Source organism: Ochotona princeps, chromosome X (genome assembly GCF_030435755.1).
Source record: "Ochotona princeps isolate mOchPri1 chromosome X, mOchPri1.hap1, whole genome shotgun sequence".
NCBI classification, from domain to species: domain Eukaryota; kingdom Metazoa; phylum Chordata; class Mammalia; order Lagomorpha; family Ochotonidae; genus Ochotona; species Ochotona princeps.
Genome location: NC_080865.1, coordinates 63,795,088 through 63,867,176, shown reverse-complemented (window position 1 = coordinate 63,867,176; position 72,089 = coordinate 63,795,088). Strand labels below are relative to the sequence as shown.

At 38.3% G+C, this 72,089-nt stretch overlaps 1 pseudogene; it reads right to left on the bottom strand.

Moving 5' to 3' along the window:
- Window positions 1-26,951: 26,951 nt before the first annotated feature.
- On the bottom strand, window positions 26,952-68,047 carry LOC101516122 (actin-related protein 2/3 complex subunit 5-like; annotated as a pseudogene).
- Between the last annotated feature and the right edge of the window lie 4,042 nt (window positions 68,048-72,089).

Genomic DNA, 72,089 nt, shown 5'->3' with positions numbered 1-72,089 from the left:
CGCAATAGTGTAACGGTTAAAGTCTTCGCCTTGATTGCACCGGGATCCCAATATGGATGCCGGTTCATATCCCAGCAGCCCTGCTTCCCATCCAGCTCCCTGCATGTGGCCTGAGAATGCAGTCGAGGATGGCCCAAAGCCTTGGGACCCTGCACCTGTGTGGGAGACCCCGAAGAGATTCCTGGCTCCTGGTTTTGGATTGGCACAGCTCCAACCATTGCGGCTGCTTGGGGAGTGAACCATCAGATGGAAGATCTCCCTCTCTGTCTCTCTTCCTCTCTGTATATCTGCCTTTCCAATAAAAATAAATAAATCTTAAAAAAAAAAAGGCAAGTTGATGAAGTTGTCATTTGGCTTACCATGATATGCTCCTCAAAAGCTCAGCTCCAATTCCTAGGACCTGTCCTAAGGAAATGATAGCATACATGGGTGAAAGTCATATATGACGGTGTTCATTACAGAATTATTTACTTTCAAAACTTTATAAATTATTTAAATCAGTACAAGAATGATTTAAGGACAAAGAAAATATGAGCCAATCTTATGAATGTTATTAATTGTGCACAACTAAATGACTACATTTCAAATAGAAAAATGTGTTGGATAGTTGAATTTTTACAGAAAACTAAGCACATCTGTTTCTATAGATGTAATTTAAGTATATTTGTATTTGAGTGTATATATGTGTGTGATTACATATATATATATAGTATGTGTTCTCTTACGCACAATTCTTGCAGAAATCATTCCAGATTATTGAAAAGGTTGCCTCTGGAAGATTGGATTGCAGTGGGGAGAACTGATATTTTTATTTCTCCACCTTTCACAATTTTGAAGGTTCAAAAATATATATATATATTACTTTTTTTTGTTTGTTTTGTTATTTGATATTATGTTTCCATAGGCTCTGGGATTTTCCTTACCCCTCTCCAAATCCCCTTCCTACCTCCGCTGATTTCCTCCTTATTTTTAAATTGCTTTTAAATCTCATTCTGTTTTACTTTTAATTTTGTCTAAAGATGTATTTATTTACTCACAGACTGAGAGAGAGATGGAATCGGCTATCTGATTATTAACTCCCCAAATCCCTGTTATTGTCAGGAGTGTACCAAGCTGAAGTCAGGAACCAGGAATTCCATCTGGGTCTGCTATATGGGTGGCTGGGCCCCCCAGCACTCGAGTTATGATGCACCACAATGCATCCCCCGAATGTCTTATTTTACCCTAGGACCTGACCTAGAAGAATGGTACAAATTAAGTGATTTGATAGGTATTTAATGAATTCATAAGTTTTCAGAGAGGGAGACACATACTTAAGGAATATTTTCTCAAATACCAGGAAGAAATAGAGGAAAAGGGAGTGGTGAAGTGGTGCTGAGATCTTAAGGAAGATGAGGATTGGGGCCAGCAGCATGGTGTACTACGCTAAGCTTCTGCCTGTGGCATCGGCATCCCATATGGCACAGGTTCAACTCCCGGCTGCACCACATAAAATTCCTTCTTATGGTCTGGGAAATCCATGGAGGATGACTCTAGGCCTTGGTCTCTTGCACGTAAGTGCAAGACCTGAAAGAACCATCTTGCTCTCAGCTTTGGACCGGCTCAGCTTCAGCCCTTATGATTGTTTGAGGACAGAACCAGAGGTTGGAAGATCTTTCTCTTCATCCCTCCCTCACATTAAATCTGCCTTTCCAATAATAAAAGAAGATATTTTGATGAAGGCAAGTGTTGTATGCGTCAACTAAAAAGTAATGAGAATTAATCAGGAGCATCACTGGGAGTTGTGAATAAGTTGTCACAGCTTCTTATTTGGAAGCATTTTTGTTTTAGCAAAATTCTCCCATAGTTGTAGAGAGGTTAAGTAGCATTGCTATTAAAAGCAGACACTATTGTCCTAATTCACCGGCTTCAAATTAATCTCCATCACTGGTTATGTGAGCTTGCATGAGTTGCTTCATCTTTCAGTTACAGATGGAAACAAGGACAGTGCTTAAAGGTTTTGCATTTGTTTTTGTTGCTTTTTTGAGTATTAAGTGTGTCAGTTTATGTTAAGCACTTAGTGTCTGTTATATTGTAAAAGTTTTTAATAAATGTTAACCACTATTATTAACAAAGGGAAACAATTAGGAAGGAAGTGGTAGAGAGAAAAAAAAATCAATGAGTATGAAACAATTTTAAGGGTAATTATAGTCCTGATAGATGAAATTATGATATGAGAAATGATAAGCTGTTTTCTCATATATCTTCAAATATTGAAATTGTAAAATAAGAGTAATTTGGGGCTGACACAGTGGTGTAGTTGACTAATCCCCTACCAGCAGTGCCTGCAGCGTATTGTCACTGGCTTGAGTCTTGGCTATTTAACTTCTTTTTTTTTTTTTTTTTTCTTTTCAATTTTTTTTTTATTGTTAATTATTTTGCATTATGTGACAGTTTCATAGGCTCTGGGTATCCCCCCCTCCCTCCCCCTCCCTCCCCCTCCCCTCCCCCTGGTGGATTCCTCCACCTTGATGCAGTATTACAGTTCAAATTCAATCAAGATTCTTTCATTGCAAACATATACCAAGCATAGAGTCCAGCTACTTATTGTCCAGATTGGTTGAACAGTTTCTTGGGGAGACCTTTTCTGGTCTGAAGTTTGAGCTGGCAGAATATCATCACAGTCAATTAAGAGTCCCAATATAACATCAACAGCAATTTGCAATGTTATGGAGTTGACATGGTTTTGAGTAACCAGTGTATTAAAAAGAAAAAAAATAAATAAAAAAAAGAAAAAAAAAAAAAAAAAAAAGGAAAACAAGTCCTAGCCACAACCTATGATTAGCTCATTGACATTTCAATTTAGTTCATATACAGGACCGGCTGCTCTATACCTTAAAATGGCCATAAGGCACCATTCAGCTGTTTCGTGTCCATTTCATCTTAGTATTTAGCCAGTTGTTGTGTTGAAGTAAAATTTTGCTGATCTTGGCAGATTTTAGGATAATCCAGACTGGCTTGTAACTCTAACAAGATATATGTCAACATTTTAGGTGCAGAACATTTTTTTTTTTTTGGGGGGGGGGTATTTAACTTCTAATCCAACTTTCTGCTAATGGCCTGGGAAAGCAGCAGGGAAAGGCGCAAGAGCTTGGACCTCTTCACTCATGTGGGAGACCTGGAAGAAGATCCTGGCTCCAATTTTCGGACCTGCCCAGCTACGGCCATTGCAGCCATTTGGGGAAGGAAACACTAGATACTGAAAAATTTCTTTGTCTCGCCTTCTCTCTGTAAATCCATCTTTCCTGAAAAAAATGCATTTTTGTAGTAAAATATATTTAGATACAGTGTTTAGGGAAAAAAAAAAAAACCGGGGAGCATTCTAGACCTTTCCATTACACACTATCACTACTTTATTCCAAATACTAAAATCATTTACCTTCATAAAGTAGTGTGATAGTCTTTTTTAGAATCTTATTTATTTTGTATTGTAAAGAAATATTTACAAAGAGAAGGAGAGAGACAAAGATCTTCCATCTGCTGGTTCACTCCCCAAATAGCCACAATGGCTGGAGCTGAGCCAATCTGAAGCCAGGAGCCAGGAGCTTTTTCTGGGTCTCCCACGCAGGTGCTTTAGGCCATCCTTCAGTGTTTTCCCAGGCCACAAGAAGGGAGCTGACTGGAAGCAGAGTGTCTAGGACACAAACTGGCATTCATAAAAGGTGGCGGTGCTTATAGGCAGCAGATTAGCCAATTGAGCCATTGTACTGGCCCCAAAGTATTGTGATATTCTTCAAAGTATGTTCAAAAGTAAAATCCATAATCCAGACTACCAAGGTAATTTAATGGAACACTTTCAGTTTCTTCAAATTCACCATGTGGTCAATTCTCAGTTTTTATTTCCCGCATGAACTTAGATAATCTGATGCACATCATGCGCCTCCTCGCTTTGCATTTTATGACTGCCCCAGCAACATGAGATGGAATCATTCTCATTCATGTTTCTCTGTGTTTATTTAAGCCCTCCTCCCCCCCCCTTTTTTTTTTTTTTGCTTTAGCTTTCTGGTAAAGACTAGACATTCATTAAATCCTTACGGCCTCAAAACTTACCAAATAGATGTTTCTTAAAGTTCAGATGTTAGTAGATATCTGAAACTATATCAATGAGTTGTTTGTAGTCTGGTACATTTTAAAACTATTTTCATAACTTGCACTTTCAATAACTTTTTTTTAACTTAGCCATGATTTTGTACCGTCAGATATCAATCATTTGGAAAATTTGCATTTCACTGACTAATGTAGGCCTTCCAGATATTGAAATATTCCCTTCTGTTACATCAAAACTCCTGTCTATCATTATCATCATTAATTTACTCAGAAAACTCTTCAACTATTGGAAAATTGTCAGTCTTATAGTGTTGTAACAAGTTTTCAAAATTCTAATATTTGCTTTAAATCTTAAACATTATCATTATTGCCAACAAATATTGTCAATTATTTTTCTTGAAGTAACAGGCTCACTTTAGTTATGAGAAAATATCTGCCAAATATCTAAATCAGACTAACAATAGATTAGTCATTAGTCATTTTTTCAAACAGAAAAGATATTTTTTTTTGAAAAAGTGGTCTGTTGAGCTCCTATCTCAATCAATGGCACAAGTGCTTTGCCTTAATGACCATTGCTCTTCACTTCGAAGGGCTCTATGTACACTTCCATTTCCTCATGCTTTTCAGAAGACATGTATACAATGGCCAGGTTTTGATATAATTAATAATTTTTTTGCCTCATTGAAGACATTCTTAAGTGAAACCATCATGAAAAAAATGCAAGTATCTAATAGTAAAGAACAAAATGACTAATCATACTGCCCTGTATCATGTGAACACCCCAGTGGTTTCACCCATAATTGCTTTTACAACACCAAAGTGAAAGTTAACACAATAAAAAAAGGCCAACATTTTAGAATTATTAGAAAAATTGTATTAACCTCATAGATCTCCCTGGCGGGAATCTCACAAACCATACTTTGACAATGTCTGAGATAAAAAATAAGGAACTGTCCCTTGCTACAATAATCAGGATTTAGCAAAATTTCCAAAATGTGTTTAGCTAAGATATATTGAATAGTTTCTGCATCCTAAGCATTGTACTAACCAATGTGAATGTACCAATCTACAAGAAGGATTTGTAAAAATGATTCAGCTCATCTTTTATCTTTGTCTCAATGAAATTTACATACTATTGTGAATGTGTTAATTGAGAAAAAAGAGATATGTATAAATACGAACCACAGAGTAACTTTGGACAAATGGAGAAAATTCTCACCACAAACTCTTATTTGGGGTTGAAACAGTAAATTAGCTAAATGTTTTAATTCATTGGAAGTCGAAGTCAATGCTACTTGTTTTGCATAATAAGCTGTAAGTGAACATCTGTGGCTCTCTTCAAACTGTTTTTTGTTCATGCCTTTATACACAGTAGCCTTTCAGAACTGGATTTCAGGATGCAATATGCTTAGATTTTAATTTCTTCCCTTTTGCTTTTCATTTCTCCTCGAGTCTGGGAGAGTGACTTCTAACAGAAAGATGAACTAAAGATAGTGATAACAGAGACATGCAAACCATCAGCTGTCCCAGGACCTGAAATGGTGTGGTTCTATAGAAGTGGCTGATAACCTGAGGCCATAAATGTCTCCAGTTGTCACCTGGGGTTATTTGTCAGTGTGATTCTTCTCTCTGCAAAGTCAAGGTCTTTTTCAAATTCCATTACAGTTATGAACTCAGTGCTCTACTAACTTTTCTCTCCTCTGCTGTCAAAATGTAGGGAAATGACATCCATGAATGGAAATTTGTGAGGGTCTGGTAAGACTCATTAGCAGGAAAAAGCGTTGAATAGAAAACAGTAAGACTGAGTTGATACACACTACAAAATTGAACTCATCTCGATTGATTTGCCCTGTCCAGATGGTGTAAGTCATTGAGGCTATTTCCAAGAACAAGCTAATGATTTCAAAGGTGATTCAAAGGGGTGTGGTTGATAACGGCAAATGAGATGAGCTGTGGTCCTGAGGGATAAGACCCTCTGTCGTGAATGATATTAAATTCCACTGTGGAAGCAATTCAATTAAACTCTATGGGCCTCTGCTTTCTCGTTTAATAAAATGGGACCATACGCACTTCCAACACACTTTGCAGACAGGGGTTGAAATATATTGGAACAAATTTGTACACGTGAAACCTTGTAATGTGTTAAAGTAATAATCACTAAAAAAGCATTGAGCAGTCATGTATTTCTAAAAAGAGCTATTGCGCTTAAAAGAAAATGCTGATTCTTTAATAACTAAAATGTAATCCTTCCACTTTATCCCCTCTTTTACTATCTATACCCTCCAATGACAAAATTAATACATTTTAGTCCTGATAGGTGAAAAAAAATGTATTAATCCTTCCCTAAGTGAAACAAGCACTACTGCTTTTAGTTTTATTCTTTTTTCCCTAGTCACTCATAATCAGAATGTAGCAGACACTGTAGCCATGCAGGCCATTTTTCCAAAGCATATGAAGATATGTGCTTTTTTTTTATTTTGCAATCCTTTCTCATTATCTGACTGTAATTCCTTTCTCTCTCTCTCTCTCTCTCTCTCTCTCTCTCTCTTTTGAGCAATTCCTATTCTTCTGTCAAAATCCAACCCAAAATCTGTGCTCTTTGTGAATCCTTTCTTAACTACCCAAGAGAGAGAGCAACCAGCCGTTCTTCTCTTCTTCAATTACACCATGTGCTCTCTCTAGATAAGTATAGAAGTATACTGTTTTTAAATAAATAATTACTGAATACACATGCCATCATTTGTTAAATTTATTCAAACCACACACTGGATGTGAGATCATTGGGGGAATTGATCATATCTTTTCATTTGCCCTCTCTTTCCAGGACAGTTCCAGGCAGATAGCTGCTAAGTGGTAGTAAGTGAATACATCAATATACCCTCCCAGATGGGTTACCCTGTACTGTCTCTGTTTTGATCTGTCATTATTTATGTGGTCTCTGTATGATTTCTACATAGATCCATTTCTTCCCTATTATTCTGCTTGTCCTGGAACTCCAAATTGAAATATGCTTCAGAAGATGCTTTTAATTATGGTAATATGCATAAATATGACAATATTTTCTCTAAAGACTTATTAGGAGAAATGCAGATCTAGAGAGAGAAGGAGAAACAAAGAAAAATTCACTCTCCAAATTGCTGCAATGGCCAGGGGTGAGCCAATCTGAAGCCAGGAGCCAGGAACCTCTTTCTGATCTACCATAAGGGTACAGGGACCCAATGCTTTGGGGTATCCAGCCGGGACACGAACAGGAGCCCATATGGGATCCCTGTGCTGCAAGTGGAGAATTAGCCAGTTGAGCTATTGTGCTGGTCCAAGAATTTTGAAACAGAATATAAGGAAGCATCAAGTTCTTCATGTAAAACAAACAAAAATTCCCTGTACTGACAAAATCTGTATCAAAACCGGCATACATAGGGATTATTTTTTTCTTTTGTTTTTCTAGGTTTTTTGTTTTATTTTCATCATTCCCATAGAAAGCTTCACTTACTTGCATAGACTTTAAACTTTTAGTGACATGCACTTACATCTCTTCGCTCTGTTGGTATAGCTTGACAATAGCAAAAATAACTTGAGTTTTTAAAAATCTATAGCGCACAATTTCTGCTTTTAGCGAAAAGAAAGGAAAAACACAAAACAAGAGTCTAGTTACGGCTCACTGACTACAGGATTACTTTTAATATTTCTGGTTTCTTTCCTCCAGCACATTCTCCAATGCTATATGACAAACTATTACTGTAAAGGAGCAGATAGTTAATACTTTAGGTTTTGTAGGCCCAAAGGGAAAATTGGAAACATGACTGTGCTGATAAGAAAAGGAGACTACATGCTTCACCCGATGTTGTATTAACAAAATTTAAAAATATAATAATTGAGAGTGATGTTTTATCACACCAGTCTGTAATGAGAAGCATGGAATTTTATTTTGGATAAAAGAGAGGTAATATTTCACTTAATTTGGGTGCAAAATTCCCTCTCACTAAAACTGATTATGAATATCAGTTGTTAATGCTGATCTGTACTGAGATTTTATATACTTCATTTCCAAAAACTTCTTCCAGTTAGATGATACATCTGGCACTCAAAATATGATAACTGTGTTACTTAGATTAACAGTAGCAGGGAGAAATGTGAAATGTACCACAGAATGTTGAAACAACTGAACTCGGCTGTTGTGGCACCAAATTGTCCATTGCAATTGGATTGTTGAGTGTGGCTGTGTTTCAATAAGGCTTTATTTATGGAACTCAAATTTGAATTTCATGTCACCAAACATTATGTTTCCTTTAATTTTTTTTCCTGCCACTTAAAAAAATGCAGCTCAAGGATTGAACAAAATTTGGCATCAGATGGACTTAGCCCATTGGCTGGGATTTACTGACCCCCAACTCAATGGTATGCTCTGGTATTGAGCCATGGTTATTACTGATTTTACAGATAGGCGTAAGATATCCAGCTGCCACACTTAATGATCCCAGATTCCCAATCACTTTTCCTTATCCCACCAACCCTAAAAATGGGTTTATTCTTTACAATACACTATAATAAATATGCTGTTGGTGTCTTGCTGGCAAAGCACATCTCTGTGACTAAGTATTTGTTTTGTTTCAAACCCACTGATTCTACTCCAAGATATGGAAACAGTCTTCAGTAGTAACTCCTACTATACTCTTTGTGTCCTTTGTGCCCTGTGCATGCCTGTGTATGTGTGGGTGTGTGTGTGAGAGAGAGAGAGAAAAAGAGATTTGGGAAAAGATGAGAACATGGACAAATGAACATGAACATGGAGCTGACTAGTCCAATGAGCAAATTGGGAAGATTGTGGCAAATGTAATCCTGAAGCACTGAAGAAGACAATTGCTTTCTTTCATTGTGAACAGATGGATACTAACATATTCAAGCATTCCTGTAAGAATTAAGGCGCCTAAATGTTATCATTGTATCTATGTAAACCACCAGTATTTGCATGTTTTTTCCCCCAATTGGAGCATTAAAAAAAAAAATGCAATCCTTGGGGGGTGAGTGTGATGGTGCATCTGGTTAAGAAGCCACTTGGAACATTCATCCCATAACAAACTGCTGATCCAGTCCTGTCCTGGATGCTTCACGTCTAATCCAGTCTTCTGTTCATGTATCCTGAAAGGCACTAGATTATGATTCACAAGCTTCGGCCCTGCCGCCGACATGGAAGACATGATGCTTCAGCCTGATCAGCTGTCACATTGTAGACATTTGGAGAGTGAACCAGTGGATACTCACAGTGAATACAATCAACAAAGAAATATTGTAAAATATATATATATATGTAAAATATATATATATATATATATGAAGGAAATGTAAGTATTCACTGAATTACAGTTCACAGTATTCATTTTCCTTAAAACTCTTTGTAAATGTTGCTTGTTAAAGGTGCTCTGTAATGAAATTTTATTTATTTCTGCATTAGAAAAGTAAAAATAAAAGTCTGGTTTGCCTATAGAAATAGCCAATGGATTTTAAGCATGTATATAAATTGCTACATGTGAGGAGTAATTGTTGTGGAGTACAACAGAAGAAATCATAGTCCAATAGGAGGAATATGTACTTTGTAGTCACATAACCTCGGATCTAAGCCCCATTTCTATAACGTACTAATTAAACGACCCCAGGTAAGATATTCAATCTCTCCAGGCATCACGGTTTTTCATTTAAATACTCACAAGGTAGGCACAATTATCACCAGTTCATAGATAAGCAAAGTATATAACACAGTGTCATGTAACTGATAGTCAAAAAGAACTAATTTAATCTTTATAAATAATGTACATCATTAAATGTTAAATTATCTTGGTACTGATCATTGTTTGATAATAACAGCATATCAATCTTGTATGAAAATATTATTTTCTTTGAATTACCTCTCATTCAATTCCTACTTATTCTATACGATCTTCCAATGGCCCATTCAGTCTATGCCTTTCTTTTTGGAGACATGTTGCCTATCTTTAATTAGACTTACATTTTATCCAACTTATTCAAGTGTTTAGAATCATAGAACATTGTATCTAAAATGAACATAAGTCACCATCTCTGTCTTCTCATGTAACACAGGAGGAAAAAGATGCTGAACTGCAAAGTGGATTATCAAGAGTTATATACACCCTTTAGGGACAATTCAAAATGCTCAAATCAGAATTCAAAACTGTTGGTGTTATATTATTTATACTCAGTGTCCTAAGTTCAGTCTGTCTTCCCAACTTTCATTGTGGCAAGCCAAGCAGTCTCTTCTTCTTTTAAAGGTTTATTAATTTTTATTTGAAAAACACTCACACGGAGAGAAGGAGTGACAGAGAAGGAATCTTCCATCTTGCTTCACTCCCCGGATGGCCACAATGTCAGAAGCTGAGCAGATCTGAAGCCAGGAAATTCTACTGGGACCTGCCTTATGGGTACAGGAGCCAAAAGACCTGGACCATTTGCCAATGCTTTCCCAGTCCATAAGCAGGTAGCCAGATCAGGAGTGGAGCAGCTGAGACTCAAACTGGAGCCCATATGAGATGTTACTGGCCAAAAATCAGGCTGCTTTGCGACGGTTCTGGATCCAGTCAATCTAAGTGTCTCTCGTGTAATTTTGAATTCTTCTAATGGTATGTATATTTCATGGTATGACAACCACAGATCTTGGACTATAATTTTGTTTATTTCCAAATTTGCTTTGTAATTATTAGACTCTTTCTAATCCAAGTAACATTATATCATGCAGCCAGATTAACAATTTAGAAAAACCATCATTCCACATTCCAAAAAATAGTCATGATTCCATTTTGCACATAATATCTTCTGGAGTTAGAGGCTTTTTACAACTTAATACTTATATTGGTTTTATGATAAATGTTGGCAAACTGATTTAGTAGAGATGAAAGCCTCAAAATTCTTACTTTTCTTGTCATTGTTAAAGATGTATTTATTTATTGGAAAAGCAGATTTACAGAAAGAAGGAGATACAGAGAGAGAAAAATCTTGCATTGACTGGTTCACTCCCCAAGTGGCCACAACACCTGGAGCTAAGCCCATCCGAAGCCAGGAACCAGGTTTCTTCTGGGTGTCCCATGCAGGTGCAGGGTCCCTAGGCTATTGGTCTTTCTCTACTGCTTTCCCAGCTCACAAGCAGGAAGTTGGATGAGAAGTGGAGCAGTAAGGACACAAACCAATGCCCATGTGGGACCCTGGTGCATTCAAGATGAGGATTTATTCATTTAGCCACTGTGCCAGGCCATTCTAATCTGTTTTGTTTCTTCCCCAAATGTTTCCTCTGTCCCAAATGTATGGTCTTTTCATCTGCATGTTTTGCTTATTTGATTTCCTTTTCTTTAATTGCTGCCCTTCTTTTCTATTTGCTAAATGTTTCTCCATCTACACACATCCTGTTTTAATTCCATTTTGCGGCTGAAGATTTTTAAAAACAGCTCAGTTCACGGGACTTGTTATTATTGTTACTGTATTAATAGCATATGGTTATATTTTTATATAAATACAATTTGGAAAACTTTATAGAAGCATCATACCTTCTACATATTTTTATCTTAGTATCTCAAAGTCAATTCACATTTATTGAGCATGGTAATTACACATTCCTATTGATAAGTGAAAAAAAGCCTCAGAAAAACAAAAACAAAAAAAAATTCAGGTTTGATTTATTCAACACTCTCCCTTGAAGCTAATGTTATATTTTTTTCAAGTGGTTCCTTAGTAATTGGCTATACTAGGTAGATTTAGTACTGTTTTTTCCTAATCAAGCATTAATTTTGTTTCCAAAGCATATTTTCAGAATCAAAGTAATTAAGGCCAAATAGACCAAATGAAATATGTGCTTGAATGACTGCCCACATATCTACAAATTGTTGATATCATGTAGCTATCAATCTGGTTTTCATAAACTTTGAATTTAATATATTACTTATTCAGAAAGAAATGGTAGGAACAATTTATATCTAGGATACATATATCCTATTTTGAGCAATTTTGGCTTGAATCATGATTGGCAATCAGGTTCAACTAAAAGCATTCATGCATAATATTGAATCAGATTTAAAAAAATAAAGCTTTTGTAATACTAGTTAAATACTCCAAAGTGACATTTTTTCCTCATTAAATAATCACGCTGTAAATAGGTAAAATAAATTGCTAAAATAACACGTGGTTTGATGTAGATTTAACATATTGGATTGTTTAGAGGAAATATAGGATGTGAATTGTAGACATGATATAAAACTAGATGGCTACTAATCTAAAACGAAAAAAATGCTAAAATACTAAATGATCTTATTTCATATTTTCTATTTTTTTATTGATTACATTTCATTTTGTTACACAGTTTTATAGGCTCCGGGATTCTCCTAACCCCTCTCCAAACCCTCCCTCCATGGTGGATTCCTCCACTTTGTTGCAGTATTACAGTTCAAATCCAGTCAAGATTCTTTCATTGTAGGCATATACCAAGCATAGAGTCCAGCATCTTATTGTCCAGACACATTCAATGGTTTCTTGGGGAGACCATCTCTGGTCTAAAGGCTGAGCTGGCAGAATATCATCCTGACCACTTAAAAGCCCCAACATAACATCAACAACTATTTACAACATTATGGAGTTAATTGACATGGTATTGAGTAACCAATATGTTAAAAAAAATGCAGGTTCTTAACCACATTCTGTGACTACTTCATTGACATTTCAATTTTAGTTTATATACTACCGGCTTCTATACACCTTAAAATGGCTATAGGGTACTATTCAGCTCTCTCGTGTCTATTATCATTTTAGTATTTAGCAGTTTATAGTATTGAAGCATAATTTTTACTGAACTTGGCAGATTTTAGGGTAGTCTAAACTGGCTTATAACTTTAACAAGGCATATGTCAACAGTTGAGGTGCAAAACAGTTTTAGGAGGGGTGTGCAGAGAAATCTTCAATGCCTTAGTGCGGAGTAACTAATCTTTGCGTCCTACCTAGTAAGGTATGTGTCGGTCCACACTGACCGTTTCCTGTCTAGTTCTAAGCTTTCCTTTTTGATCTCTGTCTATCTGTTCAAATGTATTATTATTATTATTATTATTATTATTATTATTGTTGTCTGTTTTTATTTTTTTGGGGGGGGGGGCTCTGGAGCAACCCTGATGGTCATTGCAGGAGAGGCTGGGGATCCAAAGCTGGAGCTAAGCAAGGACCAGAGAAGGCTCCTCTCCCGAGACCCAAAGGAAGTTTACTGTTTTTCTGTTTCTGCGGGCCACTCAGTGCTCCTGGTTGTTGTTCGGATACCTTGGATCCTGCCAGGAAGGATCTGGGCTTCTTCCATCCTATGTGGTTGATCCAAATGGGAGTGGATAACCTCAGAGTTCTTGGCCTATGAGGGCACTCCGATTCCCCATTGCCTCCTTGTCAGTTGGGATAGAGTCCTTGGTGCTCATACTGATAGTCCTTGGTGAGGATCTGGGAGTGTTCAGTGTTGGGATACAAGCCTCCTCCTGTCCACCTGCTCCATTCTGGGGTCCCACCCCCTGCTCTGTGCATGTGACCTCCTGTTAAGAGTTTGTCAGGATCGCTCTTGATTCCCCCTGTATGTCTTTGTTTTACTAATGTCTAATGCTGATTCAAGTCTGTTGTCTATAAGTTACCTGTTATGTTCATGATAGGTTATACTTCACATCTTCCTCACACAATCTAAGGAGATGGAAGATTTCTCTGCTCTCCCCCCACCCCATTTCCGAGTGGCATAGGGTCTTAAAAGTATATTAGGTTTTACAATTCTTTGATGTAGATCATAAGCAGTCTGACTCATATTGATTGTTGGTTCATTGATTACATTACAATATCTTATTGCATGAGATACAGGTTGAGGTTGAAATAATATTACAATTTACAAGTACTATTTTTTGGGTTGACATCATTTCATCTTAAATTAAGGCAAACATGTGGTATCTAACCTTTTGGGATTGGTTCATTTCCCTTAGCATAATGGATTCCAGTTAGGCCAAATTGGACACAAAGAACTGCATTTCATTTTTTTTTTAATAGCTGAGTAGTATTCCATGGAGTATTCCATGGCGGGGGTGGGGGTTGGTTAGCTTTGTTTACCCCTGGATGTATATAACCCTCTGGAGCAGGGGTTCCCTACTGTCTGTTGCCTATGGTGTTGTTCCATATGTGTCTTCAGGGGTCGGGCGCAGTAGTAACACTTTGGAACTCCATGTTTCTGATCTGGGAGACCCTTACCGCATCTCAGGCCTGTGAAGGGGTATGCATCAGGCTGCCGGGGGCTCTAGCTATAGGCGTCAGAATCACTTCCATTAAGGCCTCGGCTCCCCGCCCCCCACTGTCTTTCTCTACAGCTTCTGCTGGGGTTTCCTTCCCCCGGTGCCCCCACCATCATGTTAATTCAAGGCAGGCTATGCTCACTGGGGCCCTGGACGCCCGCACATTGCTGGCACTAGCGCCACTGCAATTTAAAGGCGCACTTCACCCAGCCCCTGTGATCACTGGGGCCCTGGGTGCCCACACGTTGCCTGTGCTGGTGTCGCCAAGGAGTTTCCAATCCCCTATGCTGATGGGGACTTCAGGTGCTGACACTGTGGAGGAGTTTCCAGGAGGGGGGCCGCTTCTGTGTTGGCTGAACCCCAGACGCTGGTGTCACCAAGGAGCCTCCAGGCATGGTCCAGTGCAGCGGCTGAATGAGCGTGCGCCCCTGGCACCGGTGCCGCTGAGGAGCCTCCAGGGCGTTCTGCCCAGCCCCTAGGCTGACTGGAATGTCAGGCTCTCACACAGTTTCGTTCTCTGAAAATTCCATTCCAGCGAGGGGCACCCAGTAGGATCAGGCTCCCTGTGGCACTCTCAGGAAGCGAGATCTAAGGGGCTCTGTACCCCAGCCGCCCCTGCCACGCTGAGACCCTGGGGGCCCCTGTGTTGCCGTCACTAGTGCAGCTGAGGAGCCTCCAGGCGTGGTCCCATTGGAGCCCAGTGTTGACTGGAACGTCAGGCACTCACTAAGCTTTGGTTGCTGGAAATTCCGCCGGGTTCACCCACCACTGGTGCCTCTGGCCCTCTTGCCCCTGGACCTTCGCTGCCACTGGTGGGGAATATTCGCAAAAGTCAAACCGACATGCTCTCTCTGTCTCCTCTGGGTCGGCTGGGTGTGCCCTGGCGCTCCCCCCACCTGGGGTGACTCACCACGTTTCGAGCGTGTCGCTGTGTTCCCTGCCTTCTTTCTCTGGTCGTCCTTCCAAGCTGTGTGGTTCTTCTTGGCTGCTCGATGTCCAGGGCGTTTCGGGCACCTTTCCCTTGTAGTTCTTTGCTCTGCCATTCTCTCCTCTGTTACGTTCTGTCCCTCTTTCACCGCATCTTCCTCTATGTCAACCTTCCTTGGTCAGCCATCTTGGCTCCTCCCCTGATTAACAATTTCCCATATTTTCTATTTTAGAATTAAATTCCAGTTTCTAAAAGTGAGTAAGCAATGTTTTAATGCTGTGCTTTCAAATGTAGAAAATTAATATCCAAACAATTCACTGCTAGAAAACACACACTTTAGTTCAATTCGCAGTATGGACATGCTCATTGACACTGGAAAATGTCATTTTAAAGCAGCATTCATAGGGCTCCCACTGGACACAAGCCTTGAAACATTTATGTAAAGGTAGACATCGGGATCAGAGTGCAGGAATGTGATCTTCTCTCAGCCATTAGACTCAAGATTAATGTCCAGGTTGAAAAGTCATTCTTTCAGGGAACCTGGGAGACCAGCTATACTGAGGTAGTGTCAGCAGAGCATTTACAAAAGAAAAAAAAAAAAAGAAATTGAAATTAGTTTCTGCATGTTATATCCTTGTCATTAATCACAAATATGAAAGCCTCAATGTAAAGTATTATTTTCTTTAATGTCACTCAAAATTGAAGATTACATCATTCTGCTAAACTATAGTTTGGAGAAGGTAAAAAGTGGCCAGCTGTCTTAGAATCAATGTATACTTAGAGCACAACAGGTGGATACTATGGAGAATCTGAGGATGAAGGTAAAATTGTCAAAAGAAAATCAATTCCCATGCAGAAAGCAAGTAATTTAATCACTTTAATCACTCTTGAAGTGTTATAATTCAAATTAACTACATTCTTGACACAGCAGCTCAATTTAGCTTGTTTACTGTTTATCTCAATGTGTGTGTGTGTGTACATATTCATGTGTGTGCATATGTATGTGTGAAAGAGTGAGAACCTGTTTGTCTTTTTCTTTCCTTGCTTTGTGTATACTTATAAATTGACATAGAAGGAGTGAGGGAGGAAGAAAGTGAATGAAATATCTGAGCCAATCAAAATTCTTTTTTAAAATATATTTATTTGTTTTTTTTAAAGTCAGATTTAAAGAGAGAAGAAGAGACAGAGAGAAAGTTCTTCCATCTGCTGGTTCACTTTTGAAGTAACCGCAATAGCCAGAGCTGAGCCAATCCAAAGCCAGGAGCCAGGAGCATCTTCTGGGTCTCCCATGTGGGTGCAGGGTTCCAAGGCTTTGGGCCGTCCTTGACTGCTTTCCCAGGCCACAGGCAGGGAGCTGGATGGGAAGTGGGGCTGCCAGGATATGAATTGGTTCCCATATGATATTTGGGCACATGCAGGGTGAGGACTTAATCTTTAGCCATTACTGCTCCAGGCCCTCAGTGAAAATTAATGTTTACTATTTTATATGATATATATATATATATATCATATATATATGGATGAAAGAAGCATTTGATTTAAATCTGTGATAGCATGGGATGACATAACTCAAGGAAAAAAAATAACAGACAATATGGCTGTTACAATTTACCACAATATGAATCAGGGTGAAGGTGTTGAAATTAGACTAAACACTAAAGAAACAGACACATAATTCTCAGGCAGGAATAATTAAATTAGCATTGACAGGAAACAGAAGTTGCTATAATATTCAAGAAGATTTTTCATTGCAACTTGAGGATCTGGATAATTGTTGTTAAACTATGTGTATGTTTTAATAAATGAAAGCTCAGATAGAAATGCACATGGCAATGTAAAGTTAGGTTTTTGTAATCATGTTAAGATATGCAACTATTTTTATACTTCTATTCATAACAGAATGATAGGGATCAAAATTACCCCACTTCCTTAAAAAAAAACAGTCTTTGTCTATACTTTTGTGGAATCAGTCTTCCTACTTTTTACTTGTTGTATGTTATGGTTCATAATGTATTAAGACTATGATTATAAAGTAAATTGAAGTAATGTTTTTGCAAAAGTTAATAAAGGGAGGAAGCAGATTGAGGGAGGGAAAATAAGAAAAAGGGAAGTATGCTTTTTTATTAGAATTTAATCTATGAAATATATGAAATCTGTTCTCTGTATACTAATAAAAGACAACAAAGGTATGGACTAAACAACAAAATATATTTACTTCATCAAATTTAGTATTGTTGTTCTTCAAAAATACAATATTCTAGAGATTGACAGAAAACATTTATAAAGCACATATACAAGAAAGCACTTCTGTATAACATAGACAAAGAATGCTTGAGATGTATTAATCAGACAAGCAACCCAACTAAAACGGTTTAAGTGTATTACCATAGATATTCAGATGGAAAATGAACACTTGAAAAGACAGTCAATAGCCTTGTTATTGAATTACAAACAAAATCCCCAAGGTTATATTCCTACATAACCAAGAGAGTGTAAAATATTTAGAAGTCTACCCATGTCAAGGATTGGTGAAGATGTAGAGCAATCAGATCTCTCATACACCAGTGATGGAAATGTAGAAAATTACAACTACTTTCTAAAACAAAATGTTGTGGTTTTTCAGTCCTGCCATAGCAAATTCCCATGCATTTGTAGCTTAAAAAAATAGGGCAGGTATTTGGCCCATTAGTTATAACACTGGTGATATGCATGCATCCCACATTAACCTTTTCCTTTTTCAGTTCTGAAATTTGTCTCCTGTGTTCAGGTTTCTGAAAACGTGGGAGGCAATGATGGTGGCTCAAGTAACTGGGTTTCAACCACAGAAAATTGGAGCTAAATTGGGATCTTACCTTCTTATTTTCAACCAGCTCACCCTAGGTGTTCCAAGCAATTAGGAGCTGACACACAGAGGGATGCTCTCTCTCATGCAAACACATAAAAAAGTAAGTAATTGTAAAAATGTGGATGTTTATTCTGGCATATTCTGGAGATCAGAAGTAAAAAATGAAGATGTCAGTAGCTATAGCTCTCCTTCCAAAGCTCTAGAGAAAACCTGTCTCTTCTGGATTCTCATGGCTCTAAGCCATTCTTGGCTCCTGGCAGCAGAACCTCATAGTCACCCGTTGTGTTCTCATGGGCTTCTCCCCTGCATCTCTAGTTTTTATGCTTCAGTCTCTTGCAAAGTTACTTATTGGATTCAGGGATTAACTGGATAATCCAAGGAGATCTCTCAAGACACAAAAACTTAATTACATCTGAAAAGACTGTTTTTCCAAACACAATACTTTTACAGGTTTCAGAGGCTACACATCAATTTTACTGGAAATAGTTAGGTAATTTCTTGAAAAAAATGAACAAACTTCAGAAAGTTTATGGAAAATAGAACTAAAATGTGTTTTGCACATTAAAAAAATTTTTAAGTATATTCATTTATTTTTTTTGGAAAGACAGATCTACAGAGAGGAGAGACAGAAAGATCTTCCATCTGCTGGTTTACTTCCCAAATTGCCACATGGCCAAAGCTGAGTCAATCCGAAGCCAGGAGCCGGGAGCTTCTTCTGGGTTTCCCACGTGGATACAGGGTCCCAAGGCTTTGGCCCATCCTGTATTGCTTTCCTAGGACACAAGCAAGGAGCTGGATGGGAAATGGAGGAGCTGGGACATGAGCCAGCACATATACGTGATTCCAGTGGTGGTTGCAAAGTGAGGATTTTCACCAATGGAGTCATCGCAAAAATTTTTGAATCTATACACACCAAGTGTCTTCAAACAGTTCATAGAAAAATCATATTATGAAAAAAATCTATGCAGAGATTTCCAGAAGTTTTGGATAAAAATAAATTCCTCTTTTAATTTCCTTTTTTCTGTGAGCTTTTTTCACTTGAAATGCAGAGAGAGAGATCAATAACCAGAGGGAGAGATAAACAGCCGTGGTGAGAGAAAGATTTACTGTCCTTTGGTTCACTGCCGAAAATGTCATAAAAGCATCTACTATGCCAGGTTGAAGCCAGGAACTGGGACCTCAGTCTGGATCTCTCACATGAGTAGCAGGGAATCAATCACTTGATCCATTGCCTGCTACATCCCAGGGTGTGCGTTAGCAGGAAGCTGGAATCCAGAGGGGAGCTTGGACTCTGACCCACACACTCTGAAATGGGATGCAAATATGTTCAGCTGCATCTTATCTGCTACGTAAATTGCCCAAGCTGTCTAAGAAGTTGTTGAAGTGTGCTCACTCATATGCTTAACAAATGATGCAGCCATTCTAATATTAGATACCTCTCAAGAAAAACGCACTTTTTTCAAAATAAAATACTTACACATGAATAATCATAGTAACTTCATTTGTAATCAACAGATTATTCAAATATTTATCAATATGTGAAGAGATTAACAGCATGTAATATATTCACAGAGTTGAATACTGCTCAGTAGATAAGCAAAAATGCAGAGGAAGCTTCAAGGATAGTATGTATTGATTTGGTCATGCCATTCAGGAATATCTGATGGTTTTCCTATTTGGAATCAAATACATCTGCTTCAGTAATTGCACTATTGGTCTTATGGACTGCTCTGAGATTCTTTTTCTCTTCCAGTACTGCTGATTTCCCTTCCAGCACTGAATGAAGAGATCATTTAATTCATAACTACTATCTTCAAGGACTACCTCTGAGCAAATTGAATTTGAAACTACCAGATTGGTGAGATTTGGGTGCAGTATCTTTTTCATTCACACACAAATATTTTTAATTTTTTTAATTGGAAAATGGGATTTACAGAGAAAAGGAAAGACAAAGAGAAAGATCTTCCATCTGCTGGTTCATTCGCAAAGTGGCTATAACACACAGAGCTGAGCTGATCTGAAACCAGGAGCCAGGGACTTCTTCTGGGTCTCCCACATGGGTGCAGGGTCCCAAGACTTTGGGCTATCCTTGACAGCTTTCCTAGAACATAAACAGGGAGCTGGAAAGGAAGTGGGGCTTCTTGGACATGAACAGGCACCCATATGTGATCCCAGTGCATGCAAGATGAAGACTTTAGCCACTAGGCTACTGTGCTGGGATTTTTTTTTTCTTTTTTCTGTTTTAAGATGTAGCCCCAATATTTTTTTTCAGCTTTGTGTTTTAAGTTTTGTGTTTTCTTTCTTCCTTCTCTGAAATTTTCAACTTTACACCTCCTTACAGTCAAGTAACACATGCTGGACTGTTTTCTACCATCATTCCTGTTAAAAATGCTTTCAATTTGGGCCCGGCGGCGTGGCCTAGTGGCTAAAGTCCTCGCCTTGAAAGCCCCAGGATCCCATATGGGCGCCGCTTCTAATCCCGGCAGCTCCACTTCTCATCCAGCTCCCTGCCTGTGGCCTGGGAAAGCAGTGGAGGACGGCCCAAAGCCTTGGGACCCTGCACCCGCGTGGGAGACCTGGAAGAAGTTCCTGGTCCCGGCATTGGATCGGCGCATACCGGCCTGTTGCGGCTCACTTGGGGAGTGAAACATCGGATGGAAGATCTTCCTCTCTGTCTCTCCTCCTCTCTGTATATCCGGTTTTCCAATAATAATAAAATCTTAAAAAAAAAAAATGCTTTCAATTTGATGTGCCTAATTCTCTCAAGTGAACAAAGTAGTATCCAGTTATTAATTAGATTAGATAACTTTCCTCTTGGAAATCTCAGAGAATTTCCCTTTGAGGGAATTAAATATGTACACAGAAGCTTCAGGGAGGAGAAGCACAAAAATCACCAGATAACCATAGTGGTGGGTAGAGGATGATAGCCTTTGGGGACAGATGGGGATTGAGAGGGCGGGCCTCAGGTTGTTTGGAAAGGGTAGATCAATACCAAAGGAAATTGTGCTTTACTCAAAAATTTGCCTACAGTCAGTGTTAACAAAAATTTTCTGAAGACACTGCCAAGGAAAGGAATTTTAGGAACTATAGCTAGTAAGCAAAGAGTGCCGGCCAGCAGCAATGAGTTTCCAAAATCATCCGATGTCAGATTTGTTTGTTTGTTTGTTTGTACTCTATTCTTTTGACATGCTATTTACATATGAACTTCCCTCTGAATTTCCGAATTAATTGGCAGCTCAGGAATGAAGGATGAAGATATGACTTCAGAGGAAATGATGACAACTAATAGCATTTATCTCCTATATATGCATCTCCCTAAATGATGAAATTTAGTAACTCTTTGGAGAACAATTTTAAGTACCTGTATGAATGTTTTTGCTTACATAGCCATGAGTGTGCAGAAGTACGTATTTATAATTCCATATAAATGGACTGAGCCTGGATCTGAAACTGATGATGTTTAACTTTTCCATGCATCATCGCTTTCAAAATTTTAGAGGTATTCTACTAATGTCTCCTATTTCCACAACATTTCAGAAAAAAATGTGTTTTTTATTCTGCAAATGAATTTCTAGAAAGTGTATATAATTCAAAACACAAGAAGAAACTATTTTTTCAATTAAGTAAGTATGTACACAACTGCATGTATAAAAACAAAAATATGTAAATGTATACATATATGTGAGAATACTTAAAAAAATGAATGGATAAATGAAAATAAAAAATAAGCTAATTTAGGATCCACAAATTTTTAAAATCCACACATAATTTTTCATGAAGCACATTTCCGTGAATTTTTATGAAAACACTATGCTTGTATATGTGTTTATGTTATTTGCAATCTCTTCTGACATTGTTCTTCTCTAAGATGAAATCATCTCTAACTTTGTTATACTACCTTTCCAAGCTACACATCCTGACTCCATTACGGTTTGCACTTGTAGATTTTTAATGTGGGGGAAAAACACTCTAAAGAGTTACTTTAAAGAAATGGCTCGTTAATTTCTTCTACCAAGATTGAAGAGTAATTGTTTTAAATATAATTCTAATCATTTCTGTCCTTTATTCAACCCATTCAATGATTCCACGTTTCAGTCAGAGTGAAAATGAAAATTATCATTACTTCTTCTACCAGTTGATGGGAAACCGTGCCCCACAGGACAAATCTGGCCCTAGACTGTTTTAGTATGTCCTCCAAACTCCAGAATCTTTGTCTTTATATTTTAAATAGTGATAAATAGAAGCAAATATTTCATTTAATAGAAGAAAACATTTCATTGCATGTAAAAATTATGCAAAACTCTAATTTTAATGTCCATAAATAAGCTTTCATTGGGACACTCCCACTTATTTAGTCATTACCTATAACTACTTTTTGACAATAAAGTGGCTTTCAAGTAATTGTAAGATAAATCACATGTTGTGCTCTTGTGTTACATTCCTACTAAGTGCAACTGCAAATGAATTATGCAATTATACCTCAGATATATTTCAAATGTTGTCGCTATCATAAACACATTTTGTTTATTTTTATTATCACCAAAATGCACAATGCTGAATCAAAGGAAGTACAGAAAAGTAGACTTTGAATGTCATCCTTTCAGATGCAATGAACTACGAATTATTTTGTTGTTGAGCTACATAGCAAAGCATCTTTATTTTGCAATGGCAAGATAAATGTGCTAACAGAACACAGTGCTTGCTAACATTACCAGACTAAGTATTCATCCCAATATTTCCAACTCACAACAAAGTGATAATCAGAAAAAAAAAAACACTTAAAATGGAATGTTTAATCACAGCCAAATTTCTTCACAAGAATGAAAATGAGGTCACTACCAAGGTGAGTTCTTGCGAATGCTATTTCAAAGAAAGTAATTTGTTATAGTGTGTAAATTAAATTATGTTTGCACCTTTTGAGTAAGAACAGTAGCATTAATAATTGAGTGCACTGGGGGCCCAGTACGGTAGCCTAGCAGCTAAAGTCCTTGCCTTGTACATGCCAGGATCCCATATGGGTGACAGTTCTAATCCCCGTGGCCCCGTTTCCCATCCAGCTCTCTGCTTGTGGCCTGGGAAAGCAGTCAAGAAAGGCCCAAAGCCTTGGGACTCTGCACCCATGTGGGAGACCCAGAAGAAGCTCCTAGATCCTGGCTTTGGATCAGCTCAGCTCTGACAGTTGTGGCCACTTGGGGAGTGTATCATCGGATGGAGGATCTTCCTCTCTGTCCCTCCTCCTTTCTGTATATCTGACTTTCCAATAAAAATAAATAGATCTTTAAAAAATAATAATTGAGTGCACTGGTAGCTATCAATGTTCAATATAATTTCAGTTGATTTCCTTGGCTTTTGCTGCATGCACAGATATTAATACCACTGCTCAATTTTTGCTCATACAAAGATGCAACACTAAGTTTGAAGTGACTGAAGAATTAGCTTGTATTAACAACATGCACTGAACAACTACAGACAAGAATATTTTCAACAAAACTGAGAAGCAACTAAGTCAGTGTAACTGAGAGTGGAATCTGATAAGACACATTAAAATTGATGAAGTTAAAGTATGCATGGTACAAAAAAATGATTAGTTGAAACAAGTTTTCAAAGTACATAAAAGTGAGAAGTATTTTAAGCACATGGCTGTCATATTACCTATTGTTAGGTACATTTTGGGAAATATTTGAAGTTTTTAATGTATTGTTGAATCAGTATCAATGATAAATTACATTCATTTTTCTGTGCTGAGTCATTAGCAGAATAAAAAACTTAATATACTGAGTTGTCCTGCCAGGTGGCAAACATGTCAATCACTTAGCAGTCAAATTTTTATCTGGTCTTTTCTATCCTTTTTTTCTTGTAGTATAACATTTGACTGTATACAAAAATAATTGATTGATTTCACTATGTGACTATGAAATAGTCTACTACCTCCAACAGAGAATCAAAAGAATTGTTTGTATAATAACAGGCCATTAAAGCAAAATCTAAAAGGCCTGCTTGCGCTTAGGGTTAATACATTGTATACAAACTCCTATCACAATAAAACACAATTATAAGGTTGGGAATTTGGTATAACAATGAAATCTTCAGTTAGGGCATTTGCTTCATACATCAGAGTGCCTGGCTTCAAATCCTGGCTCCATCTTCCTGTTGATGTGTATACACTTTGGGAAACAGCAGGTGATGCTTGAAATACTCTCTCTCACCTGTGTGGAATATTTGTATTGTCAGTTTTTGTCTGCCTCAGCCCTAACTATGGCAAGCATTTGGGAAGTGAAGTAATGAATGGGAGCGCCCTGTCTGCTTGTTTGTATATGCATATACATATATGGGGAAAGCCCACAGTTTCTGAATAAGTTCAAGTGTACCAAGTACAGACGAAGGAGTACAAGGCATTCACTGGCTCTGCCATGCAAAACAAAAAATAAAATTGATTTTGCATTGGAGGTCATTATTAATAACAAAATACAGTCTTATATTTATCCTGTATATATGATTATACTTAGGTTTCTTTTTCTTAAGATTTTTTCTTTATCATATTTGAAAGTCAGAATTACAGAGGGGTGGAGTAAAATGGCCATTTGAGGACTACATCAAACCTTATTATGACTTTTTTGGAGCTCAGGTTTGACACTGCAGCTTTTCTGAATTAAATGAATTACTTTTAATTACAGCAATTTTGAACATTAAAAGACTTTGGGAATTGGCTTTTGGTACCTACTTGGTAATGTTTCTTAATGAATGCAACATGCATTTACAAGGCAATGCAACACTGTGGTCGCCATTCTGATGACAATTAGCATTTGAATCACAAGTAACACAAAAATGCTGCAAATACTTCCCATCTGGTAAAATGTTAAAACAAGAAGCAAATTTTAGGTTTTCTGTCAAAATTAGAGTGGACACATTTACTGATCTCAAAATACAGTTCCGTTAGTACTTTTCCCACCTTGATGCACTTATAAAAGAAATTTTCCGTTTTTCAAAATCCAAATTGTGTCACTGAAAAACTTGTGCTTCCATTCAATTGAAAGTGATTAATCTATGCTGAAAGTCAAATATCAAGGAAGAATATAACTCTATAAATGTCTTTTCAACAATGAATATGCTCACTGAAAAATTATAAGCCCATGATTTAATAACATTGTTTGGAAATACCTGCGTAAAACCAAACCATTTAAAGGGAGAGACACATGAAATCATATTACAGACAAGCATTAAGAGATGAATATCTGTAATTCCTTTTAATGAAAAAGAACACTAACTCTGAACTCCAATTAAAGCAAAATTATATCCCCCTCTGTTCAAAAATCATGCCAGTTTTCTTAGCACTGGACCTTCATTACAAAAAAAAAAAAAATTTAACACACACACACAAAACCCCAAAACTAACAAACCTTCTATTTTAATGTTTTAGATATTCAGTTATTATTTATTTTAAAATTTTACTTGAAAGCAACAGAAAGATCTCCCAACTCTTGGTTTACTCTCAAACTGCCTACAGCAGTCAGGAGTAGGCCAAGCTGAAACTAGGATCTCAGAACTCCAACCAGGTGGCACAGGGAACGCAAAAATACTTGAATTCCTCACCTGCTGCCTCCCAGGGTGTGCAATGGCAGAAAGGTAGAGCCAGGACTCAAATGCCAGCCTTTTGATATGACAAGTGGGCACCCAAAGTGACATCTTAACCACTTTTTTTAAACCTAACACTGACATTTTACTTTCTCAAGTTTATCATTTTTACAGAAACAAAAAAACAGGTATCCAAAACAGCTAATCTCTAGAATTTCACTGCCGTCTGTGCCCAGTACAGTGGGGGGGAGACCAGCGTCGAATTTAAGCAGTCAACATGCACAAACTTCCCCCAGGCCATCTATGCTGGGACTCTTTTAAGAAACTAAGTAGCTTTTTACAAGCACCGGTCAGTTTCTGAGAACCAGTTTGGTTAGTCTAACAAAGTAAATAATTTTTGTTGTTATTGTTGTGTGCCATTTTCCTTTTAAAAGAGTGCACTGAGCTGGAACACAGGACGGGCACCTGCTTGGATTACTATTCAGCAAGACCAGTTCCTCCAGAACCCGGGGGACAGCATGCTGAGCGGCTCCGTGAATACTGACAGGGTACCCAGCAGGTCAGAGGCACAGTCCCGCTCAGGGGAGGGACACGACCCCACTGCTGATGAACACTGGATGTTCTTGTCAAACATACTGCCGCACTCTGCAGCTTGGAGTCCACAGACCAGTAGCCACTGGAAGGCAGCTGGCAAGAGCAGCTGTTAATGGATGCACACAGCCCCAGGTCGGTGGCGGTGACAAGCGCTCCCGAACCACAGTGTGCTTAAATAACGGAAGCAGAGCCCAGTTTTGCAATGCTACAGCTGCCAATCTCTCTCTCTCTCTCTCTCTCTCTCTCTCTCTCTCTCTCTCTCTCTCTCTCTCTCTCTCTCTCTCTCTCTCTCTCTCTCTCTAATGAAGATCACTTCCTGACTAGCAATTCTTACCAGATCTCTACACACTCGTTACAACAAAACCCAGCTGATGGTGCATTGAAGGTGGCAGGACACTGCAGGCAGGCTGTCTCACTCAATGTGCTGACATGATGCTACCGCGCAGAACACGGCTCTGGCCATGTGACCCAGATTCTCAGGGAGGAGCCCCGATATGCAATCTTGACAGACATGAAAAGGAAGCAAGCTAAGTGGAGGCGGGATGCTTTCCAAGGGGCAGAGATGGTATTTGGTTAGTTGACTGATCTTTGCATCAGCAGCTGCCACTCCCCGGTAGGCAGCCAGTTCGCGGGCCTACAAGGTCTTCCTCAAGGTCAGGACGCTAACAATGGACCCCACTCTTTCTGCAGCCAGCGCCTTCTCATGCCAGTGTTGCAGCACGGAGCTGCTGTTGTTGGAGGGGCTCTCCAACCCGTGGGAAATGTACTTTATCAGGAGGTTCTTTTCCAGGGACTACACAGCCTTCTGGATATCACTGACCTTGAAGGAGATGAGCACATCCAGCATGATGATGCCCACATGGTCCTTCATGGCCTGACTCTTGGTGTTGATGTTGGGGGGTGAGGGTGGGGGTGGATGTTGAGCGTGGACTGCAGGGTGGCCATCATGTTTCCTAGCTGCAGACACTGGTCCACCTGGCTCTCGTGGGGCCCCACCTGGCCAATGCCGCTGTCGTCCTCATCCACGAACTTGTTTTCGTCATACTCATCCACATCTACCTTGTGGAAGCACCCCAACCGCACGTCGTTCTTCCGTGCTACCCCTCATACAAGAAGCCACATGCTTCTTGTTTCCGCTCCAAGGCATGACTTCCTCTCCCCACATTATATTTTAATTTTATCAATAAGCAGCAGAAATTCGTTTTCTCTGCTGTTACGTAAAGAACTATAGATTATATCCAATATCGCTTTTTGGCCCACATAAAGTCTGAAATATTTTTTAACTCCTTTACTGCTGAAAATGCTCCAATCCTTTTGTAATATTCCACGTGGGCTGATATAGCTCTACTCCCTAACTCCACTGACTATTAATTCTCCCCTTCTCTTACTTCATTCATGGGCCTGGAATACTTTTTCTCTACCTATGAATGCATATACTTTTTCACTTAGCACAGATTTTGCTCAAAGTTCACCTCATCAAGGCTTTTCCAAGGCACTCTGTAAAATTGTAACATTTTTAGTGATCCCTCCCAACACTTTTCTGGCTTCCACCTGTTCTCCATAATATGCTATACCATATTATTTTTTAGTTATTCACTAGCGCCTCTATTTGTTCACATGAAGGTAGACTCTACAAGTTAGTAATTTTTTTCTCCTGTTCTACTCACAAGTATGTCTACAGCGCTTTGAACAATAAATGACAAATTGTACATCATCAAAAATATTTAACGTGTGACACTTTTAATCTGTTCTTTCTTTTAATTATTTTTTTAATAATCTTACTTAGTTGATTCGGGAACATAGTGTCAAGGGCTACAGGGTGAAAGTGGGTAATACCATTGTTTCCACATCAATATCATTTTACCCTGTATCTGGGGTCAGGGAAAAAAACAAAGGGAAAAGCCCCACCCAACCTCCCACCCATCCCAGATCCCCAACGGGAGGCGCGCTCTGAGGGTCCTGCTCATACAGTTTTGATAGTTCATCAGTTCTGGAATGCTGCCGATCTCTCAGTTCCAATCGCAATGAATCCTATTCAGAGTCCACTGGCTGACAGTCTCTTCATGGTGGTGGTTCTAAGATCAGCAGTTCAGTTGGAGGGATCTCCAAAGAAACTTCGTCTGAGATGATCCCAGGCCTGATTCTTGTGTGAGTTTGCTAGTACAGAGTCTGACACCGTCCGTCACACCAATCAGCTTATGCACATGCTGGTCATTGGGATTGCTGAGTCAGTTCTGTTTCCAGCCCTGTCTTCAAGATTTATTTATTATTTTTATTGGAAAGACAGACAAGATTGTATGGAGAGGAGAGACAAAGATCTTTCATCTGCTGATTCACTCTCCAAATGGACACAATAGCTGGAGCTGAGCTCCAATCCTAAACCAAGAGCCAAGAACTTCTGGGTCTCCCATGCAGGTGCAGGGTCACAAGGCTGTAGGCCATCCTCTGCTGCTTTCCCAGGAAACAAGCAGGGAGCTGGATGGGAAGTGGAGCAGCAGATGCACAAAACGGCATCCAAATGGGATTCCAGTGCTTGCAAAGTGAGGATTAGGTGTTTAGCAATCTCTGAATCTCTCTCTAATCTCTAATCTCTAACCTCTAATCTCTCTCTGTCTGTCTCTCATTTCTCTCTCTAAAGATTTATTTATTTATTATTAAAAAGGTAGAATTACAGAAAGAAGGAAAGATAGAAAGATCTTCTGAACTCTGGTTCAGTCCCCAAGAGGTCCTAACAGTTGGAGATAAGCTGATCCGAAGCAAGGAGCAGGAGGATCCTCCTCTGGGACTCCCACATGGGTGCAGAGTCTCAAGGCTTTGGGCCATTCTCTATCCTCTACTGCTTTCCCAGGCCATAAATGGAACCAGATGGGAAGTGGAGCAGCTGGGATACAATCCCGTGTCTGTATGGGATGGGGGTGGAGGTGGGTTGCAATGTAAGGGCTTAGCCACTAAGCCACCTTGCTGGGCTGGGCCTCACTTTTCTCTTAAACACGCGTTTCAATAAGTATCCACGCCATGCATTCATCACCTGCAGTCTTATTAGCTTCCTTCTCTGCTCATCATCACCATTTTTTTGTTAACCCTACAGTTACTCTATTTTCCCATTTCACACAAATAATGAACATCCTTTTCTTTTTTTTAAAGATTTATTTATTTTTATTGGAAATTCAGATATACAGAGAGGAGGAGAGACAGAGAGGAAGATCCTCCATTTGATGATTCACCAAGTGGCATGCCAAAGAAGTCAGTTTCAGAGAAATTTATTCAAATAATTTATCTATTGGGCCAGTGCCATATCATGGTAGGTTAAGCTTCTTTCTATAGTGCTTCATCCCATATGAGGACTGGTTCAAGTCATGGCTACTCCACTTCTGATTCAGGTCCCTGATAATGGACCTGGGAAAGCAGCGGAAGACACCTACAACCATGTTAAAGACCCTGGAAAGCAGCGGAAGACACCTACAACCATGTTAAAGACCCTTAAGAAGCCTCAGACTCCTGGCGTCAGAACAGTCCCGTACCAGCCATTACCATGATTCTCTCTCTCCATCCCTCTCTCTCTCTCTCCTCCCTCTCTCTCAGTCTTTCTCCCTCTTTCTTTCCCTCTGTCTCTCCTTAGCTCTCTGTAAATTTGACATTCAAATAAAAATAAAAATAAATAAATCTTTAAAAAATTGTCTAGGATAAAATCCCATTGGAAACCATCATTTTTAGATACAAGCTCTAAATGATTCTTATAAAATATTACATGTTAGGTTTTAAAATTTTGAAGCCTGAAGAAGGTGCAAAGAGATGGCAATTTAAGGCAGAAATGTCTTTTCTGTGGAAAGCACTTGTTGGAAGAGGGTCATGTGGATGTAATAAAATTGGCTTGAACATGCAGAAAGCCCCATTGGCAGCTGTTAATCAAAGCTGATGATTTATTCTATATGATTCTGTCAGTTTACTATGTTTCTTGAGAGGAACTCCTGAAAATGTGCTGGTCTGGCCAGAGGAGTGTCAGGCTTTTAGAATTAACTGTTTATGTCCATCTGTCTAGTAGATCCTTATACATATGTGTGGATGTTCAGTCTTTCTGAGATTGAATTTATAACTTCATATTCTTTCTTACTGTATGACATCTATTAAGTAATAGAACAGTATCTATTTGCAATTAGCATTGCACTGGTGATTGTATTACTTGCTAGTATGTGTTTTGGTGATAGCTTCACTAAATCAATCTGGAACTGACATAGTAAAATGAGAAATACTGAAGGTCATTGCATAGTTGGTGAGGCTAAGTTCCTTGTAACTAAATTAATGTGTGATTCCTTAATAAAGCTTGACATATTTGAAAGACAGAGTTCATTCAGACAACATACTTCATGAATAGGATCTACTCACAAAAAAACTACTACAGCCTCAAAATGTTCTTAAATTGTCTGGATGTTCAAAGGCTAATTTAGCACTTAATACTTTAAACTTTCTTCTCCTACATTTTTTTCCCTATTTATCAAATCCTCTTCATCTTGAGGGATTGGTTTCTGAAACCCTAGCACATGACAAAATCTGCAGATGCACTAGTCCCTTACATAAAATGGCACAATGTTTTTCTACAATTTATGCATATTCTTGATAAGTTAAAAATTATCTCTAGATTCTTATAATGCTTAATATAATGCAAATGTTATGTAAGGGGCCCAGCGCCATGGCTCAGTTCTCACCTTGCAAATGCCAGGATGGCATATGGGTGCTGGTTCATGTTCTGGTAGCCACACTTCCCTCCTATCCCCCTACTTACTGTCCGGGAAAGCAGTAGAGATAGCTCAAGGTCTTGGGAACCTGCACTCACATGGGAAACCCAGAAGACACTCCTTGTTCCTGGCTTCAAATTGGCTCAGCTCTGGCTGTTGTGATGACTTGGGGAGTGAACCAGCAGATGCAAGATCTTTTTCTATGTCCCACCTCTTTGTAAAATTTGATCCGTCTTTCCAATAAAAATAAATAAATCTTTAAAAAATATTATGTAAGTAGTTGACATACTATACTGTTGGAGAAAAGACAGAAAAATTGTACACATGCACTATAAATTCTTTTTCTAAAAATATCTTCCATCTATAATTAGTCAAATCAAGAATATGGAATTCAAAGTGTAGATAAATCCAGTTATATAGTAGCATATCTTTCCAGAAAAGAATAATCAACTCTTCTCACATAAATAACATCATTAGGAGTTCTGGGGTGAACATGATAATTCGAATAGAAATTTCGAATAGGGTATGGGGTACACAGGAGTGTGTGAAGATAGCTATCTCCAATAATTTTTAACCCCATGTTTATACATATAGCCTTTACTAGTCCTTCAAGTAATACCACCTCTCTCACTTTCCCCAAGTTCATTGCCCAGAGAAGGGAGAACCGTTCAAGGAGGTTGGATGCCATATCTCTATTCTTCTTTTGGTGAGATGTTGACAAAATGGGGAAGGGAATCATTCACAAGTATGGACAGTCATGACCAGAATAGCTACCACTGGGTTGATTATTCACAGCAGACTCTTATCCTCCTTTTTTGTTGTTTTTGTGGCTGTTTTTGTTCCAGCCTGTTTTCATTTCTGTTCCGTTAATATGACTAATGAATCACAGGGAAAAGGGAAGGAGGAGTGAAAGGAGGTGCTGAGTGTATATCAGCCTTGTCTGTGCCCCCACCCTGTAACATGGTGATATAACAAGGAATGCAGCTTTTTGGTCCTCATCTTGCTTCAGGCACATAGTTTCTAAACTCTTGAAATCTTCCCTTATATGTTAATAAAATGTCTGATGAATGGATTATTCTGGGTGTCCTTAGGATGGGGACCAGGTGTCAGAGAAACCAACTATATTACTGCAGGCTTGTAATGTTTAGTCCCCAGTCCCTGATTTGTGCAAATGGGAGAGGCTCTGAGATTGAGTTTATCACTAATAGCCAATGATGCAATCACTCATGTCTCCAAAGTGAAGCTTCAGTTAAAACCTGATAAGACAGCATTCTGAGAGCTTTGGGGTTGTTAGGCACATGCGGATGGTGAGAAAACAGTGGCCAATGAGGGCACGGAAACTCTGCACTACTCCTTCCGCACATACATTTGCCCTAAGTATCTCTACTATGTGTCTGTTTTTGAATTACATCCTTTTTATAATAAATGCATAGTAGTAAGCACAATGCTTTCTGCGTTCTATGAGCTACTGTAGCAAATGGTCAAGTCTGCAGTGGGGAGATGATAAGCGAACATTCTGTTTCTATTCATTTGGTCAAAAACATAAGTGATAATTTAGAGTTGCAATTCACTTTTGAAGTGGAGGTATCTTTTGGGACTCTATCACTAGACTCAAAACTCTCTAGACAGAATGTCAAAATTTAGCTAAATTGTAGCTATCTAGCTGGTGTTGAAGAATTTGTAAATATGGGAAAACTATAAATATAAATACATTTTTAGGCCAAAAGTATTGCTGTGAGAGTAGTAAAAATGGGGGGAAAAGATATATTTTTTTAATAGTATACACTCCCTGAATAGAATCACATTCCAATCTTGAACGCTAAGCTTCACAACTGCTTTTAGTACTTGCTTTTCCTTTCTGCTTTTATGTTTTGTTTTCTTTTTTTTAAGTCAGCCATTTTCATGATAATTTCCTTTTGTTGTGATTATTTGTAGAGTCACATTGCCCCAAGTTAAGTTGATTCCATCTGGTTTAACAAAGGACACTTTTATAGACGTTTATGCTACATTGGATCATACTGAAAGTATACTTGGTAATAACTTTTAGAAAAAAAAATTAGTAGTAAATATCTGGATCATCAAATGTCGATAATGAATCTTCCTCATGGAAACATGTCATTTTGTACTATTTTTCAAAACAGCCAACCAGTGTGTTTTACCTTATAAATGCCGGGGGTATTGAAAGCTCTAATCGTTCTTTTTCTCAACTGAAGTGTTTTTCAGTGGTCTAGAAAGGTATGATAGGTAATGTACTAGTAAAGGAAAGAGAGTGTATGCATTATTGCTGAACTTGCTTTTGAATTAAAAAATCAAAATGCATATATGTACATAAATACCCTACCTTTACCTGGGGAGATGGCACTGTTTTAATGAAAAAGGAAAAACCAGTGTGATTATTTGTAGAGCTATATTGCTGCAAATTTAATTGCAACATAAATTGGAAGACCAAGTATAAACTTCACAGTGCACAATGAAGAAGGAATCTGTTTGCTTTTTATATATATATATATATTTCTGGTTTCTGTTTGAGTAGTAATTCTCATGGAGAAGAGACAATCTGAAGTGAACAAAAATTTGAACATAGTTCATTTACTTAGAGGTATTCCACACTATCATTAACTTCTGAGTAATCATCCTATTTTCTCTCTTGAGGTCTGCCATAAGTCTGAAGAGGAATTTCTCTACAGAGCAAAGCAACTATCCTCCTTTTGTTCCCTCCAGGAATACATCTTAGAGTTTGTCAGAGAATAAAGCTGCAAGCTGAACACCAGCTAAGAACTTTTCTGCATTGTTCACAAACCAGGCTTCAACCAAAGGTACTAAGAGGAAGGCAGAGACCAGGGGTTATGAGTTTTATCCTTTCTTTTTGAAGGAAGGCTGGATTACTCTAATCTTTTGGTTCTCTCTTTGCCTTTAAATTATATCCATATTGGCCCAATTTGATAGCTCAGTGGACTAAATCCTCACCTTGCATGCACCTGAATCCCGTATTGGTGTCAGTTCTTACCCTGGCTGCTCCACTTCCCATCCAGCTCCGTGTTCATAATTTGAAAAGCAGTAGAGGATGTTCCAAAGTTTTGTGACCCTGCACCCACTTGGGAGACCCAGAGGAAACTCCTGGCCCCTGGCTTTGCATCTGCTCAGCTCTGGCCATTATGGCCATTTGGAGAGTGAATCAGAGGTTGCAGGATCTTTCTGTCTCTCCTTGTCTCTGTAAAACCTGAGATGCCTTTCCAATAAAAATAAATAAATATTTTGAAAAAATATGTCAATATAAGACAGAGGATTTGGCAGTGGTATCGATACATTTTTCCAAGTAGGTAGAAAATAACAGTATGTCTCTTTTTAAAATGAATTCCTTTAAGAACCGTACTAGTACAAGGTAACTGGTCACAAATATTAACAAAAGCCCTCAAGACAGTAGGAAGGATTGGCAGCAGTGATCTTTGAAAAGATTTATTTAATTTATTTCAAAGATAGGGTAATATACAAGAAGGTGACTCTAAGAGATAGTCTATCTGTTGATTTAGTCTATAAATAGCCACAACAGCGTGATTGCACTAGATCAAAACCAGGAGCCTGGGACTCCATCTGGATCTTCCAGGTGGATAGCAGGGGAAAAGTATTTACACCATAATCTGCTGCCTTCCCAGACACATTCGCAGCAAACTTGGTTGGAGGCAGGGTACCAGGGCTGGAATCATCACACCAATAAGGGATTCTGGCAGTGGCTTAGCCCACTGCGCCAGAATGCCTGACCCCTAACAATAATAATCTATTAGTTTTCAGTGATATTCAGTGAAAACTGACACTGGCTAATACACATTTAGGAGAGCTCAAAGAAAGAAGCCAGGGTCTTCTAACAGAAAATTCTGAAGCTCTGGTGGATTTGTGGAAGTGGTTTTACGTCTCAAGTAAAGACCATGAGTGTGACCAAAATAAAAGGAACTTATGACAGCAATATCAAGATTACAGGAGCATTAGTAAAATGGTTCTTATTATTTTTTTAATCATTGCTACAGAAGCACAAGCTGCTTGATTGGAGAGACTTGTAGATGATAGCCTAACATTGAGAAGCATCTTGTCAAATTGCAAACTCTTACATTGCATCCAGGAATGTTATGCTAGACATAACAGTTAATTCTGAAAAGCAACCTCTTTGTTTAAAAGAAAAAAACAAATCATTGTAGCCATATACGCAGGACTCACTGGTCTTTTGGATTGGCCTGATACGTAAATTAGCCACGGAAAATCAAAGTGCAGAAAACATTTCCAGTGATGTTTCCTCTTATTCTAATAGTTAACAAAGTCATCCTACAATTTTACAATCAACCAAAATCAAAAATATAAAATGGAAAATTCCATAAAAAACACTAAATGAGTTTAATTTTTTAAATTATTATTTTATTTTGATAATCTTTATATAGTTGATTAGGGCACAAAAGGTCAAGGGTTACAGGAAACTGGGTAAGACCATTGTTTCCACACTTTTTTTTTCTGTATTTGGGGTTAAGGGGTAGATAAAGGGAGAAGTCCCACCCAGCTCCCACCCATCCCAGAATCTCCAATGTGGGTCATGCTCCAGGGGTACTGCTCAAGTGATTCTGATAGTTCAACAGTTATGAATTGCTCCCAATCTTGCCACTCCAAGCACGATGAAATCTCTGCAGAATCCACTGGCTGACACAGTGCTCCTTAGAGTCTCCATTTGCCCAGATTTTCATTGCCAAGACATGGTTGGGTAGATGATCAATTTGTTCTGTCCTGTGTCCTCTGTTGTGGTTCCAGGTGTCCTCCATAGGCTCCAATGGATTGTAATATCCTCCATGCGGACCTAAATATGCTGTCCACCACTGCTCCATTTAAGCCACTGAGGAGGTCCAGCTGTGACACATGCACTCCATGGTCAGACCTTGGAACCTACACTCCTCTTCATGGTGAGGTTCTAAGTTCAGCAGTTCAGATGGAGGGATCCCCAAAGAAACTTAGTCTGAGATGATCCCAGGCCTGATTCTTGTGTATGCATGCCAGTACAAGGTCTGGCACAGCCCGTTGCCCCAATCAGATTATGCACATGCTGGTGGTTGCAATTGCTGGGTCAGTTTTATTTCCAGCCCTGCTTTTTACAACAACCAATGGGTGTTGCAGTCCAGCTTGTTCCTGCCCACCACACCACACATTCAGCCCTCACACAAACTAGTGGGAGCTGTAGCCTAGTCAGAGCAACCTGCAATAACCCCCCACCAGACCTGCCCCCTGCCCTGGTTCCAGTATGTACAGCAGACTGATCCAGTCTATCCCACATCCCATTCAGTTCGCATACATGTCAATGGGCATTGAAACCTAGTTCATTACAATCAGCCCCACTATCCAGCCCACACACATGCTGGTGGCTAGCAATGCCTGCCCCAGTGCTGGTTTTCATGCTCACCAGTATGAATGGTAACCCAAGAGAGAGGTGCCCACTATTTCCCTAATGGGCCCACTCCCACTGTTGCATCATGTACTCTCCAGGTGTTTCTGCAGAGTAATTTGACAGAATTAGCCCCCAATGCTAGCATCTGCCAGGTGATGTTGCGGCAAAGCCCAACCAACCCTCACCAACTCGGATGTATGCTTGTACTAGTAGGAACAGTTAACCTAGGATGGCTTATCCCCCATCTACCTCCGATGAGGCCCACAGGTGTTGTAGCCCTGCCTGGTCTGGTTTGTCCCCATCCCAACTCATGCTCTCCAATGGGAGTGGTCACCCAGCAGGGGTGCCCTCTATATTCCCCCTATCAGCTTTGCCCTCTTCACTCCCACTTCTCACGTGTGCTGGTTGGGTGCTGTGGCCCAGGCTGGCAGGTCCCACCTCTCCTCCACATTTGCTAGTGGGTGCTGTAGCCTGACATGGCCTGGCTCACCCCCCAATTCTGGCTCATATTAGTGGGGGTAAAAGCCTAGCCTAGCCCAGCCAGCACCCTATCCCAGCCTTAGTGTGTACAGGTATGTGTTACAACCAAACCCGGCCAGACCCACACTCCATTCTGGTGCATGGATTCGCCAACAGGTGATGTGAACTGGTTCAGCCTTGTCTGCCCCAGACTTGTGCCAAATCTATCCCAGTGGGTACAGTTCCCTGGCATGGTCAGGGCTGCTCCCTATTGTGGTTTTTGCCCTCACAGCAACTGTGTCTTGACTGAGGAGTTTCCCCAATTCCTCCATTAGAACCTCTCCCAGTGTCAGATCTCATGAACACTGGTGGGTCCATGGGCAAGCCCTGCTCAGTCCACCTCTGACCTAGCAGGAACAGTGGCCTATCCTGTCTGGTCTTCAACGCATTCCGGTTCTTACTGTTGGATGTTTCAGCCTAGCCAAGGCTGGTCCACACACAGACCCAGTTCACACATGGCTCAGTGGGACAAAGATGGTCTAGCTCATCCTACCCCTACCCTGGTCCTCCAGAGCACCAGTTGCTGCTGGACCCTAGCCCAGTCAGGTGCGCCCAGTCCCAGTCCACACTTGTATCAAGGGACACTGCAGCCATATCCAAATCAGAACACAGCTCCCACTCTGGCACCCGCATTCAGCAGTGTGAACTACAAACCAGTGAGGATGTCCCTTTAGCTCCCCAACCTGGCTTGTTCCCAGCCATATATCACGTGTGTGCCAGTGGTTGTTATGTATGACGCAGCTTCGCATAGCTCATCACCTGTCTTGGCCTTTGACTTTGATGTTGTACCTGGCCTGACCCAGCCAGCTCCCTGTCCTGATTCTCACTGGTGGGTGATGGAACCTGGCCCTGCTCAGTTTATTTCCATCCCTGGCTCATGCAAACCAGTATGTAAGAGCCTAGCTTGGCATGACCTGTGCTCCAGCCTGGTTTCTGCAGTTGCTGGTGAGCTAAGGCTTGCCTGGCCCTGCCCCGTCTGCCCCTGTCCATAACCAACTCACACATTAGCCAACAATTGGAGCTACTTTGCTCACCTTGCCTGACCCCCTAGGTCTGGACCATGTGATCATCAGTGAAAGTTATGACCTACTAGGGGAGTTTCCCACGTTGCCGTACTTGACCCACTCTCAGACCCAGATCTCATATATGCCAGTGCATGTTAGGCCTGTACTTAGTATAATCTGCCCTTCAATCTTGGCCTTGTATGAGATGGTGAATGTTGCAGCCTGGCTTGCTCCATGCTGTTTTAGGATGCACATGCAAGTACTGCAGCCTGGATCTGCCCAGACTACTGTTAGTCTCTGTACTTATGAGTGATGGCAGGTTCCATGGTTACACCTAGCTTCTCCCATGACCACTCCAACTCTTGAGCTAACCATAGGGACTTGCATTTCCCCGGGGTTGGGCCCACATATTCCCCACAGATTCTACCCCTGGACCTGGTTATCTTGAGTGCTTGTTAGTGTCGTGACCCTGCCTAATGTGACCCATCCCTTGTACTGACATTCTGTCAGGTACTAGGATCTAGCCCTGCTATACAGGCCCCCAGCCCTCGCTTTGGCTTGGACTGGTGTGTGGTGGTCAGCATTGTTCAGTTGTAACAAGTCCTACACAAGACTCACATGTAGGCTGGTATATCAGTCTGACCCATACAGATCGTCCAGACTCTTCCTTACAAACCACCAGGTCTCATCTCAGTACCCTTGCTTACCTTCAAGTAAAGTATCCTTTTAGTTAGGAGTCCCTCAGGATATATTCCTCATCAACACGCCCAGTGGCTTCATTCATGGATGTACCTAGGCAGCAATTCCATACCCTCAAGACCCCAGAGCTCACTGCCAGGCAGCCCATGTGCTGATTGGAGGAGCCCAGAGGAAATTGGCGAGCTGGCCACCCAAAGCCCAGGACTCGCTCAATGGCGGCAGTGGTGGCTGTGTCCTGGGGCCCAAGCACTGCGTCCTTCCTGGCTTCGGTACTCCCATCAAATGCCAGGCTGCTCTCCACCCAGGCCCTGAGGTTGAACTCCACTAGGTCCCTCCCACTGCACAATGGTGGCGGCAGGAGTCAGGACCTGTCTTTGTTCCCAAGAGATCCTCTCCCAGCTTACCCACCACAATTAGAGAAACCTCTTTGGCCCAGGCAAGCCCAGTACTTGCTCACCACTTGGTAGTGATGGCTGTGGCCAGGGCTCCAAGCACTGTGTCCAACCCAGCTTGGGTATTCCCAGCACTTCCTGAGTTTCAAATGGTAGAACTTTCTCAGGAGAGTGAAGGCATCAGACATCCTGCTATCCATTTTGCCCTTTCCTGACCAGGACATGAATCATGATTTTTTGTTTCAACATATTCACACTGTACACATTATCCAGCCATTAGGCAGTAGGCATGTAAGTTTTCATGACTATCTCAGTATGCAGTACTGCTTTTCAAATAAACTTTGTATGGTAGTAACCTAATCCTTTGCAGTAATACCCATGGCACTCAGCACACTTTAATTCTACATGTAGACAACATATCATCTCACATCATCACAAGAGAAAGGTGAGTACAGTACCACAAATTTTTCTGAGAGAGACAGTTGACAACCTTGGCCTTTTCATTACATTACGTTACTATAATTGCTATTCCTCTTGCTGTGCATTTCTTACTGTGTCTAATATATAAATTAATGTTTCATAGGTCTTTGTGACAAAAATACATGGTATACTTAGTACTGGGTACTATTGCAAAGTTGCAGGCATCCACTGAGCGGTTTGGAACATATATTGCACAGACAAGTTTGTGCTACCATAAATTTGTTCTCTCATTCTTGAGTCAAACAGCATCAGCACTTTTTAAAAAGATAATGAAACATTTGTAGTTTTTCTCATATAGCTTGAAATGAAGTATTGAAATCCCGCAAAATATCTTAATAAGATTTTCATTGTGTTTAATATGCTGCCAAAAGATGATGTTTAATGACATGCAAATTTGCCACAATACTAAACAATGTTTATAAGTAGTAACTGTCCTTTTTACATTTTAAATAAACATTTTTTCTTCAAGAATCATAGAGTTCTGACCATTCTGATGATACCCGAAGGATTCAGTAGCATGTCACTTTGTGAATCTTCTCACTTGCTTCTAAACAAACAAAGCAACATAATTCAAATTTGATTTAACCTACCTTGATAATGATTATTAACATACATGCCGCTCGTGCTCTAGTAGGTTTCCAGAATGAATAAGATGCATTCCCTGTCTGCAAAAATATATGCTGTAGGCAAAAAACATGATGAAAAAAAGCCTGGTGCCTTGGCCTAGCAGCTAAAATCCTCGCCTTGAACGTGCCAGGATCCCATGTGGGCACCGGTTCTAATCCTGGCAGCTCCACTTCCCAACCAGCTCCTTGCCTGTGGCCTGGGAAAGCAGTGGAGGACGGCGCAAAGCCTTGGGTTCCTGCACCATCGTGGAAGACCCGGAGGAAGTTCCTGGCTCCTGTCTTTGGATTGGTTCAACACCAGCTGTTGTGGTCACTTGTGGAGTGAGTCATTGGACGGAAGATCTTCCTCTCTGTATCTCCTCCTCTATATATATATCTGACTTTGCAATAAAAATAAATAAATCCAAAAAAAGAAAAATAACTTCCTTATTGTATATTTTGGCCTACTTTTTAATCAAACAAGTAATAAATAAATATATTCTCTTTTTAAAATACTCCAAGGGAAGATGATGCGGTGCAGCACGTTAAGCCACCACTTAAGACGCCTATATTCCTAGAAGAGCCAAGAGGCTCAACACAGAGACTCCTAGAACTTATACGAGAGTCTGGTAGAGTGGCAGGGTACAAAATTAATGAACAAAAATAAACAGCCATAGTGTATGCAAACAGCCCCAAGTTGAAAAAAAGATCTAACCAGCAAAATACCATTCAAAATAACACAGAAAAGTATGAAATATCTGGGAATTAACCTAACCAAAAATGTAGGAGACCTATTTGAAGAAAACTACAAACCACTTAAAAAAGAAATTGAACAAGACCTCGAAAGATGGAGTAACATCCCATGCTCCTGGATAGGTAAAATCAATATCATTAAAATGTCTATATTGCCAAAGGCAATATATACATTCAACGCAATCCCAATCAAATTGCCCAAAACATTCTTCACGGATCTGGAAACAATGATCCAAAGGTTCATCTGGAAACACAAAAAAACACGAATAGCTAGAACCATCCTGAAGAACAGGAAGTTAGCAGGGGGAATCACAGTTCCAGACCTCTGGACATACTATAGGGCAGTGGTTATCAAAACAGCCTGGTACTGGCACAAAGATAGAGAGGAAGATCAATGGAGTAGAATAGAAACACCAGACGGGAACCCACACAGATACAGCCAAATAATCTTTGACAAAAGGACAAACGATAATCCAGGCAAATGGGAAGGTCTGTTCAATAAATGCTGTTGGGACAACTGGTTGATAGCCTGAAGAAACAAAAAGATAGACCCACATCTCTCACCATACACCAAGATCAAATCTAAATGGATAAAATATCTAAACCTACATCCAGAAACCTTTAAACTTTTGGAAGAAAATGTTGGAAATACTCTGCAAGATCTAGGGGCTAGGTCCCTACTTCCTAAGAAGGACACCAAAAGCAGTAGAAATCGAGACCAAAATAAACAAATGGGACCTCATCAAACTAAGAAGCTTCTGTACAGCAAAGGAAACAATCAACAAAGTAAAAAAGCAGCCCACAGAATGAGAGAAGATCTTTGCGCACGACATAGGTGACAGAGGGCTAATCTCCAGAATATACAAAGAACTACAAAACAGCCAAAACACCAAAACAAACAAGCCACTCAAGAAATGGGCATGGGAAATGGGCAGACACTTCACAAAGGAACAATCCCAAATGGCAAATAAACATATGAAAAAATGCTCAAGTTCCCTGACAATAAGGGAAAACCAAATTAAAACATCAGTCAGGTACCACCTAACGCCAGTAAGATTGGCCCACATGAATAAAAGCACCAACAACACTTGTTGGCGAGGTTGTGCGGAAAAGGGAACCCTACTCCACTGCTGGTGGGGCTGCAGGCTGGCACAGCCTCTATGGCAATCAGTATGGAGAACATTCAAACAACTCAAAATCAACATACCGTATGATCCAGCAATAGCACTCCTAGGAATATATCCAGAACAATTGTTTTATGAGAAACCAACATGCACTCCTATGTTCATAGCAGCACAATCAGTAATTGCAAAAACATGAAAGCAGCCAAAATGCCCATCAACAGAGGATTGGGTCAGAAAGCTATGGTTCATCTACTCCATGGAATACTACTCAGCTATTAAAAAAAACAAAATGCAGTTCTTTGTGGCCAAATGGGCCAAACTGGAAACCGTAATGCTAAGGGAAATGAGCCAATCCCAAAAGGTTAAATACCACATGTTTGCCTTAATTTAAGATGATATGGTGTTATGTATAACATGTTATGTTATGTATGTTATATGTTGTGTATAAACTAAAATTGAAATGTCAATGAGGTGGTCACAGAAGGTGGTTAAGAACTCGCATTTACTTTTAACATATTGGTTACTCATTACTATGCCAATTAATTCCATAATGATTAAAATTTTTGCTGATGGTATGGATGATACTCTGCTGGCTCTGTCTTCAGACCAGAGAGGGTATACCTAAGAAGCCGTTGAACTTGACTGGACAATAAGATGCTGGACTCTATGTTTGGTATATGCTTGCAATGGGGGAATCTCAACTGAACTTGAACTGTGGTTATGCAACAAGGTGGAGGACTCCACCATGGTGGGAGGGTTTGGGCAGGGGTGGGGAGAATCCAAGTACCTATGAAACTGTGTCACATAATACAATGTAATTAATGAATTTAAAATAATAAATAAATAAAAAAAGACGCCTATATTCCTTATTGGAGGCTGGATTTGAATCTCAGCTGTTGTGCTTCTGGTCCAGCTTCTTGATAATTTGGAGGTAGAAAATACTGGTATGACATATTTGGGTTCCTGTCAGTACATGGGAAATCCAGATGGTAGCTCCTCAGTCCTGGCTTTGGCCTTGCCCAGCTCTGGCTGCTGTGGGCATGTGGGGTTGAACCAGCAGATAGAGCTCTCTTTATTTGTCCCTCTCTCTCTGTCATTCTGCCCTTCAAACTAATTAACTGATCTTTTCAAAATATTTTAACATAATTAGAATTGTGTAAGTGCAGCTAAACCACTGTTTCTCCTCTACCAAAAATGCTCTGTTCTGTTCAAGTGTGAAAGCCAGTGTTACCACTTATGTGTCATTCCAGATATTTAATATGTTTATGTAAGTAATGTTGCTTTGTTTTGTGCTTCCATCTTAAACTAGGGGCCCTCATTGTGGCACAATGGGTAAAACTGCCACTTGCAATGGGAGCAAATGGACATTGGTTAGAGTCCTGTCAAATCCACTTCATGCCTAGCACCCTGCTAACGCACCTAGGAAGGCAGCAGATGATGCCCAGTGTTTGGGCCTAGCTACCCTCATATGGTAGAACCAGAAGAAGTTCCTAGCTCCTGACTTTGGCCTCCTCCAACCCAAGCCATAGGGGTTGTGAATCAAGCCAATAGAAGATTCTCTCTCTCTCTCTCTCTCTCTCTCTCTCTCTCTCTCTTCTATCTCTCTCTCCATCCCTCTGTAATTCTGCCATTCAAATAAATAACCCTAAAAATCTAAAAAAAAAAATCCATACCTTACAGAGTAGCTGCTATCTATGTTATTAAAAAAATCTTGAAGGTTTTAGCATGCAGGTGTAATAATCATAGCATTCAATATAATGAGGTAAAGATCTAACTCTCCTTTTACTGCTGTTACATCTATTTTTAATATTTAAGTTATATATTACGTATCATTATGCTTTTTCTTTGAATTTACTGTAATTGAGTCAGTTTCTTGAGTCAAAATATCTTCTTTATTTTTTACTTCTTTTCACTGAAACATCCATTTTGTCATATCCTATCTGTGTGATAGATGCTGCCCTCCAATTCTAAATACATTTTAGCAATAATTTACTCAAATTACATGTCAAGCTATGACTTTAAGTTTTCAAGTTGTAGAGGTTGCTACTTTGCTATATCTTGCCACATTTTGGCTATTTTTGATTTTATTGCACATTGGTCAGTTACCATGAAGTATAAGATTTTCTTTCTTAAATTGTTTAGGGATTTTTTTTTTTTTTTTTTGCGACTGAGCATGCAGTTAGTTTTTAAGAATACTTGAAGAAATTCCTATTCCTTATCAGGTTCAAATATCTGTGTGTGTTGATAATACAGGTAGATCAGATTGAGTTTACCAATTATAATATGCAAGCTTTCTATATCCTTTCTCAGATTGGTAATATACTTAGATTATTAACTTAGTGTTGTATTTTCATTGTGATCTCATATATGTCTATTTCTCCTTGAAATTCTAGCAGTTTTTGTTTATATTCTTTTAAATTTCATAATTAGGTAATAAAAGTTCATGTGTGTCATGTATTTGATGGATTATTCTTTTTTCAATATAAAATATGTTTTCTGTGCCCTTTTGATATGTTTTGCTTTCAATTGTGTTTAACTGCTATTAATAATGTCACACCTACCTTTCTTAGAGGACTTGTTGTAACTACTCAGAATGGAATTATGAAAGCAGTCACATACTGTATGCAAACAAGTAAGCATGATTCATCACAGTAAAATTCATCATAAAACCTGGTGGTAGAGTGGATTTAGCATGTAAGTCATAGATTGATCTCAGTTTCAAGTTGATAATGCTAGGATGTAAGAAGGTATTATTTACTGCAATCTTAGTGGTTTGCTTTTGTTTTTAAAAAAAAGTCTATCTCTCTGTTTCTCTCTCTGTCACACACACACACATACACACACACACACACACACACACAGAGAATCTTATACTCACTAGTTTACTCAAAAAATGCCACAGCATCTAGAGCTGCGCCAGGCTGAAGTCAGGAGCCTTAGTTTCAACCCACATTTCCAACATAGGTTCCACCCAAGGTACACATTAACAGGAAGCTAGAATCAGAACAGAGTCAGGACTCAAACTCTATGGCACACCAATATGGGACAAAGGAGTCCCAAGCAGTTTCTTCGCTGCTGTGCCAAATTCCTGCCAAAGTATTCTACTTTCCTAAAATACAAAGGACCTGATTATTCTGTGCCTTAAATAGATTGTATCTTTCACAATTTTTCAATTAGTTCACAAGGATTATACTTGTTAAAACCTCTGTGAGGGAGGTACTTTTAGTATAAAGGCACAAGTTCACACATTGGGAAGAAAAGTGGCCATAAGGCTGTACAGAGTGTTAATAAAACAGGCAAAATGGTAAATTCCATCCAATCACCATGACACGGAAAGAAAAGAATGTTTCTGACCACTGTTTTGAGCATGGAAACTTAAAGTTGCTTGAATTGTAGAGATGAATGGATTCAAGGAATGCCATGCCCTTTGTCATTGTGAGGAAAAGGTCAGTCCTTCTTGATCAGGAAAGGCTTTTTATAGCAGTGGTTATTTTTTTTTTCAGTCTCTGTAATTCTGCTCACAAAAACCAGAGAATTGTTTCTCTCTTATTCTTGACTAGATTTCAAAGAAGTTGTTTATCCAAATGCCACTCTGAACAGTACTTGCTGAAAAGTTTGAAAGTATATTAATTATAGAGTACTTTGGTTGCCTGTAAACTTCCAAGCTAGTAAGTGTTGCGTCACTGATTTGGGGTGGCATCTTTTCCTTCCAGAATAGTTTCAAAAGTGCAAATGTATGAACAGAAAATTTTCACTTCAAAGAAAATAGAACTATTTTGAAAGACAGCCTTTGAATGCAAGTCTTATTCAAAAAGAAGTCTATTTAGAGAAAATGGAATCCAAAAATGTCAACACCTGTATTCTTCTTGAAAGTGTGCCTTCTTTTTGACAACAACACTGATAAGCTGTGTACTTCTATAAACAAACATGCCTCACGTTATTTCGCTATAGAAAATATAGTGGAAATTTAATGGTGCCCCACATTTATATTTCATTTAAAGAACCTTATATTTCACAAATTTGATATGGGTAATTGCCTAAGCAATTGTGCGGTGTGTGTGTTTCCAAACTATCTACTCAAACCTGAAAGAAAGATTGCTTTGCTACAATTTTGATCAATTTGAAAAGCCGGAATATAATAGGAAAAAATGTGTTCTAACATTACAGAATTGATTTTGCTTTTCTATTTTTATGGAAGATTACTAGAAATACCCTTTGATCTAAAAGAAAATAGTATTTCTCATTGGTAACACAAAATATATTGGATTTGACAAAGACAGTTTTATCATAGTTTAAATAGAAACATTGTGGATAAAAATGCATATGTTGGGCTCGGTGGCGTGGCCTAGTGGCTAAGGTCCTCGCCTTGATCCCATGTGGCTGCTGGTTCTAATCCCGGCAGCTCCACTTCCTCTCTATCTCTCCTCCTCTCAGTATATCCGACTTTGTAATAAAAATAAAATAAATCTTTAAAAAAATGCATATGTTACTCTAGACTAGGGAAAGATCAACGTTGCTGTCATTGTTAGTTAAATAAAGGTGATGTGGAAATTGTATGGTAGATATTGGTCTGCCAGGGATTTCTGGTCGCCATTTTTAATAATACATGCACTTTTGCTTCAGGAGTTTGCACCATTAAGGCATAATAAGACAAAATGGTCATGTAAATCCCTAAAGATAAGAGAATGCATGCATTATTTAAAACATTTTTTGTTTTGTAATTTTGTCCACAACACTTTTAAAAATTTTCAGCATTTATTTTTCCAGAAGAATACAATCACAGATAGAGATAATGTTCCTAGGTGGATCCCAGTAATGTTATTCTGATTAACACTTTTTTATTCATGTAATTTCATTTGCTTCCAAAACATTTTTAGCATATTTCTTCAATTAACATTTGCCCTTACACTGAATTAACACTGCATATGGTTCTATAAAGTACTAAGTGGTCTCAGTAAATAATTTTTCGTAGAAGAGCCATATACTTTAACTTGTCTGTCAGACTTTTATTTTTATCATTCAAAGGTAAACTCTGCATTTGACATCAACCTTTGAAGAGTAAAATCATCTGTTTGCATTTTTTCATCCTTCTATTTCATCCATTTGTAACGAAATCAAGAAAAAAATATTCAGATCTAATGCAAATTATGTTACAGCCTTGAGAATGTCTTAATAATATGTTCAGAAAAAGAAAAAAATGGCTTGCTGTTGTGGCTTCAGAGAAATATTGACACGTTACATTTTCTTTTCTACTTTATATTACCTTTTGTGCTTCTAATATGAATATTTATCAAGCATAATGGAAACAGTTCATAGGACTCCATTGTTGCAAAAACTGAAACAGAATTAATCCCAAAACCTAGCCCTTTTACGTTAGTGCTATTTTCAAAAGTGCTCAGATTAAGATGGGTTTTATTTTTCTTTTAACAGCAGACTCAGATGCGTCAGTCAATATTCAGATAAAAAAAATGCCTGCTGGCAACTAATTTTTTCATGGTTAAGAATCAGATTGTTGTTAAAAGAGGTTAAGCTAAAAAAACAAGGTAAAACAGAATTTATAAAGAACAAAATCCAAATAAAATCCTGCTAAGGATTGGTAACTTTAGCAGTGAATACATGGGATCATTTACATAAAAGAATTTTGGAAAGTTGGAAGTCATGCCAGCTTGGAAAGCATGAAAAGAAAGCTGTGATTTTGGACAACAATAGCAAAGAAGCAAGTCTTGTTTAGAAATTTTGGAAGAATTTATGAGGCAACAAATTCATCAGAAACTTGGGCACTGGGCAACTGGTATTCCAGACAGTAAGCTTAGGAACTGAAACTACTGAATTAGGGCTTATGAATGTCAATATCCTCAACCACACTTTCCACTCTAATCACGCTGCTCTAAGCATGCCTTCACCATTAGCACATAAACAACATCCTTTCCGATAGTCCAGCGTCTGAACTGTGGTAGATGTAAAAGGTGGTAGATTACCACTATTCTTATGTAGCTTAAAGATTATCTAACTTTTTCCCTTTTTTCTAGATAAGGAATGGGATGCTCAGAAATATTACTTAATTATTCAACCTTGCTTAGGTTATTTCTTTCCAAGAAAACGAAGCTACTGGAGAGGTTAAATACAGGATATTAAGTAAAGGCTCCTGAGTAGTAGCTCCCCATTATTTGTGCTCTCTTTAAAATCGTACCATATATTACCATCAAAAAGTAGTAAAGTCTCTCTCTCTGTATATTCTGTATATGTGCATGCACGCACACACATACATTTTCTCTGGTCTCTCCTTATATATATGTATATATATGTCACTGTTATCTCCCATTTAGTTATTCTGCAATTGAATTGCATTTTAGGAGAAAGAATTTCCTCAGAAGAATAAGATTTGCATAACGGTAAGAAGAATAATGACTAGAAAAACATAAGGCTGCATACTAAGCTGTCTCTGCTAAAGCAGCATTAGTGCCCATGATTATAACATATAAATCTTACAGCATGAATTTTCCAGATCATTTATAATCAGTGGAATGACAGTTGCTAAACATGTATATCATTATACACTTCCTTCTGCCAAGTAAAAAAGTAATCTGTATTATATATACTTTATGTCCAGAGATCTAAAATTAATTTCAATTTTGAGTATTGTCAAAATTAAAGATATGATTCTGTTACCCCATTTTCATACTCACTATCTGGTGTAAGAAACCACTCTAAGATAAGGCTGTAATGTAGCTGACATTGGATTCTTTTCAAATAAAATTCAACCAATAATGATAAATTTATGTAAAGCCATTTGTCTCCAGAGACCCAAAGAGCTTTTCAATGGATAAAAAGGGGCTGGTGTTCATGACAATATGATAACGTATTTTGGCATCCTTGGAGTGTAGCTTTGGCTGATATACAGGTGTCAGAACAACACATCTTTATGGTGTGTGCTAATGGAAGGAACATGATGAATGCCCTTAAGCAGTGTAAGGGGAGGAGAAGCAGCAGAGCCTAGGGACAGATGTTGCTGATTTATTACTTTGAAATGTCAGAGGCTAAGTGTTTTCTGCATATTGAGTTAGAGATTATGTAGAGGTAATACTTAAGATTATTTTGTTGGACTTGATATTTAGCTACTGATTTTGAATCAAAATCGCTTGATCTCTTAAGCAGGCTTATTGGCAGAAGAGAACTGGATTCAAAAAGGCCTGCTATCTTTCAGGATATGCTCAGTAAAACATTGTACTGGGTCTAGGAGTCAAGAATATATTAGAAATAAATACAGGGATTTTTTCATTGTCTTTATGCTTTATCACAATGAGCAATATGATTCATAATGACATAACTTGAATGCATTGTCACCAATGAAGCTAAAGTACTGTGATTTGACAATGACATTAAATCTGAAAGCAAACATTGTAAATAGAATACAGATAATCTCTACGTTTGTGTTTTACTGATCAGTTTGTGATTTTTGGATTTGGTTCCAAAAAATCAGCTATCAGAGGATTCTTTTAACCTCTTCATTACTTTGGTATCATTTTTATTAACAAATGTTTCAAACTGCTTAATAGATTACTTAACTGGTTAACATTTGGAGACATCCAAATTAAAATGTGTTAATGTAAATTGCTTGATGATTGAGTTTAAGACAGAAAAGAACTGGCCATTTTAAATCATCTGCACTCTAGTGTCTGAGCAGAGCAGAAGGTTCTGCATTTGACCACATTTTAAATCAAGCTTCTTCGCTGCTGTTCTGAACTAAAACATACATGTTTTAGTTCATGTATTAAATTTAGTTCATGTATTAAATTTCATAAACTGTACAGCTTATTTTCTTTCTTGTGATTTTATTACATGATTCATTAAGACATTTTCTTTGGTATTTATGGTTCTCAAACACAGAAGACATGGTCTACTATTATGTAAACATACCAGATTGAGAAGGAGACTGAAATTAGATTCTGAGTTTCTCCTCCTGTCTTATCTCTGGCGAAAGTTCTTCAACTATTAAAAATATAATTGCATATAGTTATTACACACATCGATATTATATATAATATTTATGAAGAATCTTGATCTCAATAAAATAATTAGGAACAGTGGTTAGCTTATGTTTCTAGATATGTAAAATATTTGTATCATATTTTCACATCTTTTTAAAGCTTTATGATTATATGCAATGACATCATAAGATGCCTTTAATGTCATAAGGTGTCTTTAATGTTATGTCTTTACCACACTTAATGTTTTGTACATGAACTGAACTTCAAAGTGAATAAGTAAGTGGTGTAAGGTCATTCAATTAGAAAGTGGAGAAGGCTGTATAATAGCGTGGGTTTTCTAAATCAGATGTTTGGTATTGAATACTACACTCTTTTACTTGCTTTTTTTAAAGACTTATTGATTTATTTGAAAGTCAGAGAGAGAGGGAGAGAAAGATTCATAGGGATTTTCTGTCTAGCATTTGTTCTCCCAGATGGCCACAGCAGCCAGGACTGGGCTAGGCTAAACCAAGAGCCAGGCAAAACCAAGAGCCAGGCACTTCTTCCAGTCTGCCATGTGGGTGGCAAGGGCCCAGAGACGTTAACCATCTTCCGCTGCTTCTTCAGGCCATAAGCAGGGAGCTATTTTGGAAGTGGAGTAACCAAGGTTTGAACTAGCATCCATATGAAATGCCAGCATCACAGGGGACAGAATTGCCAAAATACTAGTTTTTAAAGATTCATTTATTTTCATTTGAAAAGCAGATTTATAGAGAGAAGGAGAAATAGATATAGAGATGTTTCCCAACTCTGGTTCACTCCTCTTCGAGGCTTCAGTGGCCAGAGCTGAGCTGATCCAAAGCCAGAAGCCAAGAGCTTCTTCCAGGTCTCCCATATAGATGCAGGATCCCAAGCACTTGAGTCAACTGCTGCTTTCTCATGCCATAAGCTGGGAGCTGGATCACAAGCGGAGCAGCTGGGACCTGAACAAGTACCCACATGAAATGCCAGTGTCTGCAGGTGGAAGATTAGCTTGCTTTTGCTGCTTACTGGTCCCATTCATACACTTTTATTTCAAACACAATAAATACATTACATGATTATCACTCGTGTATATAATGGTAACGATATTTATGTGAAAAATAGTGAGCAGAAAGAAGATATGTAGGCAATGCTATGCTAATCAAGTATTTGTTGAACTTTAAAATATGCTAATTTACAGAAAGTATTTCTGCTCTCCAGAAATATGAACAATAAAAAATGTGAGCATTTATCAAATATCTACTAAAGGCCAGGCCTTCTTTCCAGATGAGATTGCCTTGTCAAGCTATTTTGAAGAAATTCTAACACAATTTGGCAGTCAAAAAAGTTTCAAATGGCATGATATGGAGAGAAAGTGGATGGCACCATCTATCTATATTTTAACAGAACTAAGAAATAAATAAGTTGGAAACACTTATGATTCAATGCTATGCTTTAAGAAGATAGGAAAAAGCAAGAAAGCTGACCACTCAGCATGCCAGCCTAAGGGCTGACAAGCAGGGGGCATAAAAACCAAGATCAAAGAAACTGCCTTAGGTTTGCCAGTTGTTGACTCGCCAACTAACTCAGGGGCTTCTCTGGGTACGGCTAATATCTAGTCTATATTTACCCTACAGAAATTTGTTAAGGACTCATTAGGGCTTTAGATCCTAAAAGATAACACTGAAGGAGGCAGTTTCTGAATCTCAGGGGGATTTCTAAAAATATGATACTTTTCTGCCTGGATATAAAATTCTGCATCTGTATTTCTCACAGTTTCTACCAGCAACGAGCATACAGGGTCTTATCACCTTCCGATTCATGCCCCATGTCATTCTTCCAGCCTGTTTAATACTTCTGCTTACAAGCTTCTTCATCATATGACACAAGATGAACACATGCAGCCCGACTCTGTGTCCATTTTCAAAACACATTATAAATTAAGCAATTATTTTATTAACAGTAGTTGTCCCGATTAAACCACAGTTATGGAAGAGAAAATATTTGCATGCTTTGTTATGATAGGTGTATCCACCAAGAATAGCATAGGGAATGACCATAACAAGTGAAAAAATTAGCAAATTAATTATTTGTACTTTGTATCCTCAGAGTTAATGATTTATTTAATTAAATGCACATTCATTTAATTGAGTGGATATCTGGCATGTTCAACAAGCTTAGTTTTCTACCAAGAGATATAGGCTTCAAAATGAAAAGGAAATAAGAAAGACTTATGATTTTAAGTGACTATACGTGTAGTCCACACTTACTATAGTAAATTGGGAAAACAATGAAGCACATAAAAGAATAGTAGAAAACTAGGCATAATGTCACCACATTGGGATGAGCGTTGCTGATATCTGTCATTAATTCAAGGAAGATCTTCTCTGAGTACACATACACACACACCTAGAATCATGAATTATGAGTAACAGTTGGCAATACCAATGACTGATTTTTGGCTTTTGGTGAGCATAGACAGGGGAATTATGATAGATTATAAAATGTGTTTTAATATATTTTAAAATTATTTACTTATCTATTTTGCTTATCTGGAAAGAGAGAGAGAGAGAGAGAGTTATCTCACCAGCTAGCTCATTTTCCACCCCAATGCCTACGACTGCCAGGGCTGGGCTAGGATAAAGTCAAGAGCCAGGAATTCAATATAGGTCTTCCATGTGGGTGGCAGAAACACAAGTGACTGAGCCATCACCCAGAATTCACATTAAGGGGATCTGGAATTGAGGAAAAACCTGGAACTTGAACTCAGATACTCTGATATGGGTGGGATATGGGCATTGTTAGCAGCATCTTAAGTGCTGTGCCAAAACCCTGTCTTAGGTTTAATATTTTTGAACTAATAAAAATAAATAACTATAAGTAAAACAATGCAGGTTACAAATATTCCATGTCCTTGAAGTCTTTGGGAGAAGGGTAGAAAACCTTGGTCCTCCTCCCTGAAGCATAAGCAAATGGTGGCTAAACAACAGAAAGACATTCTGACATTATCTTCCCTACTTTAGCTAAACACTAAGAAAAGCTACCACTTCCCATTTCTAATCTTCATCCCAGCCCTGATGAAGCCAACTGTGAATTGTGATTTCCTCCCTGAGTGGCAGAGTCCAGGAAGGAGCTATTATTTCTTTCTATTTTGTGACAGAAACAAACTGTACTCCAATTTCCCTGGCAAGAGTTATTGATAGGCCAAGTTGGGACATGATCTTTCTTCCCCCTTTTCAGGTGAATGAGGCATTACTCCTAGTGCCCAAAAGGATAGTGTCCAAGTAGAGATGAATTGTTTCTCCAGTTCTGCCTGGCAGCGAGACTGCACAAACAAGTGTAAGACAATGCTAGTAGTATTGCATTCTTCCCCACTACAGAGGTCAGCAAGGTCCATTGGAAAGTTCTAGCTCCACATTCACCCCATGGAAGGCTGAACAGTGGGAAGCTGAAGTAAAGCTAGCCGATTCTCCACCTGGCCTCCAGTCAGTGGGGAGAAAAGCTAAAATTATTTTCCACATCTACACTGCATCAAAAAGATGAAACAATCATAACAGACTTGGAGATGCTCTGCTTTCCATGCCCTTGGTATCTGGGGGTTCAGTGGGGAGCTGAGACTTCAGTGCACTGGGCATGAAGATGCTAAGGCACAGGTAGTTAGCAGGTATTCTACTTGGCCACATTCCCCTGTTGTGGTGTCATTTGCAACCAACACAGAAAGGAGAGTTTGTTTTCCATCCTGCAGCAACAGGTGAAGTGGACTATTCTCCTGCTTCCCCTCTCCCTAATGTCAGTGTTGTCCAGTGGCAAACTGATGTCACAGATCTACTCAAAAGCAATGAGACCGTATAAGTCAGTACCCCGTATTTCTGGGAAGGCATTATCAGAAACTGGGTGGAGGTAGAAGCTGAATATTCACTCCACTCATATATATGGTCAGTGTGTCATTCTTGCCAAGTGGTATTGCTGGTTTAAGCATGAAGACAAGTGAACATATACAGCCAACTAGCCCTTAACAAGAGTACAGCTTTCTAATAAGGGGGAAAGGATATAATAGGAATTCATATTAAAAATATGAACCAATGTTGGAGTTATTCAAGTAGCATATCAAAGCATCCATCATGAAAAGAGCTTCAAGAAGCAGTTGCAAGTTTTCTTGAAATCAATGAGAAAATACTCTTAAAAAATTAAGCTATGAAAAATCAAATGGAAATTCCATAACCAGAAAACATCTTTTAAGTAAGTCAATAGACAGGTTCAAAAGGGAAGTGGAGATGATAGAGATAAGCTTTGTGAACTTATAGTAATAAATTGATCACTTTGATAGTTGTCATTTTTAGCCTGTGTTTATACACTGTGGAAATGTGATCTTCTTGTTGAATAGTGTGCTTAGTGGCAAATTAAACTGTTGAATACACAGTGGATTAAAATTATGTCTTGGAAAAAATTGAGAGGGGAGAAAGGAAGAGAGTGAGGGCTGTAAGGGGATAAGTAGTAAGGGAAATGTGGTTGTCCTTTTGGGGCTGTAGCTATGTTTTCTTCCTATAAAAAATCTTTAGAATTCATGCAAGTTCAATAAAAGAGAGAAAAATATGAAACGCAAAGTAACACTCTTGTGTGCTTGTGGGATAAACACAAAAGGTAAAATTCATGTCATCAAAATCCAAAGGGAGGAGATAAGGAATGGAATTGGAAGAGTATGTGAACAAATAATGGCACAAAACTTCCAAATTTTGATGAAGTTATAGACCTTGAGACAGAAAAAGTTAAGCAAATCCCAAATGGGGATAAATAATAACAAAACAATCCCATGTTAAGACATAATATCATCCTACTTCTGAAAACCTATGGCAAAGAAAAATGCTGAAAACTGCCGAAGAGAAGCTGCACACTTCATAGGGGAATATGAATTTGAAAGATAGATATTTAATTGAAAACCATGAAGGCTGTAATGAAGTGTTACATTATGTCTAAATTACTGAATCAACTTTCAGCTACAGATTCTGTAACCAATGAAATTGTTATTCTGGAATGAAGGATAATTCATACGTTCTCACAATAAATAAAGCTAACACAACTTGTTGTCATTAAATTTATTAAAAAAAATGTCTAAAGGAAGTTCTCCATACCAAATATATATCTGATGTGTGTGTGTGTGTGTGTGTGTGTGTGTGTGTGTGTGCGTAAATAGGAAAGTGGAAAAAGATGATTTAGGATTGCACAAAGGAAAGAATAGTAAATTGGCTAAAAACAGTGATAAGTGTAACAAGTTAAACCATTAATGTGTATATTACAACATATCTGATGGTTGAAACAAATATTTTGTTACTGCCTGATCTACTTTACAATACACAGAAAGCAAAAGCTTAAGACAGTTACATTTCAAGAGTAAAGGACGTACTGGAATCCAAAATGGAAGTAAGGTTGCTACATTTTCCTCAATGTGGTAAAACGTCGGTAACAACTGACTGGAATATGTTATGTTCATATGTAATATATGAGAGATTTTCAAAAAGTTTGTGAAAATGCATATTTTAAAAATAGATGTGGAGTTAATTTTTGTACTAAGTATTTTTAATATATTATTATTTTGAATTTTGAATTATGTGGTACAATTTCGTATAGGCTAGGATTCCCCCCAAAATCCCCACCCCCTGACAGATTTTCCCCATTTTACACAACAGTGTAGTCCTTCATAAGGAATCATAATTCTATCAGTCTGCTATTAAAGTATACCCCAACATTGTTGGTAGACAACGTCAGACAGTCCAGCATCCCATTGTCTATACATGTCTAACAGTTTCACTGGGAATCCATCTTTCATCTGAAAGCAGGGATGCATGTTCCATTATTCCCCACATCTGTATATGATAGATCCCAGTACTCCATCACTATACATTTCCATAACAGAAGCCATGAAACCAGGTCAACAACTGATATGAGTTAGAACAGCCACCACCACCACCACAACAACAACATCAACAACAAATTACAGCACCACGAAAAAACGCACTGCTGAGTAACCAACACTTGAGTGACAAAAAGGAAACACAAAAGTCTCTTGGGAAAAAATGGTGCCACCATGTAATTCATGAGCCATTGATGAATTCAATAAGAGAAAAAAAATATTTGGAATAGACAAAACTGAAATAAAAAAAAACATCAAAACACATGGGATACAGCCAAAAAATTAAACATTTTAATTAAGCATAATAATAAAATAAACATTTTCATTCAAGTTTTCACAAACTCTTTTCAATGCTCTCATATGTGACACAGTATCTGTATTATAATCACCAGTCTAAGCAAAACAAAACAAAACAGAAAATAACAAAGTGATGCACTCATGAAAACTATAGAACTAGCAGAATGAGGGAAATTGGACAATGAGTACTAAAACATAATATGATGAACATAACTGGTGTTTCGAAGTACAGGTAAGTGATTGTAATTCAAGATGGTGTATTCCATATAAAGAAGTGGAAGAGCATATTCTATATAAAGAACTGGAACACAGAGTTGATAGGCTCCAAGCATGAACGAAAGATGAAAAAATGGTGGGATTGATCTCTACTATGGTTAGATTATATTGTGCCCGTATGTTAAAATGTTGTACATTAACCTAAAATTTAAAAACACATATATAAGGAAACGATCAATAAGTCAGGATGAAATCCTAGAACAAGTTTTAAATAACTCAAATAAAGATAAGAAAAAAGAACTGCATTAAATGTAACATAAATAATAGAATGGCAGAGTTCAATCCTAACATGTCAGTAATGAGCATTAATAGAAATGGTTTAAACATAACATGTAAGACAGAGATGGCAGAGTGCATTAAAAGTGTTTTCCAGGACCTAGCATAATAGCTCAGTTGGCCAAATCCTACCACATAAGTGCCTGGATCCTATATGGGCATCGGTTCTTGTCCTGGTTGCTCTACTTCCAATCTAGCTCCCTGCTTGAGGCCAGGGAAAGCAAGGGAGGATGCTCCAAGGCCTTGGGCACCTGCACCTGTGTTGGAGAGCCAAAAGAAATCCTGGCTCCTGGTTTTGGGTCAGCTCAGTTCTAGCCTTTGTAACCACTTGTGGAGTGAATCAGTGGATGGAAGATCTGCCTGCCTTTCTCTCCTCCTCTCTGTACCTCTTTATTTCCAACAAAAATAAATAAATTTAAGAAAAGTATCCAACGATATGTCTTCAAAGAAAATTTCAGTATGACATTGGTGTGTTGAATTCAAGACTAAAAAATGAAACCTTGTAAATATTGAAAATGTTGGAATGTCAATATCAGTTTCTAATAAAGTAAACATTAAAACAAAGAAAATTACTAGAGAAAATGGCTGACAAATAATTAATTTATCAGGAAGCATGATATCCCTGATGTTTATTCACCAACCAACAGAACCTTTCAACAAAAGAAGCAAAACTGAATAGATCTTAATAGAAAAGACAAATTCACAATCATAGTGGAGGACCTGAACCTTTTCATTGATTCAACTATCAGAAAACTACCAAGAATATGGAAAACTGAAAAATTAAATTAACCGATAGGATAAGATAAAAATACAGAGTAATAAATTGCAAATATACTTCCAACAAAATTATTGTCTAGATTATGCAAATACTCAGCACTCAATGTTAAAAAACACTCCAATTAGAGAGTAGGCTAAAGAGCTAAGCATGAAGAGAATACACAAATGAAAATACATATGTGAAAAATACAATGTTATGCCTGTAGAAAGATACAAATTAAGGCCCTGGGTATTTATGGCTGTACAGTTGTCAGAATGGGCAAAATATAAAATATTGATAACATCTGATACTGACTAGAATATGGGGAGAATCTGTATGGGAATATACAATTGCACAGCACTGGAAAACAGTGTGGTAGTTTCTTATAAAACTAAAATGTTAAAAGAGATAAATTAGGGAATGAAGTAATGACTAAGTTATCAGTTAAGTATTAAGATTGATTAGTACATTGTCATGCATCCAATGTTATGGCACTCGGCTATTTAAAACAAATATTAATGGAACTACAGGGAAACAAAACACTGCTGCAGCAATATTAGGGCAACTTCAACACCTGCATTTTCATTAATTGACAAATAAACTGAACAAAAACGTCAACAAAACTATAATATTGCCAAATGAAACTAATTTCTATCTACAGAACATTCATCCTACATTTGAAGAATACACATTCTTTTCATCAGTGAATGCAACTTTCTCTGGACTGTAAAACAAGTTTAAACAAATTCAGAAAACATTTCGGTCATACCATGTATCTGCTCTGATCACAATGGAATGAATCCATAAATTAACAACATAAGAAACTCTAGAGGGTCTTGGGTTGTAGCGTCACACTCTAAGCCACACTGTGATACCAGCATCCTATATGGGTGTTGAGTCAGAGTCCAGGCTTCTTCATTTCCAATTCAGTTTTCTATTGACGTTCCCAAGAGAATAACAGATGATGGCACACATGCTTGCCCTGTCCCCACATGGAAGATCTGGAGGAAGCTCCTGGCTCCTGAGTTCAGCCTTGCCCAGCCCTGGCCATTGCAGACATTTGGGGAGTGATTCAGTGACTTAAAAATTCTCTTTATCCCCACTTTCCTTTTTGTCTCCTACTGTCACTGTAACTCTGCCTTTTGAATAAATTAATACTTATAAAGAAACTCTATTGTATAAACAAATGGAACAATAAAACTTACTTCTGAATTAGAATAATTTCTAAGTGTGATACATCATATAAACAACTTGCAGAATAAAAGCAAAATGATTATCTCAATAGATGTAGAGAAAGCATTTGATAAAATGCAATGTTCTTTCCTGAGAAAAGCTATAAGCATGCTGAGTGTAGAAAGCACATAACTGAATATAACCAAGGCAACATATGACTAACACACAGCAAGCATCACTTTGGGAAAAAGTTGGATACATTTCCACTAAGTTTTTTTTTTTTTTTTGTAGGTAATTTTTTTATTGTGAATGTCTAACATCGCCAGATAGATTTCAACAGAAGCTGGGAAAGAATATACTGAAATATATTACATTAAAACACAGAGGCTGCACTGGTAATCCACTAAGTTTTTGAGCCTGAAAAGGACGCCACTGCCACCATTAACAATCAATACAGTTCTGGAAGTTTTATCCAAAACCATTAGAAAAGAATGGAATCAAAGGAATACAAGTGGAAAAGGATGAAGTCAAATTTTCCCTGTTTGTAGGTGAAATGAGCTCATACGTAAGGAAACCAAGAATCTTCACCAAAAGAATCACCATGAGAGAGTTTGACAAAGCTTTAGAGTGTAAAATGAACGCATAAAAATAAATAACATTTGTAGAAAATGATGCTACTGTATGGTCTATGAATCACTGAAGAATTTAATCAGAAGAAAGTGTTTGAAAGAGATGAAACTAACAGAAAACATCAAAACCCATGCAATATAGTTTCCGCTGATTTTTGTTGGTAAATTCTTCAATGACTCATAGATCATACAGTAGCATCATTTTCTGCAAGAAGGTTCTTGATTTTCATTTCTTCAGCTACACGTTAGTCATTTAGTAGCATGTTATTTAACTTCGTGGTGTCATTAATTTCTTTTTTCTGCCTGTTGCTGATTTTTTTGTGGCTTTTCATTTAAAGGGGTGTATAGTAGCTGTGTAATGGAGACCGACATATGTAGTAACACGTTATTTAACTTCATGGCATTGTAAATTTCTATTTTTCTTTCTATTGTTGATTTTGTAATATGACTTTTCATTTGTACAGTAGCTGTGAAATGGAGACTAACATCCAGATGTGAGGATGCAGTGTAGTATGCATTTCTGCTTTCAGACAAAGATGGACTTACAATGAAACTGTTTACTATATCTTGACAATAGGATGTTGGACTCTCTGCCATTGTCCGTGCCCGCAATGATGGACATATGACTGTGTATGAAGAACTATACTTTAGTAATAATACAGAAGAACAAGGTGGGAGTGGGCAGAAATTGGGGCTGGGATAAAGGAAATACCAGGAGCCTATGGAACTGTATCATAAAATGATAATAAGAATAATAACAATAATAAAATGTAAAATGTGAAAAAAAATTTGGTAAAAAAAGAATGAATAACATTTGTAAGTGCAAACAGTGCCATGGCTGAGAAAGCACTTACAAGAGCAGTTCAGTTCACAGTAGCAACTAAAACATTTAAATGCATTGGAATAAATTTTACCAAGTTATGAAAGAACATTATAATGAAATTTACAAAACATGAAGGAAAGATATAGAAGACACCAGAAAAATGGAAGAATCTTCTGTGCTAATTGATGGGGAAAATTGATATAGTCAGAATGTCCATATGAACCAAAACAATTTATAGATTTTATATAAGCTCAATCAAAATACCAAGAATATTCTTGGGAGACCTAGGACAAACGTCTGTAAAATTCAAGGAGAAACATAAGAGACCTTGAATAGGTACAGTATTTTTTCCCTTAGGACTTATTTATTTTTATTGAAAAGGCAGATTCATAAAGAGAAGGAGAGACAGAAAGATCTTCCATCTGCTGGTTGATTTCACAAGTGGCTGTGAGCACAAGAGCTTAGCAGAGCAGAAACCAGGAGATTCTTCCAGGTCTCCCACGTAGATGCAGGGTCCCAAGGTTTTGGGTCATCCTCAATTACTTTCCCAGGCCACAGGCAGGCATCTGAAAAGGAAGTGAAGCAGCTCAGACATGAACCGGTGTCCATGTGGGATCCTGGTGCTTTTAAGACAAGGATTAGCCAAACAAGCCACTGGGTCAGGCCTGGTACAGTATTCTTAAAAACTAAAAATAAAACTGGAGGGAATATAATACATATTCCACAACATATCACAGCATGATCAAAGCAGCTTGATATTTGAACACAAATAGACATGAATACCAATGAGACATACTAGAAATGAGAGAAGTTAATTCATGTATCTATAACTCACTGATTTTTGATAAATAACCTAAACACATTCTTTAGAGACAGGACCATTTCTTCAGCAAATGGTGTTGGAAAATTGAACCTACGCATACAGAAGTATGAAATAATACCCTATCTTACATCCTACACAAAAATCAACTTACAGTGGATCAAGGATCTAAACCTACACCTAAAACACCAAATGATTGAAGGAAACAAAGTGGAAATATATACATGACAATTGGCACAGGTAAAGATTTTTTTGGATCAACTCCAGAAGCACAGAAATCAAAGCAAAAATAAATACATGGGTTACACCAAACTATGAAGTTCCTGCAATGCAAAGGAAACACTCAACACAGTGCAGTGGCAACCAACAGGATGGAAGAGAAATATTTGCAAACAATACAACCCATAAAGGATAATATCTACAATACAAAAGGAACTCAAGAAATTCAACAACAACAAAACATTCTAGCTAAGACATGGGTTAGAGATATGAATACGCATTTTTCAAAGGGTTAAATATAAAGTTTATACACATATGAAAAGTTGCTCAAAATCACTATCATTCAGGGAAATACAAATAAAAACAGAAATAAGATTCTACCTCACCTCATTTAGAATGTTGGCCATCCAAAAATCCAAGAATAATAAATGCTGGTGATGACGTGGGGCAAAGGCAATCTAATACACTGTTACTGGGAATGTAAACTTGCGTAATTGCTATGAAAGACATTATGGAAATTGCTTGGAAATCTGAAAACTGATCTATGACCCAACTACGCTATTCCTGGGAATTTATCCAAAGGATAGGAAATCTGCATGTGAAAGAGTTACCTGTATTCTGATAGTTATATCACCTCAATTAAAAATAGCTAAGATATGGAATCAACCCACAAATCCTTCAATTGATGACTAGATAAAAAAATGGTGTGCATACACACAATACACACACAATGCAGTATTACTCAACATGAAAAATGAAATGCTGTTTTTTCTCTGTTCAATGAAATGGATAAAATTGGAGACCATTGTTGGCATTATTAAAAAGTTATGAACACATTTATGCAAACATTTTTCTATAAAACACTTAAGAGTGATACTTTTTGTGGCTTGCACAATGACTGAAATAGCTAATCCTCCATTTGCAAGGGTCAGGTCAACATTGTATATAGGTTCCAGTTTCTGTCCCAGCTTCTCCACTTCTCATCCAGGTCTCTGTGGCCTGGAAAACCAGGTGAGAATGGCCCAGGTCTTGGGACCCTGTACCTTTGTGGGAGACCTGAAAGAAGTTCCTGGTTCCTGCCTTTGGATTGGCTCAGATCCATCCATTGTGCCATTTCATAACTGAACCAGTGGATGGAAGATATTTCTCTCTGTCTCTACCTCTCTCTGTAAACCTGCTTTTCCAACAAAAAAATAAATAAGTCTTTTTTTAAAAAAAGAGTGATATTTGTCACAGTTTAGGAGTTGACTCACACTTTCTGCAAGAACTTACCCTTCCAAAGCAAAACAACTAATAAAGAAGCATGAAGTATAAGTAAATATATAAGCTTATTTTTAAACTTCATTTTTCACACAATATTATCACCTGTGTTTTAAAATTTATAGAAATGGCAATCTACAATTCCATTCTTAGTTGTTTTACATATTATTTCATCTATATGCTTTTTAATTGAAGAAAAAGTGTGGAATTTGTCAAAATACAATATTTGAGGTAACCTAAATGTCACCACCTCATTGTAAAATGTTTAATATATTTTCAAGTATTAGTACAAATGGTCCTTAACTTGGGATAATTCAACTCCATTTTTAAAAAGATTTATTGGGCCCGGCGGCGTGGCCTAGCAGTTAAAGTCCTCGCCTTGAAAGCCCCGGGATCCCATATGGGCGCCGGTTCTAATCCCGGCAGCTCCACTTCCCATCCAGTTCCCTGCTTGTGGCCTGGGAAAGCAGTCGAGGACGGCCCAATGCATTGGGACACTGCACCCGCGTGGGAGACCCGGAAGAGGTTCCTGGTTCCCGGCTTCGGATCGGCGCGCATCGGCCCGTTGCGGCTCACTTGGGGAGTGAATCATCGGACGGAAGATCTTCCTCTCTGTCTCTCCTCCTCTGTGTATATCTGGCTGTAATAAAATGAATAAATCTCTAAAAAAAAAAAAGATTTATTTATATTTATTAGAAAGGCGGATATACAGAGAGGAGGAGTTACAGAGAAGATCTTCTGTTCGATGGTTCACTCCCCAAGCGGCCGCAACGGCTGGAGCTGAGCTGATCTGAATCCAGGAGCCAGAAGCTCTTCCGGGTCTCCCACGCAGGTACAGAGTCCCAAGGCTTTGGGCCATCCTCGACTGCTTTCCCAGGCCACAAGCAGGGAGCTGGATGGGAAGTAGAGCTGCCGGGATTAGAACAGGTGCCCATATGGGATCCTGGTGCGTGCAAGGTGAGGACTTTAACTACTAAGCTATTGCGCCGGGCCCTCAACTCCATTTTTTAAAAATTTTATGATGGTGTAGAAGCATGCTCTATTTAACTTTCTCTCTTTTACTTTCAGTACAGTATCTCATAAATTATATGAGATAGTAAATATGTTGTTATGAAATAGTTTTCATTTAGAAGGCATCGACCAAGTTTGCTAATGTAATATAACTATTCTGAGCACATTTGAGGTAAGTTAACATCTGAAATTTGGTATGTTTGATACAACAAATGCCTTGTGATGGTGTTTAATATGTCCTGGATGATATGATAATGCATACATTGTATAAAAAGGAGAAGTGATATGAGCTTCTTGGAGCTTATGTTCTCTTGAGTAAAGAAGTGACATTTTTTCCAAAAGTAATTAACTGCCATTTTTATTAATACTTGGAAATGACACAAGGTATCTCAAGCTTGTATGGCACAGGAATATTTCTTAGGCAGGGAACTGAAAGGGGGAAAAGGGAAAAGCACGTGTGAAAAGGTTCTAAACTGGAAAGCAAGAGAATGAATTATAGGAACTGAAAGAATCCAAATCTATCTGTCCTCAATTTACAGAGGAATGCTGAGTGAGGTAGTATTTTTGCACGCCATAAAGTCACAGCCATCTTCAGAGTTTTAGTCTTCCTCTTAAGGACAAAGAGAAGTCTGCTTTTCTAAGGAAAAAAATACTAGAATTCTAGCAGATTATTTTTACAAGATCATTCTTATTAGCAAGAGATGGCTATTTGAAAGGATATTTTAGCAGTTTAGGTATGGAATCATGGCAGTTATGTTTTAAGAAAGTGGCAGTAAGAGAAGCAGACATAGAAGGATGCTTCACAAGATGTATGGAAAACTGGAGTTAGAAGGATATGACACTTATATTTGCAGGATATGAGAGGTTTCATATGTCAAATTTATGGACTGAGAGTGAAAAGAAGGTGATGGCTAGGTGTGCTGCTTGTATAAGCAAATATGTATAAGCCATTGACAAAGGACAGAGTTGGTGGATAAGACTGATTTTTTCAGTTTTATGCATACTGATTTTAGAAGGTTTGGAACACGCACATGTGAGAATGCTGCGAAAGGATTGTACCTACAAGTCTGAGGCTTTACTGTGACAGCGGCCTGTGTTTAAACAGATTTAATTTCCAATTAAATTGTGCATGTAACAGTTATTATGTCACCATGTAACAGTTACTATGTCACTGCATATCCCCAGTCAGTTGATTTTAAACTATTTTATCAGTAGCTGCTCAAAGATTGTCACAAGAATATGCTTACAACATTCCTGTTAATTAAAAACTGTTGAAATAAGGACTCATGTATAGGAAACAGCCACCCAAAATTCTTAAGCTGAAATCTAAAGTGCAGGAAAATAAATGTTTCTAGACCTCCTTATCTACTGCTGACTTGCTTGTAACTTTTTAATTTCTGGGTTCTTCACTAGCTGTTTAAATGAAAATGTTGATATGACTACAAGTTCTAAAAATACTTTTGCATATAGTCAACTCGTTTTTTAACATTCATATCCTGTGAAAAAAATGAATTTACAGGGAATGGAAATACCCCATACATGGATGCATATTTTGAAACTAATGAATAGCAGCCTCATAATGATCAAGTAGAAATAAAAACCAGTGTTGAACAAAACAAATTTTGCAGATGTTATATAGAACACATAGCTTCCCCATGCATTTCCAAAGGCAAATGTGTTAGTTCTTTCCTGTTCCAAAAATAGGTCACACAGCCTATCTTACAATGCCAGCAGTACTGCTGCAAACACACAGACTGTGGGAAACTCACATGAATCACATTTGTGCATAACAAGCTGGCAAACTGTGACACACAAAGGCAAAAACGTGCTTGCTGAGTGTTCACTTTACTTGGTACCGTACTTCACAAAATGTTTTTCTAACACTCTTGATTCTTTGATTGCTGATGCAGCATCCTCCAGGCCTTCAAAAAGCGATTTGCACTTAAAATGAGGAAGATATATTTTCAGGAAAAAAAAATGAGCACTTGGTGTTATGTTTTTCCATTTTCCAGAAGTAGCATTAAGAGAAGCTGAAGGGGTAGGGGGCAGAGGGTTATAGAGATTCCAAGAGGACTGGGGAAACCTTTAGTATGAGGTAGAACCATGTTTGTTTTCCCAAATGGTACTTATTCCTGAAAGTACTTTTCATAATGAAAAGTGAACATAGAGCAGCCAATCTTTACCTTCAAATGCTTGAGTGAAATATATTTTTTTCTTTTCTTTTTTTAAATTTATTTTTTTATTACAAAGTCAGATATACAGAGAGGAGAGACAGAGAAGAAGATCTTCCGTCCGATGATTCACACTCCAAGTGAGCGCAACGGCCGGTGCTGCGCCGATCCGAAGCCAGGAACCTGGAACCTCTTCCGGGTCTCCCACGCGGGTGCAGGGTCCCAAGGCTTTGGGCCGTCCTCGACTGCTTTCCCAGGCCACAAGCAGGGAGCTGGATGGGAAGCGGAGCTGCCGGGACTAGAACTGGCGCCCACCTGGGATCCTGGTGCATTCAAGGCGAGGACTTCAGCCACTAGGCCACACCACCGGGCCCAAAATATATTGTTTTTCAATGCAGCCTTTAAAAAGTGATATTTTTAGAGATCATTCTCCCTTGTGATCTTTCCTTTACGTGCTCTTGTTAGAGGGTTCACTTGATAGACATTTTCGTAATTAAGGAAAATGAGTAAGTAAGCGTTTGTGTGAAGATCGATCCTATTACTTTTACCTACTGATGAAAACCCAAGGAAACAAAGAAGAGAAATGGATGAATTCCCATTGCCTTTAGGTACCAGTAATCCTGAACACATTTCAGGATGTGAATGTTTTCTTCTTTGGATTGCCATAACAACATCAAAATCCTCCCTCCGCATCCTTTGCCTCTGCCCGCTTCTCCTGCTACTCCTTTATCCCCCTCACTTTGGATCTGTTCTAGAGGTCTCTTGCTTCTGAGGAACCCAGACTCAGTTCCTTCCCTTAAACAACATTGGCAGATTGAGAATTCTTCCCACAACAGTCCAAATACCCCAGCTTGTTGTTTCCCTCAATTCCCATAGTTCTTAAATTGATTATATAAAATCCCCTTCACATAACAATGTTGAAAGATACAAGAGGATAACCAACCCAACTCCACATATGCTAATGTGACTTCTCCAATCTTAACTATTTTGTTTAAATATGGTCTCTCCAAGGGTGAAATTAAATTACACAGAGTGACTTACTGCCTCAGGAGAGTTTATCACCAACAGGAGCTTGGATCATACTTGTCTTTGCCAAAAAGCATCAAGAAAAGGGATTTTTGAACTATCACTTATGGACTACTACATTTCAAATTTCATTCTCAGCTAGGAATATCTTTAAGGGGAGAAAAAAATGGGGCTTTATGACAGAATGCAATATTATTTCATTTTCTCTTTCTGACTCTGACACCACACTGGCCTCTGTTGCTGTAAGCTGGAGGCACACTGCTGCCCCGGTGTCTGCACTGCTGTGGACTCTACCTCAGAAGTTTTTCTACACACAATTCTTCCTTATTACATCCCTTCTCTAAACAAGTGCCTGCAAACTTGCTAGCAGAGCCTTTTCTGACCTCCTTATTTAAGTTACAGAACTTTGTTTCCATTTCAACTTCTATTTCTTAGTGTTTAATTTTTGTTGGACCACTGGACTATAAACCCGATGAAGGTAAGGATTTCTATCTGTTTTATTCATTGGCATTGTTCCATACCTAAAAGAGTAAGAACTCAGATATTTTCATATAAATGAAATAGTAAATGAGTGACTGGCTAAGTGAGTGAATAAGTAGTGGGCAAAAGAGTAGTAGATATAAACCGTTACAGAGAAGTATCCTGTACAGATAAAAGAATTGACTTGTATCCCAAATGACACACCATCATCTTCAACTTAATCTTGCTTTGCAATAAAGGCAGCATCCCATTCTTTGTGTAAGGCGATACTTTGAATCATTCATTGGCTTATTTGTCAATGACATAAACATAGAGTTCTTTTCAAGTATGCCCTGGCAAGTTAGCTAGGCATTGAAATTCTCATAGCTTCAGCTAGCTTTCATTGTGGTTATTGTGTTGTTTCATGCCACCACTACACTTTAATGGGTCTCCTGTCATTCTTTCTTGGTGTCATTAAATTTGCTGTCTGCCATGGCAGTAACAGACAGCTCTGGAGCAGATGTTTCTGAAGTATCATTGATAACAGTGTCACAAAGATTGTGCGGAGTCAAAGGCCAACGAGCTTGACTGATGAGGAGGAGGTTTGGGCAGCTGATATATTGCCTCAGTGAGAGAAAGTTTATACTTCCTATCCTGTGACAGCTTCTGGAATCAGCCAGCCATTCTCAAACCGAAGCCACAGCTGTGTAACAATACTTGCTCTCTTGAATTTCACCACTTTGACATCATTTATCATTCTCCAATTTAGCTATCTTTGCATTACTTAGTTCCATGGCTGCTATTTGTGTACCCCCCCCCATATTATCTTCTTTAAAGCTTCTTTTCAGCACCTGGGGTATACGATGCAGAACTCTGACTTACTGGACCACCTGATAAGTCTCCGTTCGCCATTCTAGGGTCCATGAAGTTAGACTACGAGGATTTTTAAATACAACTCTTTTAGCTTTCTAAAACAATCAAACATCCTACCTAACCTGTCCCCTCAGGCCCCAGTAAATTTGACATCACTATTAAATACTCAGTGCTGTTGCTTGATAGTTTAATTTTTAGGAGTATCAAAATATTTGAGATTTTGTATAACCTTACATCATGTGCAACACTACTGACCATCCATTTCAATGTTTTGTTCAAATTGAGGAAACTACTGTCCCACAAAGTTAAGTTTTTTTTGTATGTAAGATCACCAATTATTTAATAACCTACATGAATATACTTTATGATAGAGCCTCTGCAAGCCTGGTTCCTTACCTTTTTTTCCTAGAAACTGGAGGTGATAATATCAAAAGACAAAACTGCAGGTAAAATTTATCTTTATAATCTCAATTTATTTTATTGTTATAAAAGATACTCATAAAATATTGAATTGGAATATATTTCATTCAGTTAATCACTATATACTATGCATCTACGTTGTATTTGGGATTGTGCTGGAGACAGAAACATTATACAGGGTGGTATAATCCTTGTCATCACATGGCTTGTGATATAATGGAAAAGGCAAATTAGCAAATAAACGTAATTACAGTAAAATAGGACACAAGGCAATACAGCAAATCACCAGTACATTAACTGGGGAAAGTTTTGTAGAGGAAGTGACTTTAAATTGATATATGGGCAGTGAATAGGAGTCACATATGTGATGAGTTAGTGAAGGGCACTGCAGCAAGAAGGTGAGATGCTCATGAGTGAAAGCCCTGAGTTGAGAAAAGTCATGGAATGGGAACTCAGCATAACTGGTGAACAGAATACCAGTAGATTAAGGTGAGAGATGCAGTCTAAGGACCAGGCATGAACTTATCAATTGTATAAAGCAGCTATGACTTTATCAATGGACAAACCATTTCAAGTGGAGTAGCAGCATAAAATGATCAAATGAGATGACTTTGACTACAAAATGAGTGTGGGTTCAATGATGTAAAACAAACTAAGGAAAAGAAGATAGCTGATAGTCATTTGATCAATTACATTGGTGATCTGAGAACTAGGGTAATGGTAATGAAGACAGAGGAATGTATGAAGTCATCAGGGAGTTATATTCAACAGGATTTTGATATTTGTTGCATTAGAATAATAAATAGGGGACGCAGTGCAATGGCTGATTTGGCTAATCTTCCACTTGCAAGTGCTGGGATCCCATATGGGTGTCAGTTCATGTCTTGTCTGCTTCACTTCCCTTTCAGCTCCCTGTTTGTGACCTGGGGAAGCAATAGAGGATGACCCAAAGCCTGCACCCATGTGGGAGGCCTGAAGAAGTCTCCTGGCTCCTGGCTTCAGATCAGCTCAGCTCCAGCCATTGAGGTCATTTAAGGAGTGAACCACTGGATGAAAGATCTTTCTGTTCCTCCTCTCTATAAAAATCTACCTTTTCAATAAAAATAAATAAGTCTTAGAGAAAAAGATTAAATGAAGAAATGATTTATGACAACTAAATTTCCTTCTATACAAACAACATGGATTATGGTGTTATTCACAGATTTGCAGACATTAGCTACTGGACAAGTGTGTGTGTGTAAGTTAAAATCACCAATGTTAGAATGTGTTAAAAGTACTTTACATTGAGATGGGGTTGTATACTAGGTCATTGGATATGTGTATATAAAGGCTGGGGAGAAGATATGGACTGAGAATGTAGGCTTGAGTGTCACCACAGTAGATGTAAATTACATAAATGAGAGCAGCAATGATCCTATAAACAATATCAATCTTTAGTGAAAAGAACAAAGACAAAGGAATCTTGTAGACCATTAACATTCAAGGAAGGAACAAGTCTCACACACTGCTGAGCAGTCAAGTGAGATAATAGTTTTAAAACGTCTATCAGAATTAGTATTAGGTAACTAACATCTTCAGACAATGCAGTTTTAGTGATGTAGTGAGGTTATAAACCACATTGCTAATAATTCATTCTTTGGCTCAACAATTGCATTATTGAGAGCTCACCTGTAGCCTGGCATTGTGGTAAATTTTGCAGATGCTATGGGAAACCACCTTTGTGAAGCTCACCATCTTGTAATGAAGCCAGGTCTCAGTACAGTTGTATAAATGTGGGCTTGCTGCTCTGACAAGCGGAAGTGTTCTGCCTGATTGTGTATGAAGTCTGTGTGGGTGAGCATGGTCTGGGGGGGGGAGATTTCTTTGTGGGCAGTGGCACAGAACTCAAATGTTATGGGCATGAATAAATCAGTGAGATATAGAAGAATGAGGATCCCGTCATGAATTGGTCTCCGAGTGGAGGGCAGAGCATTTGCAAGGAGCTAGCATGGGAAAAAGCAAGCCATATCCATAGAATGAAAAGAAATCCATCTGAGATAAGCGAGGAACAGGTAGTGTGCTGTAAAAAAATGAGGTTAAGAGAGTTAAGACAGGCTCAGGTTACGTGGAGTCTTACTTATTAAGCTATTGTTTTTGTTTTGTTCTAATCTGAAATGTTGTGATAAGCTACTGCATTTGTGCCTGCTGTTTTCACATCTGTCTTGGAATAGGGGTGGGGTTGACATTTTCAGATTTCCTATTGAACATGTTGTTTTGGCTTCTGGTGATATTAAAAAAAAGATATCAAAGAGGTGCAATGGATGCAAGTTGATCTAATTAGGATCCAGGTATACTGTGATCCAAGTAAGACATGGCAATGATTTGTTTAAAATGTAAAGAGAGGAAATGAAGAGACTCCCAGAGTTATGTAAATGGTAATACTGATAATAATTTCTGCTTGATGAAATGATATGCACATGTGAAACAAAAAACTGTCCAAAAAAACCTAAACAAACAAACAGTAAAGAAGCTTTCCAAGTCTCTGTTTTGAGAAGTTAAAACAATTGCAGTTTATCTTCTAAAAATGTTGGATATGGAAACAGAGAATAGAGAGTGTTGGGTCTAGATACAGGTGATTGTATATTCATTTTCCCCTAATGGTAAAGATTCAGTTATGATGAAATGTGTCTTGGGAAGGGCTAGATAAAGAGAAAAAAATCAGATATGAGAGATGGAATAATCACAGGACATGACATCTGAAATGGCAGTACATTCTAAAACACTTAGGAAGAAGGAGGTGAAGAATCCAGGTAAGCTGGTGACAGGGTGGTGAGAATGTCCCCTATGTTGGCTGCTATTTTCTCTGTGAACTCATGTGCTAAAAATTAAGTGGGATGCCATGGCATAGAAATTTGTCACTGCATTATGGATATCAACGAAGTGTTAAAAGCCATAAAATGCTTACTATTGGGGATTGGTAAAATAAATTATGATACATGTTTGCTCTGTTCTGGTAAGCAGAATTTAAGTTATGTTGCAAAAGAGCATTTTATTTCAGAGCAAAGAGAGCCATTTGTTACATATTTTAAGCAAAAATAACAAAATAAACATAAATTTATAAAGTCTATGCATAGTATACTCAGAAGTAACAACAATAAACATTGACTATATATTTATATTAAGTGGAAGAGTTAAGGCACAGCATGGTAGCCTAGCAGCTAAAGTCCTCGCCTTGCAGGTCGGGATCCTACATGGATGCCAGTTCTAAGCCCAGTGCCCCATTTCCCATCCAGCTCTCTGTTTGTGACCTGGGAAAGCAGTTGAGGACTGCCCAAAGCCTTGCAACCCTGCACGTATGTCGGAGACCTGGAAGAGGCTCTCGGCTCCTGGGTTTGGATCAGCTTAGCTCCAGTCATTGCAGCCTCTTGGGGAGTGAATCAGCGAATGGAAGATCTTCCTCTGTCTCACCTCCTTTCTGTACATCTGAATTTCCAATGAAAATAAATAAATCCTTAAGAAAAGTAAAGACCTAAAGATAAAAATAAAAGCACCAAATACATTTATGTACACATGCTATATATTTATGTGTATGTATATACACATATGAAACAGTACTTCAAAAGGTTTCAAAATGGAAAATGATATTAAATGTTAAGCTCTTTTTGTTACAAAGAATTGAGAT